Source organism: Styela clava, chromosome 6 (genome assembly GCF_964204865.1).
Source record: "Styela clava chromosome 6, kaStyClav1.hap1.2, whole genome shotgun sequence".
Lineage (NCBI taxonomy): Eukaryota > Metazoa > Chordata > Ascidiacea > Stolidobranchia > Styelidae > Styela > Styela clava.
The window spans coordinates 19,221,181-19,293,269 of record NC_135255.1 but is presented as its reverse complement, the minus strand read 5'-3'; the positions used below and the strand labels follow the sequence as shown (position 1 = coordinate 19,293,269).

The following is a 72,089-nucleotide window of genomic DNA, read 5'->3' as shown; positions in this document are numbered from 1 at the left end:
CAACAACAAACAGCCCGCGAGATGTGTATTCGTAGCACTCCTGGTGAGCTTAACCCTCTGTTCCGATAAAGAAGGGCAGCGCGAACAAAGTTGAAATATGCAGTCTTAAATAACGAGCCACGACTCGGTCCACAATTTTTTTTTTTTTTTTTTTTTCACGGATCAGAGTTTTTCCAGTCTCGGATCAGTGTCATAAAGACACGTCATATCCGAGTCATATCGGTATTACGCTTCATAAGCATGCCACTGCGTAAGCAGCGGTCATATCGATAAGGCGGCTTCCGTACTCGCTATGCCTTGCAAGGCAAAGATTTCGACCCCGGGCATTAGTACATGCTATGTGCCAAATAGCAGGACGTATGCCCAGGGCTTCCGTCAATGCCATGCTTAGCACAGCTCAACTTCCGCCACCCCCGGCTTCCGTACAACCTGCGTGGACGTGTAACACGCACACAGACTGACATCCACCGTGAAGCTTCCGATTCATCATTTCCGTGAAAATTTGGAGATGGTATTATCGTGGATATGCTCCCTTTTATGGGGGCTGAATTTGAGAGTCATTGTTATTTGTTAAAAGCAGAGTTGTTTTTACCCGTAGTCGAATTAAGGTGTTGAATATCCATTTAGAATTTCTTTCCAATTCTTTTTCAAACCGAGAAACTGAATGTCCATGTACTTGTGTTCCATCAGAAGCAGGAATTCTAAAAAGGTTATTTTGGCTGCGCCTACAATATTTGGGTCCGTATGGGATATGTACCTGTTTTCTATGTCCAGTTTTAATTTCCTGATGATTATGCTCCTTTTTACAATGACAAAAAATTTTTTGATCAAAACTTCGTTAGGGCCATTGTAGCTGTTATAGAATATTTGATTATTGGAAATTTTTGTTGACGAGCCAAGTATTTGATCCAGTATTTGTCTGATATCTGCAAAATAATTTGATATAGTTGTACACTGTAAAAAAAGATGTTTTGGATTGTCTATTGGGGCTTTACAGAATTTGCAGTTCAAAATTTTTAGTGTTCCCATTGGACCAAATCTGAATGTCATTCCTCTCTTTCTATCGCCGAAAAAATAACCGTCTCTAATTATTCTGTATGAAACAATTCTTTCAGCGTTTGTGAAATTGGATCGGATCCTGCTATTAAGAAGATTAACTTCCTCCCAATCTACACTTTCCCGTTGAGGACTTGGGTGTACATTTTTCAGTTTTTGATATATGACCTTATGTTTGGCCGTCTCCCATTCCTTAGGTGCAAAATTTACGGTTTGAAAAATTTCGTAAATGTCTTTCCAATATGGTGGTACGGGCATGGCGTGGGGCATTGAGTTGGAGTAAAGATTGCCATTAATATTGTTAATTTTTGAGCCCAATGAGAACAAGGCCTCAAAGTGCCAGAATTGGTCGATCTTGTTCCCGTTCACCAAGATCCTTATTCTCTCCACGCGGCAGGCCTTGGCCTTTGTTTTAACATCAACCATGTTGATTCCCCCTTCGCTCCAAGGTAGCTGCAGTTTTTTCCGGTTTATAGGTTCGAGCTTTTCCGGGTACCATAGGAACTTGTAGAGAGCGCTGTTTATTGATTTTATTGTGTCCGGTGGAATATCTTTGACTCTGGCATGATACATAACGATTGACATTATTAACGAATTAATAACTATCAACTTTCCGTACCATGTTAGATGACGAGGTTTTATTGAATTTAGAGTCTGAATTAGTTTTACTTTGATTTCTGCCCATAATTGCTTTGGTGTTTTTTGTCCGAAATATACTCCAAGTATTTTTACATCTTTTTTAATATATTGTCTGTATGGCGAATTTAGTATCGAAAAGTATGCCGTCTTGGTAATGCATAAAATTTCTGTCTTTTCTTTACTTATTTTTTGTCCAGATGCAAGTTGGAATTTTTGGAGCTCGTAGAAGATTTCGGATATTGATGTTTGATTTGCTACAGCGAAAGTTATATCATCGGCAAACTGGTCTAATTTGTGTTCATAGCGGCCTAATTTTATTCCATGGATGTTTGGGTTTTGTAGAATGGATCTTGCAAATGGTTCGACAACGATAGCATAGAGCAGCATACTCAGGGGACATCCCTGTTTTATGCCGCTGCAGATGGTAATTTCTTTTGTCAGACGACCATTAACGTCAATGCAACTTTTTATATTAGAGTACATACTTTGGATGGTATTTAACGTCTTGCGACCAAGTCCAATATGATGCAGGACATTAAATAGGAAACTGTGGTCAACTTTATCGAAGGCTTTCAAATTATCAATTAATATGATTATACCGGGGGTGTTTTTTCTTTTGCAATACCGAATTATTGAATCTATATTATAGTGTATATCGTACATGCTTCTATTTGGAAGAGAGCATTTCTGAGTCTGAGTTATGATACGGTCCATGATGGGTTCAAGACGTTTTGTAATAATTTTAGACACAATTTTGTAGTCCATATTTAATGTTGTTATTGGGCGCCAGTTTTTGAGATTGGTTTCTTCGTTCTTTTTGTATAATAATTTGACTTTTGCTGTTGAGGATGACTTAGGGAAGATGCCGAAATATATTATATTGTTAATTAAATGAGTAAATTGAAATTTGATTTTGTCCCTAAATGTTATAAAGAATTCCTTGCTCAGGCCATCCATTCCGGGCGATTTGTTGTTCTGGAATGACTTTATGACGTCAAAGATTTCTTCGCTAGTCACAGGCCTTTCCAAGATGGCGTTTTCATCTTCAGATATTTGTGTGCTGCTCATCAGTGATAGGTAATGGCCCCGGATTTGTCCATTTGAATCAAATTTTGTACCCCAAAGATATGTGTAAAAGTCCTCAACCAAGGATATAATCTCATCTTCATTTGTCGTTATGTTATTGTCCGGGGATATTAGGCTAGTGATTGTGGTTTGTTTTGCTCTTCGTTTGATTTTTGAATAAAATGTTCTGGTAGGTTTTTCGTTTTGTTCTAATAGTTCCATGTTGGCCATCATGATATCCAGTTGCTGCCGCTCGTATTGAAACTTTTTAAGCAGAGTTTTCAAATTCTCAATTCTGACGAAATTTTCTTTTTTGCCTTCGTTTACCAAATTATCCAATTCCCTTCGTATAAAGGTAATGTTATTTTATTTGAGTTTATTTTTGTTTTTGGAGTAAGCAACTGTTATTTTTTTAATTCTGAGTTTTAAACTGTCCCACCAGTCCTGAATTTTATCGTATTTCTCCAAATCAAAAAGAGCCAAATCGTAAGTGTTATTGATGATTAATTTATACGTTGAGTCCTGATAGTGCAAGATGTTATTTCTCCACGTGCCCTTTCCCCAGCGTATCTTTTTCATTTGTGACAAAGTAATGGACGGACATAAAAGGTGGTCGGCAACAGTATTTGTAGCAAAATTTATGCGCGAGATCAGATGGTCTAGTCCTGACGTGTTGAAAATATTATCTATTCTTCGTCCATTTGTATGTGACATAAAAGTAAAAACCTGTTTTTGGGGATATTTTCTCCGAAATGAGTCATAGATATTGTTAGTTTGGATAAAGTTTTGGAATATTTTTTCTGGAGGCCGAAGTTTAAAATTGTCTGGTTGGAGCACGTCAATTGATTGCAGCACGATATTGAAGTCACCGACTATCAAAAAATTATAAGAGTCGCAATATTGCTTTAAAATATCAACTAAATCCTCGAAAAATTCAGTTTTATGAGGACCATTTTGGGCGGGGGCGTACACGTTGAAGATCTTTATGGTTTGGTTGTCCAATTGTATTTCAATGCTGTCCATGCGATATTTAATATGGATCATGTATGTTGTTGGGTGGATGGTATTTACGAATTTGGTGAGAATAAGAGTCCCTTGAAAAAATTGTTGGTGATAATTTTCGTGCTTGTCTAGGGTATTGAAGTGTACGTCATACCCTATATCGTTGGCCCATTGGGTGATCAGTACGTTGTCGAGCCTGTGCGCTTCTTGGACACATAGAACGTTAGGGCGCTCGTGTTCGATGAAGGTTTTTAGGTCCCCCCAATGATTCTGAACTCCATTGGCATTTAATGACAGGATCTTAATAGTAGCCATCGCTTATATAGTAGAAAGATTTGGGGTAACTAGCGTTTGTGGTGGTTATGGTTATATGCCATAATTTCTCAGAGGTCAGTATTACAAAATAAAAGGCACTTTATATATTACAATTAAAATAATTTCAAGACTCACATCTCTACAGTTGTTGCTTTTTCTTTTTTCCTGTCTTTTTTCCTTCTAAATTCACCGAGAAGGACGACTCTGATGAGCGAGTATCTTCTCGGTTTCTTTTGTTTGATAAGTCCAAAGTTTCACAATTTGAATCAGATAAATCCAGAAAATTGGGTAATGCTCTGTTGTTCTCCAAATTAGCTGGTGCAGATAGGACCTCCTGTGGCGTGTCGCTGAGTAGTGTAGTTGAGGCATCGTGTGTTTCGAAGTTATGGACCATAACCTTCACATAGGCCTGACCTTTCGGCGGAGGGTGAAACGGGGTGTTTCCAATAGTCGAGGTCTGTTTTAGCCTCGATGACCGTCTGATGTTTTCGGGTCTTTGCGGTGTTACCAGTGGACTTAGAGTGTCTTCACACTCCGACCACTTACTCACTTCACTCTCATTTGAGCCTGAGGTTGAGAATTCTTGAATTTCGTCAATGGTGTCTTCCTGATGGGTTCGTATTATTTCTTCGGTTTGTCTTTCTTTAATGATTGTGTCTTTCGAACTTTCTTTTTCGGGCGTACCCGGGTCACATACAATGGTTTCTGTTTGAGGTTCAATTACAGCTTCTTGATGTTCGTTACTGTTCTGGGCTGGTACATTTGCAGCGGAGGCTTCTGATGTTACTGCCTGTGCTTTACGCAACCGCTTTGGTATGGACCATGTTTTTGTCGCTTCCTGGATGTTTGGGAAGTCTTGTTTTCGTTGAGGACAGACCTTCTGGACATGTCCCGGTTTCTTACAATGTCTACAAACTGGGTCATTTTCACATTGTGTGAATATGTGCCCAGTTTGCAAACATCTTCCGCATGTTGGCGTGTACAGCTCACGCGGTAAAAATGTCTTACATTGAAATCCATTAATTGAGATGAAGTCCGGAAGTCGTTCCTTTTTAAAATCTTCCATTAAGAATGAGGTATATCCATTATATAGGTCAGTCCCTCGATGGTAGTTACGCACAGCGCTCCGTATCTTCCCACATCCAAGATTGTTGATGATTGCGGATGCTCGCGCGAAGGACGTCTCCCACGAGATACCCCGGATGGAGATCCTCACTGGCGCTTTGTTTGGTAGTGACACCTCGATAACGATGTTCTGGCTTTGGATTTTTCCTCGAGTGCTGCGTAAGAAATCCTCCCGATAGCTTCGGTCAGATGTTTCAGCCGCGGCAAAAGAGAGAATCCAAACTCCTTTCCTGGATTCGTAGAGCCCTCTGAAATGTTGAACGTAATCCTTGGTTGTAGCGTCGTTTCTTAGCAGCTCTAACAGGTCTCCAAATTCTAGGTTTTGGTCGGTCCTCAGAAACAATGAGAGTGGTCTTGCTGTGGTATCCGTTGTCTCGTTGGCGGGTGTTGCGGCAGCTGAATAGGTCGTCATCTTTTCTTTTTTCCAAATTACCTCCGAAGGCTATTGATCCTTTTCTAAGTCTTTCTAATTCTTTTTATATACTTCTGAACGTCTGAAAGATCTTTCTTGCACTGGTGGAGAGGCCCGATATAAGATGCGAACGGGAAGGGCCTCTCCCAAACTAACTGACTGGAGTGGGGTTTTTGAGGCCCAACAACTCCAGTAGTCTGCTGTTGATGGTAAGTGCGCCGAAACCAGTTTTTTTTTTTTTTTTTTTTCTTTTTTTTTTTTTTTTTTTAAATTTTAGGCGGATCAGAAATTTTCCAGACTCGGATCAGTGTCTTGAAGACACGTCATATCCGAGTTTTATCGGTCAATCGCTTCATAAGCATGCTACTGCATGCAGTAGTCATACACTTCCGGGGGCCTCAGTATGCGCCGCGCATCAGCAAAGCACAGATTTCCACCACAGGCTTCTACGTATGCAATGCATACGCTTCAACCTGGGGCTTCCGTCCATGCCATGCAGGGCAGGGCACAACTTCGGCCACCCCGGCTTCCGTACATACCGCGTATAACGCAGCATGACATCCACCGAGAAGCTCCCGATTCATCATTTCCGCTGTATCGGATGGTATTATCGGGGTTAAAAACAACGTTCGTCGAGCAGTTTTGAATTTTGGTTTGGTCTACCATTTATGGTGGCTGATTACAAATTTCCAAGTTTTATTTTGCTAGACCGTCAGATAGCCGTTTAGTATTTCCTTCCAGTTACTCCTTAGTCCTAAGGTTTGCACGTCATTGAATTTATGTTCTATCATTATGAAGAATTCCATGATTTGGGTTACAGTTTTGGGTATGATGTTATTGTCCGTGGGGGCCAGATATCGATCCAGGGTGTCTAGTTGTAGTTTTAATTTAACTACGTTCTTTTTCAGAAAAACAAAGGCTTTGGTCACAGCAATTTGATATGGGCCATTGTATCCATTGTAAAGAATCTGTTCTTTATTTATTATAATTTGGGTGTCCAGTATGGCATTGAGGCAATTTAATATTTCTGTAATATAGTTACCTGTTGTTTTACAATTGAGAAAGATGTGCTTAGTGTTGTCCGATTTGTCCTTGCAAAACTTACAGTTTAGAATTTTCAGCCTGCCCGATGGATGGAAACGGATGTTCATCCCCCGCTTCTTGTCCCCAAAGATGTAGCCATCTCGGGCGATTCGATAAGACGAGACCCGTTCCGCGTTGGAAAATTTCAGGCGGAGGTTGTTAGTTAAAAGGTGTACGTCGGTCCAGTCGATAAGTTGTTGTTGTAGTTGTTGTTGTTGTTGCTGTACCAGGTTATGATTTTTAAGTTTCAGGTATATATTTTTGTGTTTGGCCGAATCCCATGTATCTCTTGAAAAATTCAGGTTATTATATATGGAGAAAATGTATGCCCAATATTGTGGTATTATCATACTGTGAGGCATAGAGTTATTGTATAGATCTTTGTTAATGAGTTTCATTTTCGATCCTAAAGAATAGAGGCATTCATAATGCCAAAATTGGTTTGGGATTTGACCGGTAGCAAAACACTTCATCTTTTCGACCTGGCACGCTTCCACCTTCGACTTTACGTCCACCATTGCTATTCCGCCATCCGCCCATGGTTGTTTTAAGGTTCTTCTTCCTATGGCTTCTATCCTCTCAGGATACCATAGGTATTTGAATACCTCACTCTCCGCACGTCTCATGGTTTTCAAAGAGATTGTTTTGACTCTTGCGTGGAACGTAATTATGGACATTATCAGCGAGTTTATAGCAATTTGTTTGCCATGCCAAGTTAAAAGTCTAGGTTTTAAAGAGTTTAGGGTCTGAATTAATAAAGTTATGATTTCGTCCCACATTTTCACTGGTTTCCTATGTCCAAATTGTATGCCCAAAATTTTGACGTTTTCTTTTATATATTGACTATACGGAGATTTTGTGATTAGGTTATGTGCCGAGTTGGTGATACAGAGTATTTCAGTTTTGCCCTGGTTAATTTTTTGTCCTGAGGCCAAATGAAATTTGTCGAGTTCCCGAAATATTTCCTGTATTGAGGTCTGGTCTCTTACAGCAAAGGTGATATCGTCGGCATACTGATCTAATTTGTGCTCATGACGGCCTAATTTTATTCCATGGATGTTTGTATTTCGAAGCACGGATCTTGCAAAGGGCTCAACAACAATAGCGTAGAGCAACATACTCAGGGGACAGCCCTGTTTTATGCCGCTGCAGATGGTAATTTTTCTCGTCAGCCGACCATTAACGTCAATGCGACTTTTTATATTCGAGTACATACTTTGGATGATGTTAAGAGTCTTGCGACCAAGTCTAATGTGTTGCAAGACATTGAAGAGGAATTGATGGTCAACCTTATCGAAGGCTTTCAGGTTGTCAATTAATATTATTGTTCCGGGGGTGTTCTTTATTTTGCAGTGCCGAATTATTGCATCTATATTATAGTGAATGTCATACATGCTTCTGTTAGGAAGAGAGCATTTTTGGGTCGGAGTGATTATGCGGTCCATGATGGGTGTGAGTCTTTTTATTAAGATTTTAGAAATAATTTTATAGTCCATATTGAGGGTCGTGATTGGTCTCCAGTTTTTAAGGTTTGATTGGTCATTTTTTTTATATAATAATTTTACTTTTGCAATTTTGGAAGATTTTGGAAAGTGGCCGAAACTAAAAATGTTATTAATGAGCTGTGTAAATTGACGTTTGATTAAGTCCCAGAAAGTAACATAAAACTCCTTTGATAATCCATCCATACCGGGTGATTTGTTGTTTCTCAAAGAGTTAACGGCTTCAAAAACTTCCTCGCTGGAGACATATTGTTCAAGACTGGTATTTTCATCCGCTGAAATTTGAGTGGGTCTCATCATTGATAGGTAATGTTGCTGTTGTACGTCATTGGTTTGATGTTTGTGGCCCCAAAGGTTGGTATAATAGTTCTCCACCATGGATAGTACTTCCTCCTCCTCGGTGACCAAGGTGTTATTTGGAGAAATTAACCCTTCTATTGTTGTTTGCTTTGCTCTTTTTTTGATATTCGCATAAAATATTTTCGTTGGCCGTTCATTTTGCTCTAGTGTATCGATTTTCGCCATTAATAGATCTAATTGTTTCTTTTCATCAAGTAGTATTTTCAACTCTGCTTTTAGTTTTTCGATTTTGATGACGTTTTCTTTTAACCCTTCTTTTATGGTAATATCTATTAATTTGCGAATTTGGGAGATATTATTTTTCTTGTCCTTGGTTCTGTTTTTGGCATATGCGATCGAAATTTTTTGAATTTTATGTTTCAGATGATCCCACCAGTCTTGCAAGTTTTCATAGTTTTCTATTTCCGTCAAAGCAAAATCATAAGAGTTTTTTATTATTTTAATATAGATCGGGTCTTGGTAAAGTACAAGGTTGTTCCGCCATGTCCCTTTTCCCCAGCGGATTTTCCTAATTTGTTTCAACTCAATTATAGGGCAAAGCAAGTGGTCAGATATGGTATTCGGTATATGGCCAATGGTTGAGATCAGATGTTCCAAATTGTATGTGTTGTAAATTTGATCAATCCTGCGTCCTTGTGTTCCAGTATAGTAGGTGAATATCTGTTTTTGGGGATATTTTTTTCGAAATGTGTCGTTAATATTATTTGTTCTGATGAAATTTTTAAATATCTTTGCAGACGGGCGAAGCTTGAAGCTACTTATTTTCAGAGTGTCGATCTCTTCCAAAATCAGGTTGAAATCCCCCACTATGATGAAGTCATAGGAGTTACAGTAGTTTTTCAAGACAGTCACCAAACTTTCATAAAAAGCCTTTTTTGGAGGCCCATTTAAAGCGGGGGCGTAGACGTTGAAAATTTTCACTATTTCATTATCGATCTTTATTTCGATACTATCGCATCTATGTTCAATATGAACGGCATAGGTTGTTGGCACAATATTATTCTCAAATTTAACCATGATTAATGTTCCCTGCCAAAAATTTGCGTGATAATTTTCGGATTTATCCAATGTATTGAAGTATATATTGTACTCCTGAGAGTTTGCCCAAAGCTCGATCATTTGTTGGTCTACCCTATGCACTTCTTGAATGCACAGTATGTTTGGCTTTTCACGCTCGATAAAGCTTTTTAGGTCGTGTAAACGGTGTTGTAGACCGTTGACGTTTATGGATATAACTTTGATGCGCGACATCAAATGCTTCTATGAGTAGATATATATAGTTAGCTAGTTTTGCGGTAGCTAGCGTTTGTGGTGGTTCTAATTATGTATCCAAAATTTCTCAGAGAAGTAATTCAAGTAGAAGGCACTTTATATATTACAAATAAAACAAATTTTACTAACTCACGTATCCGCAGTTGTTGCTTTTTTCTTTTTCCCAGTCTTTTTCCCTTCTAAACTCACCGAGAAGGACGACTCTGATGAGCGCGTATCTTCTCGGCTTCTTTTGTTTGTATAATCCGTAATGTCATAGTTTGAATCAGATAAATCCAAAGGGTTGGGTAATGCTGTATTATTCTCCAAATTGGCCGGTGCAGAAAGAACTTCTTGTGGCGTGTCGCTAAATAGTGATGCGTCGTGTGTTTCAAAGTTATGGACCATTACTTTTACATATGCCTGACCTTTCGGAGGCGGTTGAAACGGGGTGTTTCCTATTGTTGAGGTCTGTTTCAATCTCGATGATCTTCTAATTACTTCGGGTTGTCTTTGGGGCGTTATTAATGGACTTAGTGCGTCCTCGCATTCCGACCATTTGCTAATCCCACTCTCATTTGAGCCTGAGGTTGAAAATTCCTGAATTTCGTCGATGGTGTTCTCCTGATGGGTTTTTATTATGTCTTCCGTTTGTCTTTCTTTGATTGGTGTGTTTTCTTGATTTTCTTTTTCGGGCGCGCTCGTGTCGCGTGTAATGATTTCTGGTTGTATTTCGTTTACAGCATCTTGCTGTTCATTGCTGGCTGACCTGGTGTTCTGATCGGGTACATTTGCAGAGGGGGCTTCTGGTGGTATCGCTTGTGCCTTACGCATCCGCTTTGGTATGGTCCATGTTTTTGCCGCTTCCTGGATGTTTGGGAAGTCTTGTTTTCGTTGATTGCAGAATTTCTGGACATGTCCAGGTTTTTTGCAGTGCCTACAAACTGGGTCGTTTTCACATTGTGTGAATATGTGCCCAGTTTGTAGACACCTTCCGCATGTTGGCGTGTATAGCTCACGCGGTAAAAAGGTCTTGCATGAAACTCCATCGATTTGGATGAAATCCGGAAGTCTTTCTTTCTTGAAATCCTCAACCAGGATAGACGTATAGCCATTATACAAAGCCGTCCCTCGGTGGTAGTTACGGACGGCGCTCCTTATCTTTCCGAAACCCAAGTTATTAACAATTGACGACACTTTCGCGAAGGATGTCTCCCAATTGATCCCCCGGATTGAAATCCTGACTGGCGGCTTGTTGGGTAAGGAAACCTCGATGGCGATGTTTTGGCTTCGAATTTTCCCCCCGGTGCTGCGTAGGAACTCCTCCCGATGGCTTTGACCAGACGTCTCTACTGCCGCAAAGGAGAGTATCCATACTCCTTTTCTGGATTCATATAATCCTTTGAAGTGCTGAACGTAGTCTTTGGTTGTTATGTCATTCTTGAGCAGTTCCAACAAAACTCCAAATTCCAGATTTTGGTCCGTTCTTAAAAACAAGGAGAGAGGTCTTGCGGTGGCATCACTTGTGTCGTTGGCGGGTGTTGCTGAAGCGGCGGCTGAATATGTCGTCATCCTTGCTCCGTTATCCAAGGTAATTCCAAAGGCTGTTATAACTCTTTCTAGGTCTTTCTATCTTTTAAATGTCAACACTTCAAATAAAACTTGCTTGCACTGGTGGAGAGGCCCGATATACAAAGCGAACGGGAAGGGCCTCTCCCAAACTAACTGACTGGAGTGGGGTTTTGAGGCCCAACAACTCCAGTAGTCTGCTGTTGAAGGTAAGTGCGCCGAAACCAGCTTACCTTAATCAAAACAGCGAATAATGATAATCAATGGTTTGAAACACATTCGGTTGCACAATCTATGCCAGCACAGATCTAATGGAAACGAAACGCACAAGTCAACGCGAAAAAGGAAATCATCCACTGGATTACCTCTTTCGCTCCACGCAAAGCATGTCGGGCCCAGACAAGTAAAGATACGAACGAAATGAAACTTGGACTTCAAACACTGAGCCATAGCTCGGTCCGCTTTATACCTCAGTTAAAATGCAGATAATAATATTACCCGCTCTAGGGACGGTCGTATGGGGAGCCAGCTTGAGTGGGGTCTTACTCTGAAACCAGCGCGGCGAAGTCGGCAACAACAAACAGCCCACGAGATGTGTATTCGTAGCACTCTTGGTGAGCTTAACCCTTTGTTCCGATAAAGAAGGGCAGCGCGAACAAAGTTGAAATATGCAGTCTTAAATAACGAGCCACGACTCGGTCCACAACTCACCTTAATCAAACAGCGAATAATGATAATCAATGGTTTGAAACACATTCGGTTGCACAATCTATGCCAGCACAGATCTAATGGAAACGAAACGCACAAGTCAACGCGAAAAAGGAAATCATCCACTGGATTACCTCTTTCGCTCCACGCAAAACATGTCGGGCCCAGACAAGTAAAGATACGAACGAAATGAAACTTGGACTTCAAACACTGAGCCATAGCTCGGTCCGCTTTATACCTCAGTTAAAATGCAGATAATAATATTACCCACTCTAGGGACGGTCGTATGGGGAGCCAGCTTGAGTGGGGTCTTACTCTGAAACCAGCGCGGCGAAGTCGGCAACAACAAACAGCCCGCGAGATGTGTATTCGTAGCACTCCTGGTGAGCTTAACCCTCTGTTCCGATAAGGAATGGCAGCGCGAACAAAGTTGAAATATGCAGTCTTAAATACCGAGCCACGACTCGGTCCACAACTCACCTTAATCAAACAGCGAATAATGATAATCAATGGTTTGAAACACATTCGGTTGCACAATCTATGCCAGCACAGATCTAATGGAAACGAAACGCACAAGTCAACGCGAAAAAGGAAATCATCCACTGGATTACCTGTTTCGCTCCACGCAAAGCATGTCGGGCCCAGACAAGTAAAGATACGAACGAAATGAAACTTGGACTTTAAACACTGAGCCATAGCTCGGTCCGCTTTATACCTCAGTTAAAATGCAGATAATAATATTACCCACTCTAGGGACGGTCGTATGGGGAGCCAGCTTGAGTGGGGTCTTACTCTGAAACCAGCGCGGCGAAGTGGCAACAACAAACAGCCCGCGAGATGTGTATTCGTAGCACTCCTGGTGAGCTTAACCCTCTGTTCCGATAAGGAATGGCAGCGCGAACAAAGTTGAAATACGCAGTCTTAAATAACGAGCCACGACTCGGTCCACAACTCACCTTAATCAAATAGCGAATAATGATAATCAATGGTTTGAAACACATTCGGTTGCACAATCTATGCCAGCACAGATCTAATGGAAACGAAACGCACAAGTCAACGCGAAAAAGGAAATCATCCACTGGATTACCTCTTTCGCTCCACGCAAAGCATGTCGGGCCCAGACAAGTAAAGATACGAACGAAATGAAACTTGGACTTCAAACACTGAGCCATAGCTCGGTCCGCTTTATACCTCAGTTAAAATGCAGATAATAATATTACCCGCTCTAGGGACGGTCGTATGGGGAGCCAGCTTGAGTGGGGTCTTACTCTGAAACCAGCGCGGCGAAGTCGGCAACAACAAACAGCCCACGAGATGTGTATTCGTAGCACTCCTGGTGAGCTTAACCCTTTGTTCCGATAAAGAAGGGCAGCGCGAACAAAGTTGAAATATGCAGTCTTAAATAACGAGCCACGACTCGGTCCACAACTCACCTTAATCAAACAGCGAATAATGATAATCAATGGTTTGAAACACATTCGGTTGCACAATCTATGCCAGCACAGATCTAATGGAAACGAAACGCACAAGTCAACGCGAAAAAGGAAATCATCCACTGGATTACCTCTTTCGCTCCACGCAAAACATGTCGGGCCCAGACAAGTAAAGATACGAACGAAATGAAACTTGGACTTCAAACACTGAGCCATAGCTCGGTCCGCTTTATACCTCAGTTAAAATGCAGATAGTAATATTACCCACTCTAGGGACGGTCGTATGGGGAGCCAGCTTGAGTGGGGTCTTACTCTGAAACCAGCGCGGCGAAGTCGGCAACAACAAACAGCCCACGAGATGTGTATTCGTAGCACTCCTGGTGAGCTTAACCCTCTGTTCCGATAAAGAAGGGCAGCGCGAACAAAGTTGAAATATGCAGTCTTAAATAACGAGCCACGACTCGGTCCACAACTCTTTTTTTTTTTTTTTTTTTAAAAGTAGGCCTCAACCCACCGATACTTACTTTTTTATACTTACTTGTTGCAGGGGAGGCTTTTAGATGGTCTTTCTTTTTCTGTAAAATAAAAGGTAAAGATTAACAGAACGCCTGGCCTCGACGAAACATTTCCCGCCACATGGGAGGGTTCGGAGAAATGCACCCTGATGCACACTCATTGAACCCTCTAGTGGCGAGTATTCCGTCTTGGCCAGGCAGGTAAGAAATGGAAGAAAAAGAGTCAGATTGACGAAGAAAAGAGTTAGAAAGAAAATGATGGAGAGGAAAGGGCTATAAAAGAGAGAAGAAGATAACAAAAATAAATAAGAGTATAAATTAAATAATAATAAAGGTTGCCAGGTAGATAGGTGTATGTGGCGTTTTATTAACTATTTGTTTGCCTAATGTTAATGGTAACTATATTACACCTAGTTATATTCAACTGGTGATCTTATTATCAAAGTAATAGAGTTACTAGGTAGCAATCGAGATGAGGACAGGTTGTTATGACACCCAATACTATTATTTAGATAATATAATAATTGGCACGCGAGACTTATGTATGGGAATCGTAACCAGAAAGAATCTCTTTCCAATTAGGAACGAGATCATAGATGGTCACGTCCCCATACTTTAACTCACGTGCCAGAAGATGTTCGTTAAAATCAGTAATAACTGATTTTATTATATTATTCGCGTCGCCCTCCTTCCGGAGGATCCGCCGGCCCAATACTTCCATAGGCTCAGAGATCCAGAGGTAAGAGAAGATCTTGCGATCAATATATTTTATGACAGGAGGTGGTATGGGGACCGACCTCGCGCTAAAAATAACCTGAGACAAGATCAAGGAATTGATAACCAAGATCTTGCCGTACCAGGATAGGGATCTAGACCGATTAAAATTAATTATTTGTTCGATCTTGGAGACCTTCTCGCTCCAAGTTATATTAATTTGGTTTTCACCGAAGTAGATTCCAAGGATTTTAATATGGTCCTTTATGTACCTATGATAGGGGAAAAAAGATAGAATCTCCTTCGCCCTATCATTAGTACAGAGGATGGAGGTTTTTTCTCTGTTGATCCGCTGCCCTGTGGCTAGACGAAAGAGCTCCAAGTTATTAAAAATAGCATCAATCGAGTATGCGTCCGACACAACAAAAGTTGCGTCGTCCGCATACTGATCCAATTTGTGGGTGAAATTACCAATACGAATACCTTTTATTAATTTATTATTGATTACACATCGGCTGAGGGGCTCCACATTGATGGTGTAGAGTAACATACTAAGAGGACACCCTTGACGGATGCCTCTCAGTATGTTAATTTTTTTGGTGAAGGCCCCATTTACCTCAATGATGCTGGTAATGCCGGTGTAAATGGATTTTATCAATCTCAAGGCGCTTGGACATAGGTTAATGCTTTCGAGAAGTCTCAAAAGATAATTATGATTAACCATGTCAAACGCCTTGAGATTATCAATGGAAACAATGAAATACGGACTATTAGTGTATTTGGCATAATTGAGTGCACTTGTGATATTATAATGCACATCAAAGATAGACCGACCCAGAACGGTACTTTTCTGGGTCGGACTAATTATGCCAGAGAAGGAATTTAAAAGGCGCCTAGAAAGAAGTTTTGTGATGATTTTATAGTCGACGTTTAGATTTGAAATCGGACGCCAATTTTTCAAATCTAAAGCGTCGGATTTCTTATAAATTAGTTTAACTCTTGCTACTTTTGATGATGCTGGCAGTATGCCAGAAAATAACACGTTATCAATTATAATTATGAGTTCTTTTTTGATTAGGGTCCAGAACGCTAAGTAAAATTCCTTAGACAAGCCGTCGAGACCCGGCGACTTGCCATTGTCCATATTTTTTATTATAGAAAAGACTTCTTCCTCAGTAGTTCCATTTTCAATTAGGCCGTTATCATCACTCGATAACTGAGTGGTTTCCATGACTTTTATAAGTTCATCCTGAGTTGCCACATCAATATCTGATGTGGTTCCCCAAAGATCCTTATAAAAGTCATGGACTATACTAATTATTTCCTCCGGTTTTTCTTTAATTTGTCCGAATTTATCCTTAAGTTGTGTAATTATGGTGTCCTGATCTCTTTTTTTAAGTTTCTGATAGAAGATTTTGGTGGGCTCTTCACCCTCTTCCATCCCTTGAATACGTGCTTTTAATTTGATAAATTCTAATTTTTTTGACTCGTGAAGAAGAAGTTCCTTTCTTAAATTTAATATTTCCGCATGATGTTGTCCATCTCTAATTAAAAAGTCCAGATGGTCCTTTTTCTTTCTATGTAAATCTGCTTTATAGATGGAAAAAGCAATGCTACTCTTTTTAATACTATTTTTAGTGAAATCCCACCAATCTTGAATATATGAAAATTCTTTCATGCGGTGAACAAGATTTTTATAACTATTAATTATTATTTCCCGATATTCTGGATCACTATATAAAGAGGTGTTATTTCTCCAGGCACCCTCGCCCCATCTAATCTTCGTTGAAGATTTCGGTCTAGCCTTTCCATCCACCTTTTTCAAGGTGGATTTCAAGACTAGGGCTGGAGCAAGGGTGTGATCTGAAGCTGTATTTATTATATGATAGATATCTTTCACACAGGCCGCGTAGTGATCGGAGATATAAATTCGATCAATCCTACGCGCCTGTGTATCTACTTTGCAGGTATATACCTGACCAGCCGGATGTTTTTGGCGGAAGATATCAATCATACCAAGAGATTTTAAAGAGGATCCCAGTATTTTTTCCGCCTTGGTGAGCCCGAAGTTCTGTTTAATTAGAACATCACGCTCATCCAAGACGGCATTAAAATCCCCTAAAATTATAAGTGGGTCCAGGGGGTCTAGGGTCTGGAACACACCGCACATCCTCACCATGAAGTCAGTCTGGGTACAGCCCCGAACCGAAGGGACATAAGCATTCATGGAGCATGTAATGCTACTATTGAAAAAAAAGTCCAGACGGCCGAGCCTGTATGGAATTAAAACCTTGTACGATAGAATGGTACAGGGGATGTTATTTTTAACTAGAATTCCAGTCCCAGCTCTGAAATATTTCATCGAGGTGACTTCATGGTGGATGGTATTGAGGTGTGCGGTGTATCCCAGGTCGGCTGCCCAGGAATCAATCTCGTCTTTTTTGCAACGGTGTACTTGTTGCAAGGAAATTATTCCAGGTTGGTGTCTCCGTATCCAGAGGCCCAACCTGTGTCTATTTGAGTTCAGTCCGTTAACATTGAGTGAAACTAAACTCAAAGTATCCATTAAAAGAGATTTGGGTAATAATTATATAATATACCACTCAATAAATTACGCACAGTTGGTATAGTACGATTAATCAAAATGGTTATTGTGGATGTTAATCCACCAGCATAGAAAAAACAGAAAAGAGGGATTATGAAAACTTGGAGCTATGGTTTATTATTATTCGGCCGATGGTTCTGAAAGACCCCGGGATTTACGGGGGGGGAGAGCTGATGACGCGTCCGAAGACGAGCTCTCGCGTCCCCTCTTCTCGTCCCTGAGAATCGAAGGCTTTTCAATTTTGGAGTAGTCCCAGTCCGGACCCGGCTCCTTGGATTTACGATGGATGCGTATCTTCTCGCGAAAAGACACGTGTTCTTCTTCCGAGCACTCTGTTAGTTTGGCTATATTAAGTAAGTCAGCTTCCAGAGAGCTCTCATCATCGTCGCTGTTTTCTTCCAGGTTAGCCGAGTCCTTTCCAGGACCACTACCATTATTTAAAACCCTATTAATTTTATCTCCCATATTTTCCGACTCTAGAGAGTCGGTAATATCGTGTATCTCGGTCGGGACAGGATGGACATCAACTGTAACCCGACTGAGAAAATTACCAGTCTTACTAGAAGAGTTCTCCTTATTATAATTATTATTTTCCTTTTCTTTCCGTACAGGCGTTGCTGGAGCACTTGATGAGATCTTGGCGAAGGTGTATTTCGCCTTCCCCATCAAGGTTTTAGAAACAGATTGTACGGGAGATTTAATTTGCGGTGGTGCTGCTTCACTAGACCTCCTGCCAGATGGAATGGAGGGGAAGTCGGTGCAGTCCCTCTGCACATGCCCGGCTTTTTTGCACAGGCGGCAAGAGGGGGGGTTAGTGCACTCTCGGGCCAAATGCCCGGTAGCGAAGCAGTTTAAACATGATTTTACATAGAGTTCCGCGGGGAGGTACGTCTTACAGCGCATACCGGCGAGTCCACAACTCACCTTAATCAAACAGCGAATAATGATAATCAATGGTTTGAAACACATTCGGTTGCACAATCTATGCCAGCACAGATCTAATGGAAACGAAACGCACAAGTCAACGCGAAAAAGGAAATCATCCACTGGATTACCTCTTTCGCTCCACGCAAAGCATGTCGGGCTCAGACAAGTAAAGATACGAAAGGGTTAACACGAACGAAATGAAACTTGGACTTTAAACACTGAGCCATAGCTCGGTCCGCTTTATACCTCAGTTAAAATGCAGATAATAATATTACCCACTCTAGGGACGGTCGTATGGGGAGCCAGCTTGAGTGGGGTCTTACTCTGAAACCAGCGCGGCGAAGTCGGCAACAACAAACAGCCCACGAGATGTGTATTCGTAGCACCCTTTGCTCTCTATGCGGGGGAAGTCTTCTGGTTTCAAAGATATGAAAAGGCAGCGCAAACGATGTTTAAATATAAATAACGAGCCACCCTTTGCTCTGTGTGGAAAGTCAAGAAAAGAAACCACCCACTTGATTAACTCGTCTTCGGTCCATAGGAGTTGCTAAAAATGTCGTCGCTTTTTCAACGATGGCAAGCACAATCAAGGTCATCTGTGCGTTGCAGAGGTCAAGCAGGGCGGAGACACCGAGCTGCGCGACTTTAAAGAGGTAGTCTTCGGTTTTCTCCAAGGATGAGCCCGTTTCAGTCGCCATTACACTGTCATCTTCTTGGAAATTTTCTTGCGGCTGACCGCGGTGATCCGGATGCAAGTCTGAAATGTCCATCTTATATAGTCATTCCGGAAATGATGTCGGACCTCAACGAAATGTGACTGCAAGTTAATTAGACCTCTTCGAAACGCACCTTTTAATTTTCTTGAATAAACCCAAATGCATAGGCGGTCGTTGCGAACGCAGCAAAATTCAGACGTAAAAGAAACGCGTGATGTATATTCAAATTTCGTACCTAAACAAATTATTTTTATCGACCGTCAACGAAATTAAACAAACTTAATTTTATCGGCCGTCAACGAAATTAAACAAACTTAATTTTATCAACCGTCTACGACACTAGACAAACTTATTTTATATCGGTCGTCAACAAATTTAAATAAAACTTATTTTATATCGGCCGTCAACGAAATTAAACACACTTAGTTTTATCGGCCATAAACGAAACTAAATAAATTTATTTTATATCGTTCGTCAACGAATTCAAATAAAACTTATTTTATATCGGTCGTCAACGAAATTAAATAAAATCTTATTTTATATCGGCCGTCAACGAAACTAAACATACCTAGTTTTATCGGTCGTAAACGAAACTAAATTGCAAAATTGCAGACTTGCGCGAAACGCGAGTCCAAGAGGTGGGCAAGGTTTTTGGACCAGGAGCCGTTTAGACCGTCGGGCCACGTAGGTGTGACGCAAAGTTTTGTTAACATTCCAACAACATGAGAGTCTGTGCCAACCTGAATTACAGTCTGTGAAAGTTGTATAATCTAACAAGTCTATTGCCCCATACATATTTAAATATTCATAACTAAGTAGTACATGCAGAATTGGCTAAAAGTCATGGCAGCATCAAGCCGGCCAGAATGAATCACCAAATAAGCCGGATTTGACCCACTCGCTGTAATTTGCCTATGTCAGACTAAGACCAAGAGAAAATTGCAGTGGGCTCTGTTTTTCGATTAGCAAAATATCGTTACTCTGATGTTGCTACTGGTTGACATCGTTAACCAATCTAGAGAGGGTTTGATGTATTGCCGTGTTCATCACGCATATTAACTGGCGGTTGTTTCATGATTATATCACGCCTCAGCGAAATGAAAATTGACAAGGACCAGCAATTCATTACGTCGTGTTTTCGATTCCATCCCCTTTGAATGAACCAGCAGCCAGTAATGATTTAAGTCAGTGTTCTTCCAATTTTCTTTATCACGTTCCAATCGGCGCGACCAATATTTTTATATGCCTATCGGATAGGATTAACATATTTTTTTCAGAGGAGAGGCACACATGGGATGAGTTGTCATTTATTTTTATTCGGAATTATGGACTTGATGAGAGAGGATGCCGAAATCACCAGAGGCTGCGAGGAGTCCAGCAATCCTCATTTCGCTTAATATCCTTCCTTCATCATAAAACATTTTAATGTTAATGAAATATAGCCAACAACTACGACACCACTAAAATTGAAGATATCGGCATTCTCTTTATATAAATGAAAATCTCACAAACTTTCGTAGTAATCTCCTTTATAATGCCAGACTGACTGAAAAATCGAAAATGTTCGAGAGATTCTGGACAACAAATGGCAACTTCTATATGAGAAACACCAAAGATAGTCCAAGAATCCCAATGAAAAATCTGACAGACCTAGGTAAACTATCATAAATTCATTTTGAAAAATTCATATTTAGTATAATAGCTTTGCAAAATGGCTTCTCAGCTATTTTGTTTGCTCAAATACTTGTGGCAGTATTTTTTGTTCAAATTGTTGAAAAAATTTTTCCTTCTAATAATTGTCCATATACAATAGACGAGAAACTCTTGACACCTCAAATTTTAATTATGATGTCGAGCCTTGTCTTTCACTTGAAACTGTAGATAGTGTCCTGAATACTTCCTGAACAAAAGATGTAGTGTGTTCGCTTTAACATTCGACTACAAAAGCACGTTGACGAGTTATCCAATATCATAGTTGATCTAGATCAGGAGTGGGAACGGTTTAACTGGCGGGTCAATGTAAGTGCGACGTAAAAAGTTACATTTTATGAACAATATTCACAGTGTTACAAAAGCAACAGTGAAAACAATAAGCCTCGTGCCAAAACTAAATTTAACCGCAATCTCAACAAATTCCTTGGGTTATTTTTAGTTAAAATGTCGAAATTTTGTTTCAGTTTGGTTGTGGCAGCATCAGGCGGGCCAAATTGAATTACCCAACGGGCCGAATTTGGCCCGTAGACCGTACTTTGCCCATGTCTAATCTAGATCCATTCCTTAGTTCTCAGCCAGTGAGCCATGACCCACTTCTAGGCAACAGAAACATTTTCGGGTGCGCCACAAGACTTTTAAAAATCATTATAGAGTTGTTGATAAATTTGATGGTTGTAGCTATGAACGATGCAGGGTAGCAATTTTCTCCTAATTAATTTTTAAAGTAAAAGTGTCCATTTTTGCAGAGAGAACTCTTTGTTTGTCTTGTTTTTACCTAGCATGAACAAAGTTAATGGGCCACGGGATTGTTGTGCAACGAAAATGGGCCACAAGAGAAAGAAGGTTGAGAATCACTGCCTTAGTGCAATAGCTCTTTCAGAAACGAAACTTTAAACTGATACCACAGTAAACATGAATATTAAAGGTTACAATTTCTTCCACACACCAACAACAACTATTCCTGGAGGGGTGGGTTTATATTTAAATTAAAATCTTTTGCCGGTCGATAAATATATGTTGGGTATCACCTATTGAGAAGATCTGTTGGTAGAAAATACCTATTAAAGCTGGAAAATTCTCTTCAATCATTGTCGGAGATGTATATCGTCATCCAAGCTCCAGTGAATCAGATTTTTGAATGAACTTAGCAATTTGTCCATTGATAAAAAGAATGTAATATTAGTTGACATAAATATTAACCTATTTAGTTCCAAATTTACCAAAGATTTTCTTGACATGCTGAGGTCCCATGCTGCAATTCCACTGATTACACACCCGACGAGAAAAATTACCATTCGAATTGGGTGGGATTCAAATTTTTCGTCAGCTGGTTCCATCACACAAATGTCATATTGTTCAGCCGGTTCTGTTACAAAAAGTCATGTTTTTTTTAAGTAATGTCAACCGGTTCGCTAATCTTATAAACGGTGCGAACCGGCTGAATCCCACTACTGATCACAACCCTCGACATCTATGGTGTCGCTGGCACGATGACTTGATTGTCTTTTGCGGTTCCTTTTTAATTGCAGTGGAAAAATTGTGTGTTTGTTGTTTTTTCCTTTTGCCTTGATTTTTTATTGTTTGTGTTTACAATGTTTTTTGCACGACGAAAATAAATTATCTGAATCTAGCCAATTTTTGGTCAATTTAAAATTAAACATGCGTCATCATAACCAATACTAACTAAAACGTGACATGAGAAATTTTGATGCCGCAGACTTTGCTCGAGACCTTCCTAACCAAAGTCCACAGTCTATGCAGTGAACATGCACCACTTCGTAAATTGACTAGAATAGAACGCCAACTAGAAAGGAACCTTGGATAACCACTGTTATTTTGCTATCAACCAAAGTGAGAGACAGATTTCACAAAACAAATCTTATTAATGGTTCCATAGAACAAAAACCTTTACTACAAAATGTACACGAACAAATTATGCCATCTAAAACATAAAGCCAAAGAGATACATTTTTCCAAATGCTTCGACTTGGAATATAAAACTCTAATTCTAGCAAAAATGTACCCCAGAAGCTAACCAATCAGCACTCTGGGGTGGTTATTCATGACAGTAGCAAAATTTCTACATAATCTATTGGTACTGCATTTGGTATTCGCATGTGATTTCTCAGAGTAAAACATAAAGCCAGATTTCTCCAGTATGCGTTCGCAAGTGCTTTTTCAAATGATAGCCTTGCAAAACCTTTCCCACGCGTATCACAAGTATGAGGTCTTTCTCCAGTATGGGTTCGTACGTGACAATCCAAATTACTTGGCCATGCAAAATCTTTCCCACATATTTCATAAGTTGAAGGGTTGAAATAAAATAATGAGAGTGAATTCATTGCTGGTACATGATATAAAAAGTTAAAAATGGGAGGACTATACATGTAAAACACATACACGATAATATACAATGTAACAGGGCAAAAATGTTTCATTACTTTTGGAGCAGTATTACCAAGTTAATGGAAAAATAGTAAACTCAAATGATCAATAGGTTACATCTGCTTATCATCTGTTTCTATCTGAAAAATTCATATTGTTCTAGTAAAATAACAACTAAGGTAAAACAATGCTTGATGGAATCAGACCTCAGATCAGAATCAATAATAAAAAAAGGTTTTACACCTTCATGTGTCTCTAAGTAATTTATCTAGCAAAATCTTTTTCGTATATTTTACAACCATGAGGTTCTTCTCCAGTATGCATTCGCATGTGTATTTTAAATTACCTGTCCTGGCAAACTCTTTCCAACATTTTTCAGCACAAGAGATTTTTTCCAGTATGTGTTCACATGCAAAATTTTTCCCACATGTTCATCACTTGAAAAAGAATAAATATCCTGAGCTCTGTGACGGAAACTTCATTAGGACCGCGTTCAATACATGTGGTATTCTGCTCTTTCAAAATAATTTTCACATATTTCCCAAGCATGAGGTTTTCCCCCAGTATGCGTTTGCATGTGCTTCTTCAAGTGATTCAGCTTTGCAAAATCTTTCCCACATATTTCACAAGCATATGGTTTTGCTCCGGCATGCTTGTGAAATATGTGATTTTAAAAACTCACAGAAGAATTCATACCGGAGTATGCTTGTGAAATATGTGGGAAAGATTTTGCAAAGCTGAATCACTTGAAGAAGCACATGCAAACGCATACTGAAGGAACTTTAATTGTTTGATAGTTATGACCTTCCTAACGATGATTTGTCCTCTAAAAGTCCCAATTAGATGCAATAGACATGCGCCACTTCGCAAATTAACTAGAATAGAACGCCAACTAGAAAGGAACCCTGGATAACCACTGGTATTTTAGGTGAAAGACAGATTACACAAAACTCATTTTATTATTGGATCCATAGAACAAAAACTTCACTACAAAAAGTACACAAAAAACTATGCCATCTAAAACATAAAGCCAAAGAAATACATTTTCCAAGTGCTTTTCGAAAAAAATATAAATGTCCCTAAATAGACTTGGAATATAATAAATTTATTGTTAAACTCTAATTCTAGCAAAATGTACCCCAGAAGCTAACTATTTACCACTCTGGGTAGTGGGGAGGTTGTTAAGACCATTCCCATGTGATTTCTCAGAGTAAAAACTTTCTCACATATTTCACAAGCAAGAGGTCTTTTTCCAGTATGGGTTTGTATGTGACGTTTCAAATTACTTGGCCATGCAAAATCTTTCCCACATATTTCACAAGTATACGTTTTTTTCCAGTGAGGATTGGCATAATTGATTATTAGCATGCTTTGAAGACGAAGAAAGCATCTAGATCAGGGCGACTCAACTATTTTTTCCAAATGTCCGTATACAACCCTTCAAAATTAGTGAGGTACGGTCTTTTCAAAACATATATTTCACAGTGCGACTGAGTAGATTTTGGTGTCTCTAACTTTTAGGTTATACTGTTACAGAGTGATAAAATACCCTCTAAAAGTATGAATAAAAGTCAAGAAAACCTTCACATATCTAAAGTTAAAGAGGTCAATCCGAGTTGAATACCCAAAAGGTCCGGGTTTGTACGCGGCCCGCCAGTTCAGCAGCCCTGATCTGGATGATACAAAGAATGTATAACATACAATGTAAGAAGTAGAGCTCGACCGATAGCACTTTTTGACACCGATGACGATATATCGGCCAACTAGTGGCCGATATTTATGTAAATCATATATTAAGACACAAAATGGGCTTTCAGGATGATTTTGATATCAATCTAGCTATTTCTAGAAAAAAGAATTGTTAAACCGACGTTTTTAAATTGTCACATATTTCTCCAATATGAATTCTCAAGTGGCGTTTCAAATGAAGCAGCTGTGTAAAATCTTTCTCACAGATTTTGCAAGCACAAGGTTTTTTTTCAATAGGACATCACATGTGAGCTTTTAAATTACTTGGTCATGCAAAATCTTTCCTTAATATTCCACAAGCATGGGGTTTTTCTCCAGTATGCGTTCGCATGTGCTTTATCAAATGATTCTGCCTGGCAAAACCTTTCCCACATTTTTCACAAGCATCTGGTATGGGTCCTTATGTGGCGATTCAAATGATGTATCCTCGCAAAATATTTCCCACATATTCCACAAGCATGTGGTTTTTCTCCAGTATGCGTTCGTATGTGCCTTTTCAAATCACCTGTCTCTGCAAAATCTTTCCCGCATATTTCACAAGCATGAGGTCTTTTTCCAGTATGGATTCGTATGTGACGATTCAAATTACTTGGCGATGCAAAATCTTTCCCACATAATTCACAAGCATGAGGTTTTTCTCCAGTATGCGTTCGTATGTGCCTTTTCAAATCACCTGTCTCTGCAAAATCTTTCCCACATAATTCACAAGCATGAGGTTTTTCTCCAGTATGCGTTCGTATGTGCCTTTTCAAATCACCTGTGTCTGCAAAATCTTTCCCGCATATTTCACAAGCATGAGGTCTTTTTCCAGTATGGATTTGTATGTGACGATTCAAATTACTTGGCGATGCAAAATCTTTCCCACATATTTCGCAAGCATGAGGTCTTTTTCCAGTATGGATTCGTATGTGACGATTCAAATTACTTGGCGATGCAAAATCTTTCCCACATATTTCGCAAGCATGAGGTTTTTCTCCAGTATGCGTTCGTATGTGTATTTTCAAATCACCTGTCTCTGCAAAATCTTTCCCACATATTTCACAAGCATGAGGTCGTTTTCCAGTATGGGTTCGTATGTGACGTTTCAAATAACTTGGCCATGCAAAATCTTTCCCACACATTTCACAAGCATAAGGCTTTTCTTTGGCATGGCTTCTTATATGATTTTTCAGGCTATTTGATCTTTTAAAATCTTTCCCACATACTTCACAAGCATGAGGTTTTTCTCCAGTATGCGTTCGCATGTGCATTTTCAAATTACTTGTATTTCGGAAGTCTTTCCCACATATTTGACAAGCATAGGGCTTTTCGTTTGTATGGATTCTCAAGTGGTATTTCAAGTTTCTAAGTGTTGCAAAATGTTTTGCACATACTTCACAAGTATGATGCTTTTCTTTAACATCATTCACACTGCAAAACGACGTACTTCCCCCGATCTCCATATCCATGTCGCCCAATTAAAAATATTTCGTTGTTGTGTCACTAATTTTCTATTTTACACAAAATTAACAGATATTAGATATTTTCCTTCAAATATTAAACAAACTTATCAATGTAATAAAAACATAGTAAACATATATCAACAGTGCTGGGCTATAGGATGGGATTTACATATTTATCCCGGGGGAGAGGAAAGCCGATAAGACGACTTAATCATATGACGAACCACGGCCTCTCGTCCGGTTACCAGTCGGGTATGGGATTGGTGAGCCAGTTATTTGTTTTCGGAAGCATGGACCCGATGGCGGAGGAAGCCGTAACCGACCAGCGGTTACGTAAACCACCCTACATACATTTGTTGCTCCAAGTTGTGGTAGAAGACTCATTATTCGACATCCTGACATCGCTCATCTTTCTGACTATAAGAATAAGACTCCATAATCAGCATGAAAGACGATTAAAAGTTCACGCTCTCGCGGGCCACTTTCACATAAGGAAATTCGTTGCGGGCCGCAAACGTTTGTACCAAACTTTAATACTAACCAAGTCCTGATTTCGTTAGAATTTATATAATACATAAAAGGCAAGATTATTAGCCTAAAATCAATCACGTTAATAAGTATTTACTGCATGGTTACTCATTAGTGCTGGCGAAATATTCGAATATGGAGTCTAATATTAAAATAGCAGTTTAATATTCGAATATCTGGGGCTCTAACCAAGATGGCGGACATCGGAATGTAATATGTGTACTAGGTTAGGGTTAGGCCATAATTTTAGGTATAAATATTACGGGAGGCTCTTGGCTAGTCTTCAAACTGATAATATGACAAAAATAAGGAAAATTGGAAAAAAATTATCGCCTAACCCTAACCTGTTACCCATGTTGTGTCCGATGTCCGCCATCTTGGTTCGCATACTTCGGGAGCACCGAATATCTGGTAACACAAGGCGTGACACTCGCGGGCCGCTGAATCAAAAAATCAATCATTACACAACGCACTTGTGAATTTATGACGACCACACGAGAATCTGCACAGAGTTACTAACAAACAAAGACGTAAAAATTGAGTCTTATATTTGAGTCATGCAGTTTAGTTATTTATTTATTTTCAGTAGCTATGATATTGTCTCAATGAGCGTAGTGTGCGCCAATGTCATGGGAACATCATGTTTTGGTGGGCCGTTTATACAAGTATTTAATGAAAAAAACATTACAATAACTTTTGGACGAATATACGGTATTCTAATTTGGGACCTCCTGAAGCATGCTCACCAAGATGACGCACAACCTGAACTCGCATGCGAGCGAATTCAATCTTGCACGCTGAAAATTTGCAGTTGCTCACCAATGAAAAACGGTATAATCTTTGTATCCTACAATGCCAACAAATTATAGCTTCACAATTGTTGACTACATACTAGCTTGCAAGATTTGGCCTGATCAAAAAAAAAAACATTTCATAATTGCTCGGCCGTATGGTGCATCATGTTGAATGATAGGAATCCCGTGAGTATAGGTATTGATGAAAAGATCACCAGACTCCTTGCAGACGCTTGTCAGTTAAGGCTATGATTCGGCGTATTGTTTATCCAATATTTTTATGCAAAAACACTCCCGAAGGTAATGTCAAAGTATAGAAATAATGTTCGGGGGTCAAAGGTCAAATGACCATTTTTGCTTTGATCCAACGTATTTTTTTCGAACAGTAATGGTATCTAAAGTTGCACAAACACTTTCAAGATTAATGACAATGTATAGAAATGATGTTTGGGGGCAAAGGTCAGGCGTCATTTTTCTCTGATTCAACGTAGTTTTATTCAATAATTTTACATGAATGTACTTAACAGTACCTGTATCCAAAGTCGCACAAACACTCTCAAAATTAATGACAAAGTATAGAAATAAAGTTTGGGAGTAAAAGGTTAAACGTCCATTTTTGCTCTGACTCAACGTATTTTTTATCCAATAATTTTACGCGGAGTTATTGAACAGTCTGACAGTACGCTACTAAAGTCAAAGCCAGTTGCACGCGGGCGCAAGTGGTTTTGCACGCCAGGAATTCTGATTTGCACGCGGGAATTTAGGCCCGACTGGTTCCAGAAGTACGATACCGTTATGTCATGCCGGTATCTGAAACTCTCCCAAAATAATGTAGCTAATTGGTTATTTGATTTGCCTTGGATTTTTTTTTTTTTGCCAAATTTAAATCCATTGCTAATTCGGATTTATGATATTGACAGTTTTGGTTTATCTATAAATATTATTTAAATTTAGTTGCATGAATCCCAATTTTCCAGGTAATTTAAGTGATATTATAGATCATATAAGTATATAGTACATAGATAAATAATGATAAATTTTAAACAAACCAGATACATTTACCCATATTAGTCCAGAAATCCAATTTAAATTGTGTCCACATTCATGTAATGATAACCCAAGTATCCATGACATAACATCCAGTGACCATTGAAAACATTATACCATTCAACATATATTTTAAATTTATCCATTATAAGCATTTAATATCAAAAACAAAATTTTTAAAGAATTAGACAAAAATCAGAAAAACACCTACCATGCCTTGAATTTCGGTGCCGGTACCGTAACTGACTGATACCTGACTGTAACTGACAAATACCGCACCTGGCCAATCAAGGAAAACGAACTAAACCTTACGCCGTCGCCACCTAACGGTTAAACCTTTGGTATGACTTGGTTATTTTTGTCAGGAATTTTCACTAAATTCAAAATGATTAATTGTTTCTCAAACTAATACCAGAAAAAATTGGGGGATCGCCACGTTACAAAATTTAATGGGTACAAAGTGACGATTATAAATCAACTTTGAATGCGGATGCATGCGTACAATGCGGAATTCCCCAGGGCACAATAATTGGCCCATTAATGTTCGTATTATTCGTCAACGATCTTCCTCATGCCACCAGATTATTGGTCAAACTCTTCGCTGACGATACCGGGTTATTTGGAAGTTCAGTCTCGCCAAATGACTTGCAAATACACATGAACTCTGAAATGCAAAAAATTGCAACGTGGATGACTAGTAACAAACTAACTATAAATATTGAAAAATCCAAATCACTTCTAATTAATCCCAAAAAAAATGAAAGAAGTGTGCATTCGATTAAAATTACTATTAATGGTATATTACTTGAGAATGTAAACTCATTCAAATACTTGGGTATACACATTGATAACCAGTTAAAATGGGCAGCTCATATTAACTACATTGCTGGCAAGCTTGCTAGAACAGCAGGTATATTATTCAAACTTGAAAAGTTCCTCACCCCATCAGCTATGCGATTAGTTTATTTTTCTCTCTTTCAATCATATCCTCAATATGGTATCGTAGCTTGGGGAAACGCATCTTCCACACTCCTTCACAGATTAGAGGTACTGCAAAATAAATCAATCCTAGCAATAGGCAATGCACCTTTACGATCCAGACTTGACCCATTGTATCACAGGTTAAAAATAATGAAACTTTGCCATGTCCATAAATTTGAGATATTGAAACTTATGCACCTGTACTTTGACGGCAAACTTCCAACCGCATTTGTAGGATATTTCACCAAGCAGACTAATATTTATTCGTATTACACAAGATCTGCTTCACAAGCTTCCTTTCATGTACCAAGAGACACGTCATGTAGAACGCAGAATTCCATCAAATACGTGGGTGTAAAGTTATGGAATAATATATCGGGTGAAATGAGATCATTATCCTATCATGGTTTTGAAAGAGAACTAAAAAAGAAATACATTGATGACTACCTTTCTTTGAATTGATCACCAAAAAATCACCTACCGATACCTATACGGTACTACCGGTACTCCGCTTCTTTGCAACTGACCTGAGTACTTAGGATAGGTCAGGATAGGATTTACATATTTATCCCGGGGGAGACGGCTTATCCATATGGCGAACCACGGCCTCTCGTCCGGTTACCATTCTAAGTCCGGTATGGGATTAGTTTTACTGTATTGTTTGTTTTCGGAAGCATGGACTTGGTGGTGGAGGAAGCCGTAACCGACCAGCGGTTACGTGAACCACCCAACGACGGCGAGGAGTCCAGAGCCCATCCCTGCATGGGATTCGAACCTGCGAACCCAGGCAGAGTAATTAGAGGTGCGGTGGCGAGCGTATTCCTAACGCTTAGCCCGTTGAGCCGCGCCGCTGATTAAGTCTATATTATTAAGCCATGTCATCGGCTTACCTGTCCGCTGGGTTAAATATTCGAATCCTGTCCCTTTACTCTGTCGCAGCCAAATTGACTATAAAGTGTTATAGTCACTTTGCTCGCAGCGTATCAAAAACGTACGGTTATTGTATTGTTGTATTCTACTCTGCCAAACAAAGCGCAGCTCTGCGAACGAATCAGATGTGCGTGGAGTCGTAATTTTTGAAAACCAAATTTTGGTTAAAGACCTTGCGTACATCATGTCAGGGGATACTGAAAGATTCAGTCTAAAGGGAATTATAGTTAATCGTTATATTTTTTTTACTTCACATCGATATATACCATATTTTATGTCTTTTCGTGCAACCGTTTAATTCATACAGTGCATTTCATCTTTTATGAATTTGGTCACTGATTTAAATAATAAAAAAACATGCTCGTAACCAGGATGTTATGTTTTTATTTTATTTTAAATACTCATGATGGATATTTGGTATTTTTTGTTTTCTGAAAATATTCTTTTTTTCTTCAAAATATTTATTTTGAAATGTTTTGGTGTTTCATTAACTTTTTAAGCTATTAACCTGAATCAACAAGCGTTTTAGGTGTCGCTGCCTGAAGACCTCTTGAGGTCCCTCGCGACTCCTGTCACACAATTTAAGTTAGTTTCCACTTGCTGGACACGAAGTGGAAATAACGATCGTTTCAATATTATGTTGTTGTTGTTCTTGTTCTTTGACACGTTTTTAAAAAGTCGCTTTTCTCTTCGAATACTGGACCAATTGCTTTGAAATTTTCAGTGGTTAAAGATTAATTTTTTCGCTAGAATGCTATTACTTTTATTTATTTCAAAATTTTGCGTGAATTCTATGAAATTTGATATTTCGTCTAAAATTTTGCTGTATTATTTTTTATCCATGGGAACACGGATTTTAGTCAATGTCATGACTGGCTGTACGTTTTGATTCTGCAAAATTCTTGCTACTGGAAATTCAGAACTTTTTTGAGGGTACCGGTAGCGTCAAAGGTACCGGTAAGGACTGATTCGCTCTGGTCTAACGTGTCCATATATTGTGCGTAGCTCTCTTGTATTTGTAATAATTTTTCATATATCATACCATATTTAAATTGTGTTGACGAATAAATGATGATTGATTGATTGAATCGATCACATTCTTTGGACCTAAAGTATGGAACCCATTGCCTAATGGACCTTTCCCCGACCTTTGACCCCCGGAAAATTCTTCCTATACTTTACCATTGCAGAATTTTCAGGGCTATTTTAGGAGTGCTTTTGCGAGTTGGCGCCTGTAAAATGGGGTATGTGTTTCAAACCATCATTAGGATTCATCGCACACAACAATCTGTTTTTTAAAAGTACCGGTAAAGAATTTCAGGCTAGTCTATCACAGCTATTTCTACACTAATTTTTATTACTGCAATTAAATTAAAACTCCTAAGAAGACAGAGTGATCATTGAATTATCTGATTTTTATTCAAGTTTCCGAAACACAACTGAAAACTAACGAATAGAGTTCAAAAATGCGAAAACGAGGTCATGTTTACAACCACGCTTGAAAATCTGTCTGAGTGAGAAAAGTGTCGGAGCGGATGCGAAAAGGGGGCATTGTTACGTCAATTTTGGCATCTTGGTGATTGGCCAACGTCACGGAATAAACAAGGAAGTCGATGCTCGGGGAAAGGTCCATAGCATTAAAAGCTCGAAAACGACGTTAGAATTTAGATCCAAGCTTAAGATACATTTATTGGAATTCTATTAGATTTAGTGAGTTAAGGACATCCTATTTTTTAGAAATTATTTTTCAGATACAAAAGGTACATAGAAGATGAGAAAAGAACTACAGAGATGAAAAATACCCACAATCGATTAACAATGTCATCATGCAACAAATCTCCATTGATCGGAAAACAAGTTTCGAGTCCCCCACGGATCTATTGTCTCACTTTCCCGCTTAGTTTTATTGTTTATTTACTTCCTTCACTGGATCGTCAATAATGCAAACTAGATCATTCAATAAAAATTTATAATTATCATGCTGAGACATGGCGACAATGAATTTCACACAATAGCGCTTATGAAAGTGGCCTCATTTTATGCCAGACTCTCTATTATTCCCATATCTTTGGTCCAGTGCAAACTATGATTAAAAACTCAAGTTTAAACAAAGGGTTTTCTACATTTATCTTTTACAATTTTTTTTTCGTGTCGTGGCCCCATCGAACGTTGGTTTCTGACAAGTTTATATCCCTAACAAATATTTACGTGTTTCGTGGGACTTATTGTAAAAACAATTCAGCGACCCATACACCCTATCTCCATATTTTCACACCGGAACCTGGGATATGGACGTGTCATAAACTGACTATTGTACATATCACCGTTGTGCCATTCCTCTTTATCTTGTGTATTTTACCAGAGTTTTATTTGTATAGTCAATTTTACGTCTGTTGTCCTAGTACAGGGATGGCGAACCACTGACCCGCGGGTCCCAAAGTGACCCACCGCGTTTTATTCGTGACCCGCCAACGCACGAATAAAATAAAATGGGATATCAGTAATAAAAATTGATAAAACCGGTCTTAAATTACTATAACAATAACTAAACTAATATATATAATGTACCGTCAGTTGGGCATTCAGGGCTGCCATCGCTCACATTCAAATTGTTAATTTCCGGGCCGGTGTGGTAATTTTCAAAACCCCCAATCTTGAACGCATGTCTGCACCGCTGTGTACCTTTATTCAGCTATTGGCCCTGACATCGTTTATGACATAACAATGCAATTGGTCTGTTCATTTCTCGTAACGCCTTGTCTCCTTCGGAAGTGCATCTGCAGACTGTTTTAGGGGTTATACGAAAACTAGATGCTACTCTGAATTTTATTGTTTCTCGCCTACAATGCCGTTGAGAAAACAAAATCTTTCAGACTTGAAATAAAAATCTGAAATAACAATGGGGCAGTGTAGAAGTGCTTTAATGTGGTTGAAAGATGATCGAACAATATAACTAAATCAGATTGGGATTTCATCCAAACTCTTTGGAACCGTAAAATAATTTGCCGTATCATCCTAAACATTTTTGGTAATTCATATGCGTGTTTTCGTACTCTAATTTCATAAAATCGAGTGATATAAAAAGTAAAGTGAAGCCAAAACCACACCAACACCAGCTTATGAGATTTGTTTCAGAAGTTTCTGATACAGATACAGACATGAAATATCTGTGACCCACTCACTTCTGTTCCACGATAAAAATATAATTTTTGACCCATTCAGTGGAAAAGATTGGCCATCCCTGTCCTAGTATAACGCAGCAGTCCTAAATTGCTGTTATTATTGTTAGGGGTACATGTCGCACAACTGTGTCTTAAGCCAGTAAGGTCTTAAACATGTATCCCGTTTCTGTTTTACTGTTTAATTATTATGCAGATACTGTTACATTTTTGAGGCAAATAAACATACATACATACGTTTCAGGTAAAAATGTCATTATATTTTTCTATCGCTAGAAGTCGCTATTGAGTCAAAAAGTAATCAGTTGGAATGTGTTATTGTTTGCGGCAATCTGCGAATATCTTTGCAAACTATGCGGCATTCGTAAAGTCTCTGATAACGTCACGCATCAGGAATATGTCATCGTTAATATGGTGAGTTCTTCGATTGTCAGAATGCAAGCCTCTTAACACTTAATAGTTTGATACTGCTACTGCCCTCAATTTTATTCTTGGCATCAATTCAGAGCCTTATGGAACATAGTATACCGGTAACACTTCAAATTTGAACTTACCGTAAATTCTGATATAAAATAAAAAAATGTCGGGTCTGGTATAGTTTTAGTACCACATACACTTCTAGTTGGCCTGGCTCAACAATTTTTGCATATCTCAATCCTAACCCCCACCTGACTACGTCACCGAAAAATTACGTCATTTCGACGTCGCAGTGGCGTAATAAGGCCCACCGAAGTATGCGGATGGTCGTCCAAAACGCGCAGACGATAACCCGAAATCGAGCAAGCTATTTCTCTTGTTTTCTCGTCGCAGCGATCACGATAGGAGAGAGATCGCCGGCTTTAGCAAGTTCTTATCGGCGGCGCAGATGCCATTTCGGGCGATCGTAATTATACTTTGGCAATCCCTATGACGTGATGGTGACGTCGTAGTGACGTAATTTTTGGATGCCATAGTCAGGTGAGGGTTAGGAATAACATATGCAAAAATCGTTATGCTACGCCCACTGGAAGTACTTGTAGTACTAAACTATACTAGACCCAAAATGTCTTCCAATGTGAATTTTTATGCTTCCGAAAACAAATAACCGTCAACTAATCCCATACCCCACATGGACTGGTATCCGGACGAGAGGCTATGGTTCGCCATATGATTAAGCTGTCATGGCTTTCTTCTCCCCTGGGATAAATGTGTAAATCCTAGTCGTAGCCTACTGTTTATGTTATTGGACCGAGCGAAAGTAGCCTACCATAAACAGATGCAGGAAACAGATGGATCCTCACCGACTTATACCGGTAACAGGGAATCGGATTTGCTAAATGTTGTTGAAAAAGGCCAGTAAAAACAATAATCTGATAATTGAGACTTTCACAAATGTGATTTAATTTATGTAAATTAATGTTCTGTTTTTTTTGTTTATTACTTGTCGATCTCCATCGGTAAATATTTTGATAGGTATTTGTCTGTTAGACACTTTCGTATACGCGATATCTCACGAAAGCGAGGTTGAATCTGCTACAAATTTTGCATGTACATTCATTATATCTCGGACCAGAAGCCTATTGATTTTGGATGAATCATGTTGTATAATTAGCTAGTAATATTTAATTAGTGATGGGACACACGGTGTCGCTATTGAGTCAGAGCGAAGGAATCGAAACCGCAATTTCTGTTTTGGAGGATCCCTAAGGTCGATGAGTCTTTCTCACACTAATAGAACTTTTTTTTTCGAAGTGCTGATGATGTTGAATATATTCTGTTCTAATGAACACATTTCGTTACCATGAAAACAATTACTGCTCTTCCATGCCCAACAAGAATTATTCATTCATTCCTTGTAAATATTTATCAATCATTCCATGGTTTTGCTTCTCACTACACCTAGCTTAAGTGATTCTTTTCCACAGCTTTTTCACTTTTTTGAAAGATTTTTTTCCTACTGTGTGATTAATATTTGCTCTAATGCTTTCATCAACTTTGATTTCATGACCGCCATACTCGCTTCCTTTATTGCAGAGTTTCCCCAAGTGGGGCCCGTGACAACTACACAGGGGTCCGCAGCGATATAAAAAGTCTAAAATATATGCATTTAACGTATATCCACTGTTACATAACCCTTCATATATGAGATAAAGTCGTAAGTTATGCAATCGCAAAAGGTAATTGTTACGAGACCTTAACAATAGAAGTGATAAAATTACAGTATTGTAAATGTAGACGATCGTTGCTTCCAGCGTCTGTGAGGTAGATATCTCTCACACAGAGCTACATCGACGGTAATACATCGTTGGTTGTATATGTTTTTAAGTTATCACCAGGCGAGAACTTGTGCGACTTTGTATATTGTTCATTTTGAATTTCCTCCACCATGCATCTGGAACAAATGACTGGCTAACTAACTTGTCTCAACCATAGATGTCTTAAACAAATCGAATATTCGAATTTCAAATTGGTGGTATAGTGAATTCTTCACTTTAAAAATAATTTATGACAACGCCATTCGAAGAATTGACATTCCAACGTATGAAAATCAGACAAAAATAAACTTATAAAAATTGAAAATCGGTCAACTATTCTGGATTATCAAAGTTAAATTCCATGAATTTATGAAATATTCCTTCAAATTTATATGTGTTTTTAAAATATGGCCCAATTCAGATATTTTGTAGCCTATTCAAAATATTATTTCAAAATATATTAAGAATAGTGAATTTTTTGTTTAGGACACCCCTTGTATAACTTTAATAAAACATTACAGTATTTGTAAAAAAGTGTGATGCAAGGTTCTGGAATGCACAATATAGTCATTTAATACCTATATAGGCTACATTATCAAGCGAAAATAATCCCGGGGTTTTCAACAAAATCCCACACAGTAAAAAAGCTCCCCATCAAAAATATTTCTTTAAAGTAACAATTTAAAATCATACACAGAATTAAACTTTACAGACAATAAAACAAATTTTTAAAATCACATAGGCTCATTCAGTAAGTGGGGGTAATATTCGCAAACCAAGAAAAACTAAACAAAAAAAAAATTACTGGGGGAACACTATGATTCCATGAAAATATATACAAGCCTGAAGCTTCAAAATCTTTTTGAATATGAGACATCGAATATATTCTGTTCCAGAAGAGAATATATTTGAGACAATTGTAAACTTGGTTATGCAGAATAACTGGCATGAACATTGTTTTATTTAGTAATCTCTATTTTATTCTGTCAGAAGTTAATAAGTCAAGTTTTTTTTATCCAACCAGTAAAAAAAAAATCACATACAATATTTAAAAAAAGAGGCAATTTTACTTTGGAAGTGAAGCCGCAGGGAACCAAATCTGGTTATCAAGCATTGACACCCAAGGTTCTAATATCTAGTTAAAAAGATTGAGTAATTTAAATATAGAAATACTGTTATTGGCGGTGAGTAACGAATGGTTTTGCCGATTAACTAATTTTTTGTCTATGATAGAAAATAAATATTTAATAAAAATATTTCAAATCAAAATATTCTACATTCCTGAAATCAACAATTTACTGAATCGAATATAACCAATTTTGGTACTCCTGAAGTATGTGGACCAAAATGACAGACACCGGAATGTAGTATGTGTACCAGGTCAGGGTTAGGCCATAATTTCAGGTACAAATACTACAGTCACTTGGAAAATAAGGAAAATTGGACTGAATTTATGGCCTAACCTGCTACACAGTCCGGTGTCCAAAATCTTGGATCACATACTACAGGAGTACCTCAATCTCGAATGTATTGAAATATTCTATTTGTTTTGGACATCCCTGATCATTGCAATTGGCGCGTACTGGCCAGGGCTGGGTCGCGGTTTAAAATCACAGTGGCTTCATAGCCACTGTATATTCAAACCGTTTGATCGGGGCTAGGCAAGGTTTTTGAACCATGGGCAAAAATTTTGTCCATGTAGACTGGTGGGTCATGGAAGTGTGACGTGAAAAGGTACATTTTATGAACAATATTTACAGTGTTACAAAAGTGGAAAACAATAAACCTCGAGCTAAAACCAAATTTAACCGCAACATTAACAAATTCATTGAGCTATTTTTTAGCTGAAACATTGGAATTTGGTTTTACCTTGGTTGTGGCAGTATCAGGTGTGCCAGATTCTTGGCCCAGGGGCCGTAATTTGTCAATGTCAGCGTTAGATGGTCAAGAGCTGAAGCCACTACAATTTTTGATAGCTCCAGCTCCATCTGATACAGACCCAAAACGAGAGATTCATTCATATAAAATATTGGCAAGAAAAAAGGGTGCGCCCGAAGTATGTGAACCAAAAGGGCGGATACCGGAATGTAGTATGTATATCAGGTTAGGGTTAGGCCATAATTTCAGGTACAAATACTACGGGAGTCACTTGGGTAGTCCCCAAACTCGTAATAGAACTAGAATAAGGGAAATTGGAATAAAATTATGGCCTAGCCCTAACCTGATACACATACTACGTTACGGTGTCCACCATCTTGGTTTGCATGCTACACAAGTACCGAAAAAAACTACATTGTTATGTTATATTTGTTCTTATTTTTTTAAACTTTATTACAGATAGTCGTCTGCAACTACAAATGTCATGGGATTGAATCATCAATGGGGTGGTGAATGCACATTCTCCACAGCTTTCGAAAAATCGTGAAACAATGACAAATCTGAATCATGGCATGTTCTCCATGAGGCAAGAAATAGTTGAAGAATCCGTACAAGATGAAAATGGCAGCAACGAGAATGATTAAAAAGGTGAGTCCATCTTGGTATTCACTTTGCACTGAACCTTCATATTCTCTGGGTCCAGCTTGGAGTTTTCGACTAGAAAAATTGTACATGTTAGTTAAAGCGTAATATATTTAGGTTAGAATTTTTGGTATGGTGCTCCCGTAGTGTGTGTACCAGGTTAGTTTAGGCCATAGTTTTATTCAGATTTTTCTTTTTCGCTTCTATTGTGAGTTCGAGGACTGTTTGTGTTAGCAAAGTAAATATACAACTCTGCCCATAAGTTTCAGTTTCTTTACACAATTTGATGTAAAGTAGGAGAACAAATTTAGTTCCCTCCGTTTTGCTGCTCGGACATTGTAAACATGTGAAATTGTATTTGACACAATTATACATGTGATTTTCTAAATGTAGTTGTCTTTTTGTTGAGGTGACTGTTTTGATGGACTAAAAAAAACACTTTTCCTACACTTAATGGCTCAATCAATTTTAAATTTTCTGTAACTAAAATATTATTCGCGCCTTTCGATCTGAAAACGACTTTCTATGAGGAGCTACGGATATCTAACGATAGGATAGGATTTACATATTTATCCCGGGGGAGAGGAAAGCCGATAAGACAGCTTATGCATATGGCGAACCACGGCCTCTCGTCCGGTTACCATTCCAAGTCGGGTATGGGATTAGTTATATTGTTTGTTTTCGGAAGCATGGACTTGGTGGTTGAGGAAGCCGTAACCGACCAGCGATTACGTGAACCACCCAACGACGGCGAGGAGTCCAGCAATCCTTTCGCACATAACCATCCCTGCATGGGATTCGAACCTGCGAACCCATGCAGAGTAATTAGAGGTGCGGTGGCGAGCGTATTCCTAACGCTTAGCCTGTTGAGCCACACCGCCGCGCCGATGCGCAATGATCTGGTAATTTTGACTGATAGACTGTAATGTTTTCAGTTCGAATTATTATTACCTAAATTATTGCACCCTGGATGCAGTTGTGGGCGTAGGTGCCTGTGGCCTTGTTTTGAAACTGGAATTGTAGGTTATCAGGATATGGCCATCTTAGTTCTATTTATAATAAGATTGTCATATTTATTATACATTGAGGAGGAAAGCAGATAAGATGACGCTCCAGAAGTGTGTGTACCAATATGGAGGTGACTAATTTTGTTCGCCAGTTTCACATCAGGTTGTGGGCAGGGGGGATTTTCACTTGGCTAACACAGACAGTTCCGAACTCGTAATGGAAATAAAATAAGGAAAATCGAAATAAAATTATAGCCTGATCTGATTACCAGTCCATGTTAAGTATGTCAATTTAAATATGTTGCCGAGTTACAGATCTCAGAGCCAAGCAATGCCGAACCGAAAATATTCTTTGTTCTTTTAGTATTAGATTTTCAATTATCAGTCACTACTCCTCCAGGGCATGGTTTGGGGTGAAAAAGGAAAATAATACCTTCTAGCAAGTCATTATAGTAAGCCCCAGCTTGAAAAAGAAGCAGGTTTGAAAAAAAGAGGAAAATATGTACTTTTGATATTTAAAATCCTATAACTGATTATTGCTTCAAAAATGGGGGTGTGGCTTGCACATAACACCAGCTGAAGATCCATCAAAGATTATATAAATAAAGTACTTTCATGCATAATGAGGCAGAATAAAAAGTGTTCCAAAATAGGAAAAGAGAGGAATTAAATGAAAAAGGTTTGTTTGAAACCACTGGCTTACCCAATGAATTCAGCTTTTTCCTTTTCATAACAGTACATGTCGCTAATATTGAGTGAAATCAGGCCTTGTGGGCATTCGCAACAAGTTAGATTCTGGTAAATATAGTAATTTTCTGGGCATCCTTGCTGCTGATGCTCTTCATAGCATTGATTCTGAATTAGAAAAATTAGAGTTGAAACCTGGTGCGGTGTCGTTTTGTTTTTAATTTACAATAATTAGAAGCGACTCCTGATCAAAGGAAGGCATAATTATATTGAAAAAAGTTTAGGAACCACTGTTTTAGACCATGTACCTTGTAAGTAGCGAGTTGGGGTCCCCTAACTAATATTATTTTTTAGTAATTTTCCGGCTTAGTGTCGCATTGTTAGGGATACAATTACCATTGAATGTCTGACTACCCTGCGTGTGTTCGAATACCATAGGGCAGTGGTCCCCAGACTGAAGGGGTAATTTGTCAATTTTTTTTTGGGGGGGGGATAAACCAGACATTCACTGTTTTAACAATTTCTTTTGTAATGCCTTCACTTTTGACCAGTCTGCAGAAAAGCTGGACATTCAATGCTCACATATATTCGGTTAGTCACACACTTCGTAGGGACCTAATAACGATACTTCACCATACAATTTGTGGGCTAAAATGCTGAGTAGTATTATTGCCATTTTTGGTCAAAGTAAAATTGATAATCATAAGCCTACTGTATTTCATGGAAGAAGTAATCAAGCTTTTGGTAATTCAGGTAATTCGATTTAAAGGTATTGGAAAGTTAGGAAACCTCTGCCATAGAAGATAATTATGTGAGAGAGGATTGCTGAAATCTTTGCCATTATATAGGATAGGATTTACATATTTATCCCGGGGCAGAGGAAAGCCGATAAGACGACTTAACCATATGGCGAACCACGGCTTCTCATGCGGTTACCATTCCATGTTGGGTATCGATTTAGTTAGTTACTTGTTTTCGAAAGCATGGACTTGATGGTGGAGGAAGCCGTAAGCGACCAGCGATTACGTGAACCACCCAACGGCGACGAGGAGTCCAGCAATCCTCTCGCACATAACTATCCTCGCATGGGATACGAACCTGCGAACCCACGCAGAGTAATCAGAGGTGCGGTGGCGAGTGTATTCCTAACGCTCAGCACGATGAGCCACACCGCCGCATATTCATGTAACCGATAGTCCCCATTCCCCACGACTAACCATTAAAATCATGTATCTTAATCAAAAAGACAGTCAACACTATTCTCATACTGGTGATTTACAGACAACTGGACAAAAGAACATGGTTTGGGATATGACTAACCCATGTTTTCCTCTTCCAGGGATAAATATCAAATTCCAAAAATATCTGAAACATTTTAGATCTTATATGTTACACATAAAACCCCAATACTTGCATCATATTTTCCCATAAATATTCCTCGTGTGACGAGTAAAATTTTTGATTACGTCAATATCAACATTTATTAACTGAGGTGTTCCTAAATTTCAATCATAGGAAGATCTAGGGATATGAATTTGATGGGATGGCTTAATCATATGAGAATTACGGCTTTTTAGAGCGTAAACATTCCAGAGGGTGCATATAAAAGCTTTATTGTTGCAGGTACATGAGTTTTTCGGCTCGGTTGCTTTTCTATACCTAAACCTTCACAGCTATATTGCCAAAATATCACATTTTGCCAATTTTTCTCACCTGACTTAAATTCATTTCTGCACGGTTCACTGTAGACGAGTATGTGGGCGTCTCAATCGCACATCACGAGACAAAGGCTGGTTCGAGTCTTTTGGCGGGAACCGTACTATATGCCCCCATCATGCTAAACTTTTATTCACATTTCAAGGCATTTAGCATTTACAAATATTCACGAACAATTCACGAAAATGTGACCCCATCAAAATATATGATCGAATTTTTTTATTTTTTGTTATAGGGGGGGAGAGGGAAGCTGATAAGACGGCTTAATCATGTGTGTACCGGTCTTGAATGACGTCACTAACATATACAGTTATAATAGTGTTGGAATAGGATTTTATATTTATAATATGGTAAAAGAAAGCTGATGAGATGGCTCAATAATATGGCAGGCCACATTCTTTTATCCTGTTACCAGCCGAAGGCTGGGAATATAAAATAGCTTGCTGTATTGTTCCAGTTGCATGGGTTTTCCGGTCTGTTGCCTTTTGCCAATTCTTGATTTTTCCTTATCCGACTTGTTAAAAACATTTCTGCGCGGTTCATTGTAAACAAAAGCTTTGTGTCGCAAATGGTCCGTAACCCAATATCACAAGACAAATGCCGGTTCAAGTTTTTTGGCGGGAATCATACTATTTGCTTGTGTCATGATAAACTTTTATTCACATAACAATAGAACTCACGAAAATGTGACCCCATCAAAATATATTATTGTATGATGGATCAATAATATGGCAGGCCACATTCTCTCATCCTGTTACCAGTTGAAGGCAGGGAATATAAAATAGCTTGCTTCATTGTTCCAGGTGCATGGGTTTTCCGGTCTGCTGCTCTTCCATACCTAAACCTCTAAAGCTATATTTTTAAAATATCACAGTTTGCCAATTTTTGGTATTTTCTTACTTGATTTGTTGAAATCATTTCTGCACTGTTCATTGTAGTAAAAAACTGTGCGTCGCAAAAGGTCTGAACCCGCTATCACGAGACAAAGGCTGATTTGAGTCTTTTGGCGGGAATGTATTATTTGCTTTATATGCTAAGTTTTTATACATAATTTGAAAATAAACAATGAAATATCCTATATTGTCTGAAATTCAAAAGTTTTTATCCACAGTAGCTGTTTTTTCATAGATTTTTTTACACCTTTCGGTCGAATGAGGCTCTCTTCAAGTCGTCACTGGTATAAGTAGATATTATGAGTATAGGGTGGGATAAAACTTCATAATTGAATACCACAGGGCTTCCCAAACTGGGGGTCGCGACCTTGCAGGAGTGCGCAATTTTAGGGGTCGCAAAGATTATACCAATTTGACAAAGTACAATATCAAGTATACTCATTTAGACTTTAAGATTCGAAACACAATTGTTGAAACCGATGCAAAAATTAAATCTCACGATTTCAAAAGAAATCAATGGGATCAAAGAAGAGGCGCACATTGCATAACAATGCCCACTTTAATCGCAAGACCCGAGAAGCGCTGTGCTTGCATAACAATGCCTACTTTGATCGTAAGACCCGAGAAGCGCTGTGCTTGCATAACAATGCCTGCTTTGATTGTAAGACACAATAAATTAAATGTAAACATGGGTAGCAAAAAATTCTAATATATTAAAAGGGGTCGTGAGAAGTGTTCACTATTGCTGCACTTTTTTTTTCGAAAACTGCGAGACACCTTTGCAGTTATTTTTGGAGACTGCGAAATCACATTTTTTTTTCATTTTTCCCTTTTTAAATCGGCCAGGACACCTTAACACTTTTTTTTCAACTGCAAGGCACCTTGGCACTCATTATGTCCTTGGAGTGAACAATGGTCGTGAGCCCTAAAGTTTGGGTATTCATGGAATCTTGAACCTCCATTGAAATGTCCATTTTTTGTGTACTAAGCACTCTCTGTCAACTGAAGTTCAATTCTATGCTCACCATCCTACCCAAGATGTAATAAATTGAGCGCTCCAGAAGTATGTGTACCAATACGGAGGTAACTTATTTTGTTTGCCTACTTTACATCAAGTTGTGTAAAGTGACTGAAACCTATGGGCACGGGTATATTCACTTGGCTAACACACACAGTCCCCGAACTTGTAATAGGACTAAAAAAAGGAAAATCGAAATAAAATTATGACCTAACCTTAACCTGGTGCACAATTTGGAAAACTTAGGGCTTAAACAAGATTTCTTTGATCCTGTATATCCTTATCCCAACTTCTAGCAACTTAAGACAATGTTTAATAACCTTGATTAGTTTTTATTGCTACGTTATAATTAATGTCACACATTGAATGTAAGCACACTACATTCTAAAGTAAATCAAATAATGTTATTATATGCATTATAGGGCATCGTGGAAACCAAATTTCAAGGCACAGAGCTATCTTTACATAAGTGTATATGTAATACTGGGTAGCCCTAATGATAAAAACTTTTAGAGATAGAATTATGGCAAAAAACATATTCTGTTAAATTTTTATTTTGTCATATACTAATTACAAAATTCTGATTTGCACTGCAGTCTATCACTGCTGTAGTGATGGTCCATTTTCTTGACTTTATTGTATCAATGGACTAACTACATCACATACAATGGTCATGGTCTTTTCTTTGCCCTCAGGCTTGGATTCCACCACATGTTTAACCTGGCCACCATGAAATGATGGTTTTACCAAGTAAAAATCCTTGGTGAGACTGGACTCGTAGATGCTCATTGACTTGCAGTCGTTCATGCCTACTACACCTCTCCTATTCATCATTACATGATTACCTTTTGTGAGCATATCTGTGACATGCCTCAGGCGGTAGTGATCCATGAAGACATGAAAAACGGACTGAATAAACCATGATCCATTCTCATCTTTAAATGCCGCATAGTTTTCATGCGATGGATAAGCTGTGACGACGTCACTTTTTGTTGGCATCAGTGGATCCATTAGATCAAGAACCGGCATGGCATCACCAGTTACATCTCTTTGCCGGTACACACCTCGATCTACTTCGTCTCCTCGGCAATATTGAAGGATGAAAAGCTTTGGTTTATCTTGTAGATTTGTGGCAGCCTTGTTGTCAAAAAATGTTTGTATTTCTTTTGCTCGGATAGGTTCACCATCGTTTCCCAGCAGAACTTCCTCATAATTCCCAGATGTTTGATCTTTTTTTTTCTTCCCAGTTGATTTAACCATCCCCCCATGCGTGCTTATCACTACCACCACGTAATCATACCCAGGTGAGTTACCAAGCCTCCTGAGCAGATCTCTCATTTCTTGTGCACTTTTGTCACGGTGAGACCTATCATCTAGCAGTGTGCATCTCAAAGTATCTTTCCACAATTTTTCCATAAGTTCCGCATCTCTACAGCAAGCAGGTGTTCTATGGTGTTCTTCAGCAAATGAAGTAAACGAATTGCTTATAATCAGAACGAGACCCTTTTTTGCTGTGAGTTCATACCTGTCGGTATATATTCCGTATCCACGAACTGCAAGGTTGTCAAGATCAGCAGCTGGTTGCACTACTCGGATTGCTTGTTCATCTCGTATTTGATTCATCTCTTCCTGCTCACCACAAAAAAATTCTCTTTTCCATGACATCAGAAGTTGCATTAAGTTTTCTCTTCTATCAGTTTGATCTTGCCATTCTATAACTGTCTTGAACTTTTGTTGTTGGAAGTCATCTCTCCATCTATTCTCGAGTTCATCCATCTTATGCTCATCCAAATTGAGTTTCAGCCGAGTGAATTCTCTCCATTGTTCTTTACTGAACTTGTCAATTACTCTATAGATGTCTCCTCTTTCCATGATGGCTTTAGGTAAATACTACAGATGTTAATTCACTAAAAACTGCAAGTATGTTGTGTATCTATTATTGATTTATTAATTTTACAAATTCGTGTTGTTTTTGTGTCTACTTCATAATTTATTTTAGAACAAAGCGTAAACAAATCTAGTCACATATTTTAATAAATTCAATATTAAGTGATCTCAATATTTTACATTGTAGATTTTAAAAATAATTTAGAATTTTTACATGAAGTATTTGTGATATAATTATTTAACATTGGGTTGGTCGGACTAAAAATTCTCCGGTAACATTTGATAACTGCAAATATTGAGTCTATTAATACAATGCTAATCTGACTTGAAATAGTATTTATTGGCAGATATATTGAGTGAGGTTCATAACAAAGTCCTCGGATATGTTGCTTTCCTGTACCCAAACCCAACAGCTGTTCTGTGACAATATTACAACTTGGTAACTCGACCTGACTTACAAGTCGCAGGAAATCCAATTTAGAGTCAAGTCCATGGCCGATCAAATTTGAAAATCTAGTTCCTAAGCTGAGTCACAAGTCAGCTAGCTTTTGTTTTCGCAAGTCGTGTTACAGCAGATTTGATAAACAACAATAAATTAGATTAACGGTAAGTAAAAGCTGCATTGACACTTGGCATCATCATGGCAGAAATTAAGTTATTGCCACAACAAGCTACTATGTGAATCGGAACTCTATTTCATGCAACTGGCGATTCATATACATTATGTAGGTGTCATAGCTGAGATCTAATACCTGCCTACATAAAATTTCTAAAACACGAGGTCGTATTAGGAAAACTATGATATCTTTGCGACAAATCCCTTTATTTAATTGCATAAATCTACTTCTTTCTTGAACATGGACAAATTTAAAATAAATTTGGCATTCCATATCAGAAATATTAATATAAAATTCATTCACAATATTAGAATATTCAATTTTGGCCTCCCCTTAGCTTAATCTTATTTAAGCATCCTTGTGACACAGGTTACATTAAACAAAGGATATAGTTTGCCTCAATACATCTCTTGATATAGTTAAATTACACAGCCAATGAACAAAAAAAGAAATATTGTGCAATCTGAAAATATTTGCCCCATGTCGTAACGAGTTTCACATCGAGTTTCGATGTTCTCAGTATGTCTTTGTTATTTTCATTGAACTAATATCCTAATGTATACAGTTCAAGTTAATGGGCACGTCTCCCTGTGTACATAACCATAATTTATATCTTAAACCTACACCTGTGTGATAAGCACTGCATGGACTTAAATCCATCAATAAATGTATGACATAACAAACATGTACCGGTAGCTTTTTTATGAACTATCAACAGAACATGTTAATTTAACATATCCAGGGGGGAAAAGAAAGTCAAGAAGACGACCCAATGATATATGCAACTCACGGCCTCTCGTCCGGTTGCCAATTAGTGCAATGGTACATACGGTGAGTCACAATATTATATACTTCAAATCCTGTTTCCACCATCTCACCCAGGGTGTGATAACTTTTGTATAAATGTTTGACATATCTTCACTCTGAACAAGGCTTTATACAAGCAGACATTGATGCATAAGGGGTTCCTATTATTTTGAAGTGTCTGTCTTTCTGAGATCAGCATTGCTTACCCAATTTTTTACAAACTGGGTGAAGTGGTGGCCATGGGATTTTTAATTGAGGTCTTTGACCTTGCGATGAGACATACTGCACAGATATATAATTCATACGCCCACTAGTGTCATAAACCAAAGTGGGAAGATTTCCATCCAAACTTCAAGAATCAGGATCAAACATACAAAAGCATTTCACGTGCATTGGTGGCTTTTTCATATTGTTGGAATATCGGCAGTTTGAAAAAATCGGCACATTGGCACTTTTTCATTGGTATCGGAGTGCAAACCCTTGCCAAATAATTTCATATTTTTATAAGCTATGTAGTCTTGTTGGGTTGGGCTGAGTTAAGTTGTTGGTTTTACAAAATCATGATTGACAAATTGTGAAATAGAAAAGGTAAAGGATATTATAGGGTTTTATATTTGAATCAAGCGTGGAGTAGGGATGGCTTAGGATTGCGAGGCGTTTTTAATTTGAAGCACTGAAACCAGCCATTCACATTTTAATTAAATAATCTCCGGTCAAAAAAAGGTAATATTATTACAATGGTTTTTTACAAATGTAGGCATTTATTTGGTCCCAATTACTTGATATGGTAATTTCATTTACTCTTAAATTCAATAATTTTGAATATTGAACATTTATTATAAATCAGTTTGATGTTCATTCTATTTTGGACATCCAGAGATAATGTGCCCCCAGTTAAATGAATTAAGTTGAAAGAATTAACACACTGCATCTACAGCACAGCAATGATTGGTGTCTGATTTAAAACGCCACAGCAATCATCGGTTGACTGCAGCTGTATAAACAAATAGATACATTGAGTTGCATTTCCTAGTTATCACAAATTGCTTGGTTTTACTGCGGTCTGTGGCATATCAAATAACTTGACTTACGTACTAAACATATACAGAGCAGACGTGCCTAGCTTCAAATAACTTCAATTAAGGGTAAAATCTGTTTATAGAAATTCAATCCCCATGACTAACCGTCATGAAAAACCCCTGTTCATCGCCTTTTTTCTTTATTGTTTTCTTTTTTGTCACAAACAACATGCACTTCCTCTTTTACCCCTCTTAAAGCAATGATTTTACTCGTCATATTGTTAAAAAATATGGGTACTTGAACAGACACGTTAAGGTTAGCATGACTTTAAATTAGTTTTTTTCATTTGCATACAAGAAATTAAGAAATCTATATAATCTGATCTTGGGCATTATTTTAGACTTAGGTGTCCCAATTGAGAAGGGAAATTTTTTTGGAGAGAAATCATATTGTTTTTGGATAGGTAATTCCTTTTTGTTTTTGCTGTAGCCTAGTAGTGATAATATTTATTATTTATTTGGTATTTATCGTAACAAGTATTTATGCATATAATATAAACTAATGAAACTGTACAAACACGATAATGCGAAGTATCTGGAAGTACGTGTATTCACTGTATTATTAACAATAATATTACCTAATACCTTTTTTAGTATTATTGTAATACAAATTAATGCACTTATTACAAATTATTCAATCTACCAAACGTGAGAGCGCGAGTAATGTGTGTTTGCCGTGGCATTACCAATATTCCTGACTTTTTAGTTTTATTGTGATACATATTTATTTACACAGTATGAACTATTCAAACTGTACTTATCGTTACATTAAACAACAAACAGATTTCAATGCACAATGTGGGGGAATGAAGAGTTTTGAAATGGACAAAAGGAGGAATATACCGAGAAAGGTTGGTAACCATTGAATTACACCAGTAGTATTCAGCCGGAGTTCGGAAATACAGTCCAGGGATTCTGCAAGTTTACATTCAAATCCAAAAGCCCATGATATATGTATATTTAAATATATTCTTTGCCATCACGATTCTTTACTCACTTTAATTTATTTTGATTTTATCAACTATTTATTGTTTATTATGCTGATTTTGGAGTCTAAATAAACTTATTTTTATTCAAATACCTATTATGTTAGCCTTTATTATTGAATTTGCTACTTTTTGAAGATCATTTTGTTAAGCCAGTTTCATGCTTGGTTTTACAATTTTACTTACAGCATTGCGTGTATTAGCCATGATTTTCTTGAGCCTCTCGAATGTTTCATTGAGTTTCCGCACCACTAAAAAGATTGAAAATCCAGAAACCTAGACTTTATTTTCTTTATTCAACTGAGGTTGCTTAGTCATTTCAGCTTTAACAATATCTGGATTAATAACAATCAAAAGTATGTGGTGTTTCGACTTCTTTAATTCGAACAAGGCTCTCTCGCCACTTGGGAACAGCCTTAGAAATGGATCGTTTTGGTAAATTGTTGTAGTTTTTGCTGTAAGAAACTTTTTCCGCAATTGATCTATTGCAAATTTCAGTGCTTACTGGAACAGTAGCCGGCAAAGTGAGGCCCAAATAGTAAAATGAAAAAGGCTTCAGGTCCCAACATTTTCTTTGGAAACTTTAAATTTAACACCGTAATACACGTAATTTTTGTGTATCACTGCCATAATTGAAATTTATTAGAGACCAACTAGGAAATGCTCAGAAGCCCTCGATTGGGCCGCAGCCCACAGTTTTCCGATTACTATGCTAGAAGAATAATACTTTTATTTCATTCGAATCCCTAAGTCTGATGGTGCCTGATATTTCACCCAAAATTTGCTGTTTTTTTCAATTCATAGAAATGTTTATTATGTCCTTGAGGAACATTTTCATGTGACCTTTGACCGTGTCTATATATTTGATTTTAATTCAGACCTAGACTCCGACAAGCAGTAACTTATGAGTATGATTTTTGGAAGGGACGGAATCTTTTCAGTTTGACTTATGACACTAGTGGGAATAGGAACTATAGATTTGCGTTATGTTCCATTAAAAGTTAAAGATCCCAACTTAGAATCCCATATTCACCACTAGAGATTACAAGACGAATCGAATATTCTAATATAGTAAATTTTTCAATTTAGGAGTAGTTTATAACTTTTTTATTTTAAAATTAGAGATTTTGAGCTGTCAGACAGATAGATCAATACGTACAGTATCTCTTGTTGTAACAAACAAATAACCAATAACCTTTACGTTCGAGTCGTTTTGATTGTGATTAACATGAAGATATAATGGACAAAATTTTGCCATTACTTGCCGCCAAGTTAGAATGTATTCAAATTCTATGTTCAAAAATATTTTCTCAGAATGTATTTAGAACAGTAAAATATTAGGTTTTGGCCAGCCCTGCGCACCCCCTCATACTGTTCAAAATAAAATAGGTAAGCAATGCCAATCGAAAAGAGATAGAAAAGTCGGCTTTTGTGTAGTATGCGTTCCAGTGTCCGCCATCTTGGTTCACATACTACAAAAGTACCGAAAATTCAAATTAATATGAACCCCCTGTACATCAGTGACAGCTTGCATAAAGCCTTGTTCAGAGTGGAGACATGTCAAGCATTTATACAAAACTTATCCTGGGTGAGTTGTTGGGCACAGGTATTGGATTTGTATCTAACATTGCGACTTTGCGTACCATTGCACTATTTGGTAACTGGACAAAAGGCTGTGAGTTGTCATATGATTGAGCCATCTTATCAGCTTTTTTTTCCCCCCAGGATATAATATCTGATCATAGCTCAGGTTCTACTAATAAAAAAGCCCTACAGTTGGTAATAAATCAAAGTCCAAAGTGTTTATCAATCAGGTCTCGGTTGTAGGCGATAAATCATGGTAATGTACACAGGGAGACGTTCCCATTATCTTGAAGTGTGTACATTAGGATAATTAGTTCAATGAAAGAACAAAGAAATACTGAGAACATCGAAACTCGAAGCGAAACTTGTTACGATATAGAGCAAATATTTTCAACTTATATGTTACTTTATTTATCATACATTGGCTTTGTAATTCAACTAATACATCAGGAGATGTATAGAGGCAAAGTATAGTTGTTGTTTCATGTGCCCTGTGCCATAAATACGCCTAAATATGATAAAGTTTAGAAGATTTATTATTTTAAATGCATTTGCATGCGAAGTTTCAGATATGGAATGCCGAATTTATTTAACATTTGTTAATGTTTAGGAGAAAAGTTGATGTATATTCAATTCAAGTTGAAATAGGTAATGCAGAAAGGTTAAGATGAACGATAGTTTGGATGGTTTTCTTTTATTTTAAATTTTTAGTAATTTAATAAAGAAATTTTTTTTCCTTTTTGTCGCAGGATGACATTATGATTTTTCTAATAGAACTGATATTGTGTTTGAAAAAAATACGTATGCCGATATTGGATCTCGGCAATGAGCTCCTAAATATATGAATCCTCAAGTCAGTGGTTACTTCAAAAAGTGTCTTGACACACTAGCTTGCAATAACTTAATTTCCGCTATGTTGACATCGAGATAGATATTTTCAATCTATATTTAATTCATAGTTGTTTTATTGTCGAAGTATTTTTGCTTTTTAACAAAATGGAAGACTCAAGTCAATGTGATTTTTACTTTACTTATCGATCTTTAGATCGATGAGTATGTTGATAGGTATTTGTCTGTTTGTCTGTTAGATGCAAGCGATATCTCACGAAGACGTAGTTGAATCTGCTCCAAATTTTGCATGTACATTCATCATATCTCGGACCAGAAGCCTATTGATTTTGGATGAAATATGTTGTATAATTAGCGAGTTATTAATTAATTAGTGATGGGACACGCGGTGACACTATAGAGTCATGAATCGAAACCGCAGTTTTGATCGATAAGTCTTCGGTCTCCGACCGATATTCTCGTTTTTTTTTATTAAATCTACTGTAACACGACTAAACGGCTGGTAGTAGGCACGTGTAGCTTATTGTATGTAAAAAGTATGATGTAAAACGAATCGACGGTATGTACGGGGGTTATTGCGATATTCAAAAAAAATTCAACTTCTATGTGCATTATTATAAACTGTATTTAAAAGGGTTAAATCAAAACTTGGATGACTTGGGACTGACTTGTTCCGGTTTCCGCTATCTTGATGCACATACTTCTGGAGTACTAGATTTTTTCGGAAAATAGCGGAAGCATTTGAAGAACTACAAACTGAGCATAGAGGCAAATTTAGAAAGTTTAAAAATATGGCAGCCTTGTTTATATCACAATCTCAAAACTTTACTTGAAAATTTATTCCAAAAGTTAATCAGTTCAGGCAGGCAGGAGATAGATTGAACTAATTGTATTTCTGAAATTATGTGTCTTTAAGATCTATGCAGTAAAATACTTAACATAAAACAAAATGGCAAAAAGCTTGAAAAATAAAGATGCAAAGTTTATCTACGAAGCAACAAATGTATTCCATGAGCCCCAATGGGAAGAATTTTCTAGATTGAAACTAGGTTTCGACGATGATGAAATTGAAAAACTGCAAACTAAGTATCAAGGCAACTTCCCCAAACTCAAGCAGGAAACAGTTAAAGTGTGGATGAACAAAGAAAATGAAGAAAATCTGGATAAATTGACCGCTCTGAAACTTGAATATTTTTTCAGCCAATCTGAAACGATTTTTCCAAAACAGGCACAAGAGGATCTTGATGGTGAAAAAAGGCAAGATGAGTTCATGTATCCATTGAAAAACGGGAAAGGTATCGCACTCATCATAAGCAATTCTTTTGCTGACGAAGGCAAGGTTGGTTCTAGAAAGCCCGGGTGTACGAAAGATCGGCAATATATGGATTATCTGTGGAGAGAAACCTTGGGTTGTGAACTTGTGGAGGACAAAGTACATTGTGATAAAACGGCCGGTGAAATGAAAGTATTGCTAGAAGAAGTGGCGACAGCAAAAAATATTGATTATGTCGTTGTTGTTATAAGTACGCATGGAGGATATGTGCCAATCGAAGAACAGAAAATCATTGATCAAAAAACAGAAAAAAAGGCTGGTGAAAATCAAGAAACAAAGCTAATAAAATATGAAGAAATCCTATATGGAAATGACAAAAGCAAATTACAAGCTAGTGAACTTCAAAAAATCTTCTGCAATAAAGAAGCTCAGCCGTTGAGAAATATACCGAAATTGCTAATTCTCCAATACTGCAGGGGAAAAAAGCTCGATAAAGGAAATTTCAAAGATTCTACTGATGCAGGTGTATTTCTAGGAGACCATGAGGAGTCTTATCCTGTGGATGCTCTCATGCCTGAGATGAGTGATATCATTACTGTATATGCAACTCATCAAGAGTTCGTGGCTCTGAGAAATAAGGAAGAAGGTTCCTGGATGATCCAGTATATATACGATGTGTTCAGAAAGTTCTACAAAACCAAGCATGTCACTGATATGCTTACTATCGTGAATGACCAGATGAAAAACAGGAGGGGAAACATAGGCACGGAAGAAGATGAGGATTGTAAGGCAATGAGCATCTATGAGTCCAGTCTCACCAAAGATTTCTATTTGGTAAATAAACAAACCAGCTTTAAAGAAATGTAAAGAAAAAAGTAGAGCAGCATAATAATTAAGACTTGATTTATCCTTGTAAATATTACATGATTCATGGCTACCTAAGACTCAATACTTTGTGACCTCGTCGTACTGACAGAAATTATCAGTGGAGACTTTAAAACAGTGGGTCTCAAACTCTCATAATCCGTGCCTCCCTCACAAAGATTCTCAACATTGCATGCCTCCCTTCTATGTTCTGTAGCTGCCTTCTGAGACTCAATTAATGTAGTCATGGTTAATAGTACCTAGTAAGGGGCTCCCGAAGTATGCGAACCAAGATGGCGGACATCGGAATGTAATATGTGTACTAGGTTAGGGTTAGGCCATAATTTTAGATATAAATACTACGGGAGGCTCTTGGCTAGTCTTCGAACTGATAATAGGACTAAAATAAGGAAAATTGGAATAAAATTATCGCCTAACCCTAACCTGTTACCCATGTTTCGTTCCGATGTCCGCCATCTTGGTTCGCATACTTCGAGAGCACCCCTAGTAAAGACTGTTGATCCTAAGTATCTTTCTGTTGCCTTCTAGAGGGCCCGAGGTCCCATCTTGATGATCTAAGTGTTCCCATTGTTGCTGTTATAGGCGTTCCCATTGTTTTTTTTTCTTCATGGTCATGGGGTTGTCAAAAATTACCACCCGACTTCAAATTCCACAATATTTAAAAACACTTTCCAGATTGAGGTACATTTTTATCCGACCCTCGTATTTAAGAACATCATATTTCAATCAAAAAAATTTTTTGTCATGAAAGTTTTAATTTATTGTCTGTTTAGTACACTAAGTAAACCTAATACCATATTTTATGGACCATAGGGGCACAGTCTGAATCTATTTTTTTTAAATTGACCATGTGCCCTATAAGCCGCAACCTCAACCTGAGGCCTGCAGGCCAAATGCAGCCCACAAGGAAAAATTGTGTGGCCCGGTGGCCCGCGGAGAAGTGCCAATTTTTTTTAATGATTATTTGTAAATTCATTTTGAATTAATGTAGTGACCAATGATACCTAGAAGGCTATTGCCTGTGGGCCCCAAAGAATCTATCTGTTGCCCCCTAGTGGCCCGAGGTCCCATCTTGCTGTTCTAAGCGTTCCCATTGGTGCTTTCACCATGGTCATAGAGTTGTCAAAAATTACCACTCGACTTTACTTTCCATAATATTTAAAAACACTCCCCAGATTGAGGGATATTTTTACCCGACCATCAAATTCAAGAACATCTTATTTTAATCAAAAATACTTTTGTTCATGGAAGCTTTAATTTATTGTCTGTTCAGATATCTTATTTTATGGATCATAGGGGCACACTCCAAATCTATTTTTTTTTCAATCAATTATGTGCCTTATAAGCCAGCAACCTTAACCTGAGGCACGCGGGCCAAATGGGGCCCACAAGGAAAAATTGTGTGGCTCGGTGGCCCGCGGAGAAGTGCCAATTGTTTTTAACAGTTATTTGTAAAGTCATTTTGAATCATTGTAGTGACCAATGATACCTAGAAAAGGCTATTGGGCACCAAAGAATTTATCTGTTGTCTCCTAGTGGCACGAGGTCTCATCTTGCTGTTTTAAGTGTTCCCATTGGTGCTGTTCTAAGAGTTCCCATTGGTATTTTCATCATGGTCATGTAGCCTTCAAAAATTACCACTCGACTTTAAATTCCATAATATTTTAAAAGCACTCTCCAGATTGAGAGAAATTTTTACCCCGACCCCCGAATTTCTAGAACATCATACTTCAATCAAAAAAACTTTTATTTTGTTTATGAAAGCTTTGAATAGTTTGTTCGAAACGTTAAGTAATCTAATACCGTATTTTATGGACCTAAAGGTGCGCTCTAAATATCTCTTTTCTTAAATATTGATTGTGTGTTTTATAACCAGGTGCGCCTAATGTATGGATCAGGAGGTGATATATGTTTTATCATCTACACTCGACAAAGCAGGTGCCGGCAACCTTGGCACTCATTGTATGGATTGGATAATGCTTTATTGTCTACGCGCAAAACCAGTACCAGCGTACCTTATGTATGAAATAAAACCCAATCTGAGACTTTTATTGACGGTGCGTCTTATGGATCGTAAAATACAGTAGTTTCCACCAGGGGTTATTCCTCAGAATAGGAAGGAACGAATTACGTGAAGTTTATTTTTCCATCCCATAGATACAAAAAAAGTAAAATAAAATTAAAATTAAACACACCTTTTTACTGGGGAAGGGAAGTCGCAGGGAACCAAGTTTCGATATAAATATTTCAATTTCATATTGAGTTTTGAAACCTCCGGCCCAGTAACAAAGTCTATTATCTATAAGTGGCTCACTTAAGAAAGTAATTGCCTTGCCTTAGATTAACCACTATTAGATTTCGGAAATTGTGACTATGACTTAAAAAAGTTTAAAAACGTGACTCTGACTCCAGTTACATAATTACATCCCTGTACACTTTTTTTATATGTTTTATTACATCTTATCTAATCAGATACTGCAATCTATATGAATCAAACTATTTGAGAAGCTTTCAATAATAATAATAAGTGAAAATGCAAATACTTTGTTGTTCTTGTTTTATACTTGCAGTTTTATTTGGGTTTCCTAGAAACTGTTTTAGGAGTCTGTAGGGAAACTAGAAGTTATATAAAGTCAAGTAACCATTTTAGCTTTTTCCGTGAAGTATCAGACGCTAATTTGATTATGTAACAATATTAATTCATCTCAACGATAAAATGGATCTAAAAGATAAAATGAATACGTGTTTCGTCACATATATTCTGATTTGAGTCAATATTGCTTACACAAGAGCAAGTCTTTGACACTTTATCAACTCTCTCTTTTGAGTTTAGAGGCAGATTGACTATCTACTGTTCTATTTCTCAGATGCAGCCAGCTATTTCGTTTTGCACAAAGGCTAGCAATGTGTTCAAAACAGGGAGCGGGGTCTTTAACATTAAGAAAAAATTAGGATTAATTTGTACATATGGGGATATGCTCTGTAACAAACCTGGGTTTTCCGATCTTTATCAAAAATGGTGTAATTGCTACTCAGTGCGCAAGCAAGAATTTCTGTTGATATGCAAGTAGTTGGGGTGGTGATCTAGCGCAGTGGTTCCCTAGGGCCGTAGAACACTATGTGAGCCATAGAGCAGTTGGAGGGGGGCCACCATGTCAGATGCAAAACTGATTTTATTTTTTCCTTTACTAGAAAACCTCCCGTTCTTCCTAGTTTCATTGTTTGCTGAGGTTACTTCACGGGGTGTTTTCCCTTTGTTGAGCATGAATGAATGAATAGCACTGTATTGATAAACAGCATCGCGGCGGTGTGACTCATTGTGCTAAGTGCTGGGAATACACTTGCCACCGCTCCTCTAATTACTCTGCGCAGGTTCGCTGTTTGAATCCCATGGGGGGATAGTTATGTGCGAGAGGAATGATGGACTCCTTGCCGGCGTAGGGTGGTTCGTTAAGGCTTCCTCTTCCATCAAATCCATGCTTCCGAAAACAAATAAATAACTAATTCCATACCTGACATGGAATGATAACCGGACGAGAGGCCGTGGTTTACCATATGGTTAAGCCATGTTATTGGCTTTCCTCTCACCGCTTAAAATATTGAGATGATCACTGATCTAATAGAAACAAGCAATAGAACAACCAGATATACTTTTTTCCATATTATTTTCTCAAAACAAAATCACACATAGAAATAAGATTGATCTCTGAGCAAAGTACCTGGGGACAAAGCAATTAATCATTTAAATGACCTCCTTCAGAAAGCAGTTCAGACATAGCGATGGATTTATGGCCCCAATCACTATTTCAAATGCTTCCTTTCTAGAGGGCTATTTAGCCTTCATATAAACAGCAAGGGCTTCCATTCTAGAAGGCTTTTTATTAGGCTGCGAGATGGACAGCATTTCAGAAATAGGAATATAGGGTCTCAAACTAAATAAAGAACTTGATCATATTCCATTTGGAAAAAAGTGAAGGATAACATTTTGCTATAAAATGAATGTAAAAAGTGCATGAAAAATGCTGTGTAATATTTTTGGACACAAATGAAAAGATAGATAGTTTGTACCAGACTCATGGACTTGGATAGTGATGGAAGCCTAATGAGCCAGCAGTTATATGAACCATCTTTCAATCTCATCAAATCTTTAGATAGTGGTTTCAATCTCAATCTTTCAATCTCATCAAATCTTTAGATAGTGGTTTTCAACCTTTTCTGTCTTGTGGCCCTCTTCCGGAGGTTTTTAGCATTCATGGACTCCCTGTTTATCATTCCAGTGGTATTTATGGTGTTAGTTTGATTAGTAGATTCCAAATCCCGTTATGTTCAAACAATTCATGCTCAACAAAGTGAAAACACCCTGTGAAATAACCTTATCAATCAATGAAACTAGCAGGAACGGGAAGGATTCTTGTGAAGTGAAAGCATTGCGGCCCCTCCAACTGCTCTGTGGCCCCCATTCGGGAGCCGATGCTCTATAATAAAAGCCATCATTTGCTCTAATATAGGCCACTGATACCAGCAGTTATCATTATTTATTAGAAGGCATGAAATATAAACGGTTCAACATTTCGTATCAAATTTATTGCACTCTGGTTAGGTGACCATTTAAGTCAAATTTTAAATGAAGAAATAAATAGAAGATTGTCCATTCTATTTGTGATTTGCTTTTTTATTAATGTTAATTAGAATATAAACTACACAGTTATATGGCTTTGATTTTAAAGTGCGGTGTTCAATAAATACTGTATTGGCTTTCACACTGATGAATGTATAACAATGAAAAATTCAAAAAGTTTGAGAACCACCATTATTGTTGATTCTTATCCTTTTACTTCTTACTCCTCCAGTACATAAAAATATAACGATAAACTCTGCCACAGCTATGCTTGACACAATCACAATAGCGCAAATGTAGGAGGATTGGGCTTTGCATACGATGACAATTTCCATTGTAGAAGCTTTACACATTTAGAGTATTTACACATTTATCCCAGGGGAGAGGAAAGTCGATAAGACATCTTAGTCATATGGCAAACCACGGCCTCCTGTTCGGTTACCACTCCATGTCGGTTTGGGATTAGTTAGTTATTTTTTTCGGAAGCATTGACTTGATGGTGGAGGAAGCCGTGACCGAGTCCAGCAATCCTCTCACACATAACTATCACTGCATGGAATTTGAACCTGCGAACCCTCGCAGAGTAATCAGAGATGCGGTGGAGAGCGTATTCCTAACACTTAGCCCGATGAAGTTTTAATTTTGCCTTGGTATCTGGTATTCAAAGCCTATAAAAAGCAGGCACAGTTCAAAAAGTTTGAAAACGACTGAACTAATAGAAATAAGCGATAAACCAAACTGATATAGTTTTAACTTTATTTTTTTACACGAAATAATTCGCTTAAAGCAAAGTCACACATAGAAATAAAAGAGATTAATCTCTGAGTGATGTAACTAGCAACAAGAATATCTGTTGAAAACTGAAGACTTATCGATCAAGAGTTAGGGGATCCCCCAAAACAGAAACTGCGGTTTCGATTCATCCGCTCTTGTAACTTGCGCACAGCGCATAGCACACACACACTCGGCGGGTCTCAAAATTCTCTCACTTCACAAAAATCCAGATCACTTTATCAATGATTATTTAATTACTCGCTAATTATACAGCCTAATTCATCCAAAATTAATAGGCTTCTGGTCTGAGATATGATGAATGCACATGCAATTGCATTTGGAGAAGATTCAACCTCGCTTTCGTGAGATATCGCGTGCATCTAACAGACAAACAAATACCTATCAACATACTTACCGATCTGAAGATCGTTAAGTAATTACTTATTTGAATGACCTCCTTCAGACAGCAGTTTAGACATAGAGATGAATACTAACTAAAATGCTCCCTTTCTTGAGGTGAGTCCCCATTTACATGTAGACAGCATGTTCGAAATAGGGATGGATATATGGCCTTAAACCATATTTGATAGACCTCCTCTCTAGAAGGCTTGTGAGCCTCCATATAGACAGCATATTTGGTATGGAGATGGACATAGGGTCCAAATAAAATGATTAGAAGGCATGGCAGTGTTCTCATATATCTATCTCTAGCTTCCATATACAGATTGCATGACTATAATGAATAAGCAATGAAACAATATGTAATATTCATATGTTTATTAGCACATACACTGTGAAAAAATTATCCAACTATATAGCAAATATATTGATGAAGAACTTTACTATAAGAAGAATAAAAACAGCTCAGTTAAAAACGCTTTTGACTTCTTAACTGCCGAATTCAATTCTTGTAAAGTTACGAATATCCTTTCATTTTTGTTTTCAACAAATTGAACCAAAAGCATGGACGAAATTAACCAGCTGTTCTCAAAGTATCTTCTTGTAAGAGTGAGACAAGTTAAGCAAAGTGGGATAGTTGTAGTCAAAAAGGCATAATTGGGACATAAAAGTGTATGAAAAATGCTGTGCAATATATTTTTAACACAAAATTGACTTATAAATTTTGGCAACCGACTATCATAGACTTAAATAGTGATGAAAGGGTACTCCCGAAGTATGTGAACCAAGATGGCAAACACCGGAGCATAGTACCGGTATGTGTACCAGGTTAGGGTTAGGCCATAATTTTATGTACAAATACTTGGCTAGTCCCCGAACTCGTAAAAGGACTAAAATAAGGAAAATTGGAATAAAATTATGGCCGAACCTTAACCTGGTACACATACTACGTTCCGTTGTCTACCATCTTGGTTCACAAACTACGAGAGTACCGATGAAAGTTATAACCTGTTATCTGGAGCCTTTGAGACAAAAAGCCATTCTTTTACTCTATATATAAGACTGACACTTCATGTTTTTTGCTCTTTTTAACAATCAAAGAGTCCAGGCTTGTGTCCACTGGCACAAAAGGAACCACATTTGAAAAAAAGATGTATTTCCAGTTAATCATTACATAGGCATTCAATGCGTTACATTCATGGATGTGTTGTGGGGGCTTCCTTGAGGTAGCCATTGGTTTTGATATCAAATTAGTCATGGTTTTGCTCTTTTAGAAGGAATTTGTTCTTCAGTGAAGATTGTCCATATATTTGTGCTTTAATTTTATTAATGAAGAAGATAAACCATAGCTATAAAGCACTAATTTTAATGTATGATATTCAATAGATACTGGTTAGGCTTTAACAATAATAGCAATATAATGATAGAAAAAGTAAAATTACATCTTTAAAAAGGGACTTGTTAAGAAGCCATCGGGTCATGACATTTTGTTGGAGCTGCAGTCAAGCTTACCATAATAGATGAAGCCAGAGGTACCGGAAATATCTGTGGCTTCAGCTCTAAACCATCCATTTTACTATTTTTCAACTTTTATAATTTTCCAATACTATATACAAATAATAAATTCTATCGTTCTAACCTTATATTTCCATTTCAAATATTAAGTTAGGTTTCATTGTTGAAAATTAAAGTTATGTCCATAGGATGAGAGTTTCATATTTATACCACGAGAGATGACCAATGCGTCGTGATGTAGATTTTGGAAATCACTGCTATTGTTGATTCTTGTCTTTTTATTTATTGGATCTCCAGCACATCCAAGCTATTATGGCAAACGCTGCCACATCTACGACCGACAGTATCGCTATAATACAAATGTAGGCAGTAACATTAGAGGCTTGGGGTTTGCACACTGTGTCAATTTCCTTTGTAGAAGACGTTTCATTATTCTTGATTTTGTTTTTTTCTCTAAATTTGGGGGTTTTGATGCCATGATTAACTCCAATAGGGGTCGTTGTTTGTTTATTTGATGGGGATAGAATGCTCTTCGTCGGCTCATACATAGTTGGTGTTGCCGTTAAATTAGAAACATTACGATTTTCCTCTTTATTAGGTTTGTGTTCTTCAGTGATTTTTTTTCTGTTTGGTGGTGATCGTATGGACGGTTTCGTTTTGATCCTAAAAATAATAATTTATATTCAGTGTTCAAGAACGTCAAAGTGGATAAAAGCATGACCATCATGTTCAAGAGATGTTGGTTCTAATCCCGCTGGAGATTTTCTTATACAAGAAGAGCATTAATGGACTTTTCCCTGTAGGCATGTACACCCTATTATTTCATAATATTGCTAATGAATGGTTTAATCAGACTGCGCACATGGCCTATCGATCCCACATTTCACCAAGGGTATATTAAATTGGGTAGGCAACAGATATGTGAAAAGAATTGGTTCTTTCAAAGATACTCCCGAAGTATGTGAACCAAGATGGCGGACACTGGAACGTAGTATGTGTACCTGGTTAGGGTTAGGTCATAATTTTATTCCAATTTTTCTTATTTTATTTCTATTACAAGTTCGGGGACTAGCCAAGTAGTAGTACTGCCGTAGTATTTGTACAATAACTCTGGTAATTATAACAACCTCACAAGAGGGGGTGGGTCCAACAATCGGTACTCCTGTAGTAAGCAAACCATGATGGCGGACACCGGAACGTAGTATGTGTACCAGGTTGGGTTTAGGCCATAATTCCAGGTATAAATATTACTGGAGTCATTTGGCTAGTTTGTAGAACTAAAGTAAGGAAAATTGGAAGAAAATTATCGCCTAACCCTAGCCTGGTACACATACTACGTTCCAATTTTCAAATGTTTGACTCACTTGGTACATGTATTAGAATGTTCTGTATCATTATTTTCATATCCTCTTCTGCATTTTTTGCAGTACCTTTCCTCCAACCAACCCTTAGCAATTTCGAAGTAGTCTTTCTGACAATATTCTCCATCTTTTAAAGGTCCATAGATATGCCTTCTAATCTGTTTAGCAGATGAATTGGGTGACAGAAGTAAGACCACTGACACAAGAAATAATACAGGCAGCTTCATGTCTAGTTTATATTGTAGTACAGTATTCTGAAAATAACTGAATAATTCAATAATGAATAATCAGTTTTTATTATTTTAGTGGGGTCATTTGAGTTCATTCAAGGTAAAACGTTAGGTATATAACATACCAGAATAATATGTGGGAAGTAGACAGAAAACGGGGGTTGTCAAAAGTCTTTAGTGTCTGAAAGACGATTCTAGTTATGAAAAATTGCTATTATGCATTATACAGAACAAATATTTTTACCATTTTTTAAAAGGGGGGTCCACATGCCACGCCCCTGGATTAAACATTCAATTACATCCTTCTTCAGTTTCTTTGTTTTATCATATTCACTGCCAAGGATGAATCAGATCATCTTCATTACTTCACCCCTATTTACTTTTGCCAGGAACCAAATAGCACTCCTTTCCAGTCAGCTGATACATTGTTTATTTGTGAGGTATAGCTTTTGTATTTAGTTAAAAAATAACGACTACTAACATGTATTTAGTATACTGCATTATAATCTTTGGAAAGCAACCCATCTCAATGAAAATCATTACTTTTCAATCTTATTCATACCCTGGGGTGAATTCTCATGTTTATTTCACCCCTATCGACCTCAAACAAAAAACCAGCCACATCTATTTACTTGAAAGCATTCCTTCAGTCAGCTGATCCATTCTCTATTCAAATAACCTTTTGTTATCCGGTTAATAAATAACTAACCAGTCTACTATGTTAGATTTAGTAAAGCGTGGTTCTCTGACGCTCTGAAATTTCTCGAATGTTTCTTTTTGGTATGGGAATGGTCACGCACGTGTGATATACCGGCGCTCAGTCAGTATTAATGTTTCCTTTTTATCAAAGCTAATAAAATATTTGGAAACTTTAAAAAGTTGTGAGCCAAATATACAGCATAAAATATTACAGTAAACTCTTCATTATTTTTGTTATTCTTTATAGGCCTACATATAATATGCCCCATTCTTTCCATGCTTTCCTAGTTTAGGTTTTAATGGGCAGGGAACACTGATTTATTACCGAGAGGGTTATTTTTGTCATGTGGGTATTGTGTAATCTTTACATGACGAACGGTATACTGACATGGAGAAGATGGCATTTTTTAAGAAAAATGGGAATTGCAATATTTCTGCATTTCTCAAAATTCTACTGCACATTGTTTAATTTGTCATATTTCCATCAGTACAATGAAAAAATCAATATAAGTAGACATTATCTGAATAGGCTCAGAAGTCGATATGACAAATTTAAAAAAAATTCGAACTGAAAATTTGTATGTGTTTGTAGCCTATTATTATAATTATACAACTACCTAGTTACTAAAAATCAATATTAATCATAACTCAAACGGTTCTATGCCACGTAAAGGTAAGAAATGACTGGTCTGGTCTGTAACTCAGTCATTTGTTTGATTTACGGATATATACATAAAATGATAACCGTAATATTTTTGCATTACTTAAATTAAATAAAACATTCTCAACGATCCAGATTAAAGGATGATCATGTGACCTCATTAATTAGAGTTGGTGCTGTAAAATCATTTCAGCCTGATATTAGTAAGCTGGTGGCACAAAAGAGATGCCAAACGTCATTACATATAATATAAAACAAACATTGAGTTTATCTGTGGTATTCTTGTAAAATTTAGGTCTATATATTTACCGTAGATTAAGTCATTTTTCCGTATATATATTATTGTTTCCTTATGCTCATCGAAACTTTGTTCAAAAATGTTATGGATAGTTGTACAAAAAAATTTATGATTTTTTGTAATAAATACTGTAAATTAAAATAAAAGTAAAATGCGAAAATTTATATGTAAATGGCATTTGAAATTTAGGAAAATGATATCACTTCATTCGGTATGTCACGAACTACACCTATCTGAAAATATGCTTCAAGTATACATTATCAAAATATATCAAAAACTGTTTGCGGCCCTTTGCACAATTCCCAAAATGCAATGCTGCCCTCGGAAATCCACGAGTTTGACACCCCTGCTCTAGGACAGCGGTAAATGGGTTAATGATTGTGACACATAAAATAACTGACGAAAACCTATGGAAAACTAAACCAGGTAATTTTATAGTAGACCATCATGGGCCACAGTTTGAGAAACATTGTCTTAGATCAGGGGTGGGCAACTTCTCTAGTCGGCGGGCCAGATGTGGGAAAATGAAGTACTCGGCGTGCCGGATGACTACAAAAAATTCTTCGGTATCCAGTCTTTATTAGATGCTCATGGTGATGCTCTGGAATATTATACTGTCTATCTTGATACATTCTGGTTTAAACAAAGAAATATTCATAACCTTTTATTTGGATGGATTCGGATTAATTAAGAAAAGCATGCAGAGCGGAAAAAGCACGCATGCAGATTTCCAGGTTTCTGAATCTTGCGAGATTTGACGGAGCGCTTTCACGATGAATCGGAACCGAAAAAGCAAAAAGTGATTACTCAGCGCCAAGACGTCGCCGGGCCATTAATACCGCACTTATCAGACACCAATATGACAGCGGAGGAGAAATTGCGTAATAAACCAACATAACTTTGACCTATTAATCAAGAAAAGCATGCAGAATGGTAAAAGCACGCGTGCTGATTTCCAGGCTTCTGAATCTTGTGAGATTTGACGGAACGCTTTCGCGATGAACCGAAAAGTATGATTACACGGCGCCAAGACGTCGCCGGGCCATCCCGCACGTATCCAACAGCAATATGACGGCAGAAGAGAAATTACGTAATAAACCAACGTAACTTCGTCTTTTCGGCTTCGGTAAAGCGATTGAGACGGTAGAAAAACAACAAAATGAAATTTTCTGCGGACCGGCAAAAAAGCCTCGCGGACCGGCACGGGTCCACGGACCGACGGTTGGGAACCACTGATCTAAAGCATAATAGAACTTTTATTGTGTAAATGAGTTCTCAATAAAACATGCCCCAATAGTTTTCTGAGATTACATCGAATTTTTAAAAGTATTATTTTACAGACCAACTTTTTTAACAGTCATCTCGGAATATACAAAAGCGAGGAGATAGTAGAAAAAATTGTTATCATATAATTATTAATATTAGAATGTATAAAACAGCTGGGCGTTCATAAAATCTTGTTACAAATTTGTTAATCAATTCGCAATACCAGGTTTGTTGTACTTTAGGTTTTTACTTTGATGAATACACTCGTATATTATCATTTTAGTGAAGTAATAAAGTAGAAAATAGTAGCATAAATGAGAGTGTATAATAGGCAGCAACGGAATTAGCGACACTTGCTTAGAAACTTAAAGTATCAGACATTTTAATATGACACTTCATCTTATTCCATTATTAGAAAAGTAATGGATAAAGTTTTGCTACTGTATAAAATGGATGTAAAAATTGTATGAAAACTCCGTGCAATATATTTTTGGAAACAAATGAACAGATAGATAGTTTGTACCAGACTCATGGACTTGGATAGTGATGGAAGCCTAATGAGCCAGCAGTTATATGAACCACCTTTCAATCTCATCAAATCTTTAGATAGTGGTTTTCAACCTTTTCTGTCTTGAGGCCCTCTTCCGGAGGTTTTTAGCATTCCAGCGGTATTTATGGTGTTAGTTTGATTAGTAGATTCCAAATCCCATTATGTTCAAACAATTCATGCTTAACAAAGTGAAAACACCCTGTGAAATAATCTTATCAATCAATGAAACTAGGAGGAACAGGAAGGATTCTTGTGAAGTGAAAGCATTGTGGCCCCCTCCAACTGCTCTGTGGCCCCATTAAGGAGCCGATGCTTTATTTGCTCCACTGTAGGCCACTGATACGAGCAGTCATCATTATTTATTAGAAGGCATGGAATCTAAACTGTTCAACATTTCGTATCAAATTTATTGCACTCTGGTTAGGTGGTCATTTTTTCGTCAAATTTGAAATGTCACGGTGTTGTTCTATTAGTAAGATTTGTTCTATAGCGAAGATTGTCCATTATATTTGTGATTTGCTTTTTTATTAATGTAATATTAATAAGAATATAAACTACACAGTTATATGGCTTTGATTTTAAAGTGCGGTGTTCAATAAATATTGTATTGGCTTTCACACTGATGAATGTATAACAATGAAAAATTCAAAAAGTTTGAGAACCACCATTATTGTTGATTCTTGTCCTTTTACTTCTTACTCCTCCAGTACATGTAAAATATAATGACAAACTCTGCCACAGCTATGCTTGACACAATCACAATAGCGCAAATGTAGGGAGTATAATCAGAAGCTTGGGCTTTGCATACGATGTCAATTTCCTTTGTAGAAGCTCTTTCATTGCTCTTGGTGTCGTTTTTTTCTCCAAATTCGTGGTTTTCAACATCATGACTAACTCCTCTGGGTGTCATTGTTTGTGTTATTGGGGATGGTGGAACTTTCTTCATTTGCGTGTACACTTTTGTTGTTGGTGTTGACGTCAAAGTGGAAACATTACGGTTTTGCTCTTTAATAGGTTTTTGTTCTTCAGTGATGTTCTTTCCTTTTGATGTCGGCCTCGTTTTGATTCTGAAAATAATATTTTATATTCAGTGTTGAAGAGAGTCAAAGTGGATAGAAGCATAATCATCATGTTCGAGAGAATGTGATTTCAAATCCTGCTAAAGATGTTCATATTCAAGAAGAGCATTAATGGACTTTTTCTTGTTGGTATGTACAAGCTATTATTTCATAATATTACTAGTGAATTGTATAATCAGACTTCTTACATGACCCCCAGATTCCACACCTCACCCAGGGTGTTATAAATTGTGTAGGTAAAGGTAAACTGAAAAAATGCCAGCCCTTCCAAATAAAAGTACTTCTTACATATTGTGAGATATCAGTAGCTGATATCGTGGGTGGCCTTGTCCAGAGTGAAATGAGTGAATAACCGTTGTATAGAAAAACAACCCACATCCCTAGCGGGGACTAGGGCCCAGTTCGACAATCCCCGGCATGGTCATGGATTTAGTTATGAAAATACCTTAAACAGGTGAAGGGGTCCAGTAATCCAATCAATTCGATGCATCTGAAACAAATAACTGGCTAACTAATGTTATACCTGACATGAACTGGTAACCGACAAGAGGCCACTGTTCACCGTATGGTTAAGATTTCTCATCAAATTCTTCCCCGGGATGAATATGAATCCTAATTAAATTACTAAAAGTCTAGAAAGTTACCACCGTAATAATCAGATAACTTTTCAACTTACTCCGTGCATGTATTGCTACGTTCTGGATTATCATTTTGGTATCCATGCCTGCATTTCTTGCAGTACCTTTCTTCTAACCAGCCTTTAGCATATTCAAAGTAGTCTTTCTGGCAATGTTCACCATCTTTCAAAGGTCCATATACATGCCTTCGAATCTCCTTGGTAGATGAAATTTGTGATAGAAGTATGATTATTGTCACAAGCAAAATTGCTGGTAGTTTCATGCCTAGTTCATATTATGATATTCTGATAATAATTTCATGAAGTTAGGATTCAGTCAGTAATCTTTTTATGGCGTTTGGCCGATAGTCTTTGAAGCAGGGCTGGCGAGCTGGAGTCAGAGCTTGGAGTCATGGAGCTGTGACATTTTGGTGGAGCTGGAGCCAAGCTTACCATATTAAATGGAGCCAGAGCTAACAGACATTTTAGTTGCTCCAGCTCCGAACCATCTAATAATTTTTTAACATTCATAATTTCCTAATACTTCATACAAATGATAAAATCTATCCTTCATCATATTAATATAAAATCTCAAGTGGAATTCATATATTTATAACTTCAATTTCAAAATTTGAAATCCTTACATCAGAGGCCGGCAACTCGCTCACGATCCGAAATTAAGGGATTTAAGTCATTGGCGGGTCGCACATTTTTTAGAAAGTATCGGCGCAATTAAACCCTTTGCACTTAGCATCAACTTTTCTGCGTTTTGTTGCAATTTGTCTAATTGTAATTCTTTTATGAGTCTCATTAAACAAGTAATTGTGAATTTTATACTTTAATATAGATTATAGGTTAGATTTTAATATAATTTAGTTTACACGTGTCTCACAATAAATTTTGTTACATTAGGAATATAATCGTCAAAACAGCTGTTTCGTTACTTTATATTACTCTCGCGGGCCGTAGGTTGCCGACCCCTGCCTTACATCATACTTTTGTGTCCCGCTTCCACGAAACTGCATGGTCGGATATTTCATGATAGTGGTCACATTTAAACATGGCGCTGGAGCCCAGCCCTGACAGAAAAAAAATGAAGCTCTGAGCTGGAGACAGAAGCTCTGTGATTTCGAACCAACGCTCCAGCCCTGCTTTGAAGTAAAAATTTTGACATTTTTATATGAAAAACTTCGGGTTTGCGGGTTGCAAGCTTATAAGTAATGATTAGAGTTAGATTTATGGAACAACAAGCTCGACTTCGACTACTCAATTTATTAAACACTACTTTAATGTAAATAGACTTTGTGATAGTTTGGTGGTATTTTGGCGCGATGGCCAAGGAGTTGAAGCATTAAACTTGGCGCTCCTGTAGTATGTGAACCAAGATGGCAGACACCGGAACGTAGTATGTGTACCAGGTTAGGCCATAATTTTATTCCAATTTTCCTTATTTTAGTACAATTACAAGTTCGGCGACTAGACAAGTGACTCCCGTAGTATTTGTACCTGAAATTATGGCCTAACCCCAACCTAGTACACATACTACGTTCCAGTGTCTGCCATCTTTGTTCAAATACTACAGGAGTACCTTAAACTTAACTGTGCTGGCATCTTTACCTATTTTGGGTTCAAATGCCACGTCTCTACCTGAACCAGATTGTAATGAATTATGTAAGTAAGGACGAACAGGAAAGATTCGGTCATTCCACATAATAATTAATATTAGATATCAGTAACTACTTATTTAGGGCCTTATTCAAGGTGCTCCTAAAGAATGTGAACCAAGATGGCGGATACCAGAACGTAGTATGTGTACCAGGTTAGGGTTAGGCCATGATTTTATTCCAATTTGCCTTATTTTAGTTCTATTACGAGTTCGGGACTAGCCAAATGACTCCCGTGGTATTTGTACCTCAAATTATGACCTAACCCTAACCTTGTGGAAACAGCCCTCTAAATTTCAAATTATAAAAAGCTTGCAATTGTAAACAATTGCTTAACGTATTTGTTTTTAGTGTTCACCTTATTTATTGTGTTTAGTGTTCACCTTATTTATTGTTCATCCAATAATAACAGTGGTACTTTGGGTGTCGCTGCTCGATAACCATTTTTGTTCACATACATACTTATTCTGAGCACAAGGTGTGAATAAACTAGGGGCAGGAATTTTTAAGGGGTAGTTTTCGAATTCCTAATTGGCGAATTACAAGCTGGTCCGGTCAGAGGCCGGAAGCGTTGGTTTTCAAGAGTCTTCAAAGTCTAAAAAACGTTTTAAGCTAGAATAATTGCTATGTTTGATACAGAAAAACAATTTTTTTTTTACATTTTGAAGGGGGTCCCAACCCTCAACCGCCCTTAGCTTCGCCCATGAAATAAACATTCAGTCACCTTACATCCTTTTTCACTGTCTTTTTTTTATCTATTGACAATCAGGACCGCATCGAATTGTCTATTTATTTCACCCCTATTGATCTTCATCAAGCATAGCATTCCTTTCTGCCAGCTGATCCATTGTTTATTTGAGAGGTATACTCACAGTGACCCCTTTTGTATTTAGGTTAATGAATAACTAACCAGTAGATTAGCATTTTTTCTTCAATATACTACTTGGAAAGTCTACTTTCTCAATGAAGTTCACTACTTCTCATTTTACTTATACCCACGGGTGAAGCGTCACATTTCACCCCTATTGCTTTATAGGTAAGTGCTTTTAAGTAAATAGATATGGCAGGGGTGAATCCTTGGTGTTATTTCACCCTTATTGACCCCGTCCTATCTATTTACTTTCATCAGCTGATCCATTCATTATCCAAATAGTCCTTTGTTATCTGGTTAGTAAACAACCAACCATTCTATCATGTTAGCTTTCTTCAGGCGCGGTTTGCAGATGCTCCGAAATGTCTCGTTATATGCTTGATTAAGCCCACATGATGAACCGGTTATTCCAACACGCATATAATGTTCCCTTTTATTATCAAAGCCTACTTAATATTTGTATATTCCAACAGCTACAGCTCAAATATGTGACGTACAATATGGCAACAAACTCCTTATTTCTTGTTAGTATTTATATATATTATTTCATACCTAATTTTTAAATCATTTGTGATTTGTGTATTTCTAGTTAAAGTTAAGTTAAAGGAACTGAACTGGGGGAGGGAATTGCGTCATGTTGCGTGATCATTTTATGCCACGTGCTTCTCATGACTCATGATTTTGATCGTATTATGTTACGACAGAGCACAACAGTGTTTATAGCAGCCTAAAGAGACTTCTAAACAGCACTGTGAGTAATAGGTTTTCAAGACATTGAAATTCTAAAAAGTCATTTAAAAGGATAACAAAGAGATAGTGACAGGGGACAATTGTTGAAAGTTGAAAGGCCAGGAATCGTGAATGTTTGAGAATCATTGTCTTAAAGGCTTGTTATTTTCTATTCAGTACAGGGAATCCTCGGATTATGACGGTCGCGACTTACGCTTTTTCCAGGTTATGAACGCACTCCATAAAAATAATAAAGATAATACTGTACTGTACAGTATTTGCTTTTATTCATGTGATATGGAAATGTTTTTTGTTTTTCTAATGAAGAACTTTTTTGCATTATTTGTACATTTTATTACAGTACCATACTTTACAATACTGCTGCTTTACAATACAGTACGATATGTATAGAGGAATTTAGGTACTGTACAGCAGGGCTTCCCAAACAAAGGGCCGCGGCCCTGGAAGGGGCCGCAAGACAAATTTTAGAGGGCCGCGAAGAGAAGACCAATATTACACAAAGTACCATATCAATTGCGCTCTTTCAGACTCTTGATGCGGAATACAATTATTAAAAATAGTGTAAATCAAAAGTTTCATGATTCCGAGTGAATGCATCATCATAATACCCGAATGTTTCCCCGAAAATAAGACAATGTCTCCAATTTTCTTTCGAAAATAACACTAGGTCTTTTTTTGGGATAGAGGATACCGAGATTTTTTAGTATTAAAATGTGTATACCGATTTCCATTTGCCTATAAATAGTACGTTTTTATTTAAAATACCTACTACGTATAGATTATCAACCATTTAAAAATTAGAAACGTCTTCTTGCTATCGACTGGGACTCAGTGGTTCTCGAACTTCATTGTATTGTGAAGCCTTCCAAAAATATGCTCAAGTTGCGACTCCCCGTTCAGGATTCAAAAAATTATGCAATATACAAGAAGATAGTATCAAAAATTGTCAAT

General features: G+C 37.6%; 4 protein-coding genes and 1 pseudogene across 5 annotated transcripts; 1 reads left to right on the top strand and 4 right to left on the bottom strand.

The window, feature by feature from the left end:
• Window positions 1-24,035: 24,035 nt before the first annotated feature.
• LOC120331044 (uncharacterized) lies at window positions 24,036-30,055 on the bottom strand (annotated as a pseudogene). Its single transcript, XR_013476683.1, has 2 exons — window positions 29,597-30,055; window positions 24,036-29,319 (listed from the first exon to the last, which is right to left on the bottom strand). The product of XR_013476683.1 is annotated as an uncharacterized LOC120331044 (transcript).
• Window positions 30,056-36,066: 6,011 nt separating this feature from the next.
• On the bottom strand, window positions 36,067-42,898 carry LOC120328511 (uncharacterized). The gene is made up of 3 exons (XM_039395025.2): window positions 41,907-42,898; window positions 40,210-40,361; window positions 36,067-38,574 (listed from the first exon to the last, which is right to left on the bottom strand). Exons 1-3 carry the CDS (start codon window positions 41,919-41,921, stop codon window positions 38,340-38,342), a joined length of 402 nt encoding a protein of 133 aa, XP_039250959.2. The 5' UTR covers window positions 41,922-42,898; the 3' UTR covers window positions 36,067-38,339.
• Window positions 42,899-52,562: 9,664 nt separating this feature from the next.
• On the top strand, window positions 52,563-56,260 carry LOC144424509 (caspase-2-like). The gene has a single exon (XM_078113886.1). It carries the CDS (start codon window positions 52,579-52,581, stop codon window positions 53,767-53,769), a length of 1,191 nt encoding a protein of 396 aa, XP_077970012.1. The 5' UTR covers window positions 52,563-52,578; the 3' UTR covers window positions 53,770-56,260.
• Window positions 56,261-59,637: 3,377 nt separating this feature from the next.
• On the bottom strand, window positions 59,638-62,743 carry LOC120328482 (uncharacterized). The gene is made up of 2 exons (XM_078113857.1): window positions 62,458-62,743; window positions 59,638-61,756 (listed from the first exon to the last, which is right to left on the bottom strand). Exons 1-2 carry the CDS (start codon window positions 62,679-62,681, stop codon window positions 61,372-61,374), a joined length of 609 nt encoding a protein of 202 aa, XP_077969983.1. The 5' UTR covers window positions 62,682-62,743; the 3' UTR covers window positions 59,638-61,371.
• Window positions 62,744-64,670: 1,927 nt separating this feature from the next.
• Window positions 64,671-68,155, bottom strand: LOC120332054 (uncharacterized). Its single transcript, XM_078113664.1, has 2 exons — window positions 67,914-68,155; window positions 64,671-67,225 (listed from the first exon to the last, which is right to left on the bottom strand). The coding sequence occupies exons 1-2, from the start codon at window positions 68,135-68,137 to the stop codon at window positions 66,847-66,849; spliced, it is 603 nt and encodes a 200-aa protein (XP_077969790.1). The 5' UTR covers window positions 68,138-68,155; the 3' UTR covers window positions 64,671-66,846.
• Between the last annotated feature and the right edge of the window lie 3,934 nt (window positions 68,156-72,089).

What these genes read in the sequence shown, in the direction of transcription:
- LOC144424509 (XM_078113886.1), top strand. Translation starts at nt 52,579, where the DNA reads ATGGCAAAAAGCTTGAAAAATAAAGATGCAAAGTTTATCTACGAAGCA.
- LOC120328511 (XM_039395025.2), bottom strand. An exon ending in GAAAAAGCTGAATTCATTGG is followed by an intron (nt 38,575 to 40,209) that starts GTAAGCCAGTGG and finishes CAATTTTTCTAG; the next exon opens with TCGAAAACTCCAAGCTGGAC.
- LOC120328482 (XM_078113857.1), bottom strand. Translation starts at nt 62,681, where the DNA reads ATGAAGCTGCCTGTATTATTTCTTGTGTCAGTGGTCTTACTTCTGTCA. An exon ending in CATTCTAATACATGTACCAA is followed by an intron (nt 61,757 to 62,457) that starts GTGAGTCAAACA and finishes TATTATTTTTAG; the next exon opens with GATCAAAACGAAACCGTCCA.
- LOC120332054 (XM_078113664.1), bottom strand. Translation starts at nt 68,137, where the DNA reads ATGAAACTACCAGCAATTTTGCTTGTGACAATAATCATACTTCTATCA. An exon ending in CGTAGCAATACATGCACGGA is followed by an intron (nt 67,226 to 67,913) that starts GTAAGTTGAAAA and finishes TATTATTTTCAG; the next exon opens with AATCAAAACGAGGCCGACAT.